Source organism: Eurosta solidaginis, chromosome 1 (assembly GCF_040869045.1).
Source record: "Eurosta solidaginis isolate ZX-2024a chromosome 1, ASM4086904v1, whole genome shotgun sequence".
In the NCBI taxonomy this organism is placed as follows: domain Eukaryota; kingdom Metazoa; phylum Arthropoda; class Insecta; order Diptera; family Tephritidae; genus Eurosta; species Eurosta solidaginis.
Genome location: NC_090319.1, coordinates 41628747 through 41700835, shown reverse-complemented (window position 1 = coordinate 41700835; position 72089 = coordinate 41628747). Strand labels below are relative to the sequence as shown.

General features: G+C 38.1%; 1 protein-coding gene across 1 annotated transcript; it reads right to left on the bottom strand.

The window, feature by feature from the left end:
- Positions 1–16819: 16819 nt before the first annotated feature.
- Positions 16820–32709, bottom strand: Pxt (Peroxinectin-like). Its single transcript, XM_067759720.1, has 9 exons — positions 32360–32709; positions 29213–29398; positions 28912–29155; positions 28454–28851; positions 27996–28385; positions 26389–26891; positions 26172–26330; positions 24303–24622; positions 16820–17046 (listed from the first exon to the last, which is right to left on the bottom strand). Exons 1-9 carry the CDS (start codon positions 32601–32603, stop codon positions 16968–16970), a joined length of 2523 nt encoding a protein of 840 aa, XP_067615821.1. The 5' UTR covers positions 32604–32709; the 3' UTR covers positions 16820–16967.
- Positions 32710–72089: the final 39380 nt, after the last annotated feature.

The following is a 72089-nucleotide window of genomic DNA, read 5'->3' as shown; positions in this document are numbered from 1 at the left end:
TTAACTAAAATTCCAGAAGAACCGTGGGCAACAGTGTGTGCAGACTTTGTTGGTCCAATGCCACGCTCAAAACATGGTAATACAATGGCATTAGTTTTCGTTGACAGATTTTCAAAATGGGTGGAGATAATGGCAATTAGAAAGGCAACAACAGAAAGCGTAGTACGAGGATTTAGAGAGAGAATTTTGGCACGATTTGGCATTCCAAAGGTATTAATCACAGACAACGGAGCGCAGTTCGTGAGCAAACGTTTTAAGAAGTATTTGGAGGAGCTTGGCGTAAAACACCAGCTGACAGCACCATACACACCGCAGGAGAATCCGACAGAAAGAGCGAACCGCAACATCAAGAGGATGATAGCACAGTTTTCAGGGATAGAGCAGAGAACATGGGACGAGCTTATACCAGAGATAACACTCGCATTAAACACAAGCGTATGCGAATCGACAGGGTATAGTCCAGCATATGTAGTACAAGGCAGAGAACCAAGGATTCCCAATAGCCTTTACGACGAGCATACATTCGGTACAGGTGAGAGAGTAGCTAATCCAGCCGAGAAATCAATGAAGATGAAGGAGATATTCGAGATGGTACGACGGAAGCAAGAGCGAGCATCAGCGGAGCAAGCAAAGCATTATAATTTAAGAAGAAGGCAATGGCGACCGGCTATAGGCGACCTAGTGCTGGTAAAGGAGCATCAGCTGTCAAAAGCGGTGGATAACTTTGCAGCCAAACTAGCGCCCAGGTACAGTGGACCCCATCGGATAACGAACTTTGTATCACCAGTGATCGTAGAGCTAGACAAAGTTTTCAGAGGAAGGAGGAGGACAGCCCACTTAAGTGAGCTGAAAGCATACCACGCAACAGACGCCGCCGACAATAATGAATCCATAAAGCAAAGGAATGAACAGGGTAACAAGAAGAACGCTAGTGAAGATCAAATCCCGTCAACATCGTCCAATCGAACAACAAACAATATCCCCGAGGTACAACAACAGAGAGAGAACAGCGAGGTAGCCATCTGTGGTACGCTCACACGAGTCAGCGAAGAGGCCGAGAGACAACACGAAGAGGACCAAAGTCCGAGCCAACAACTGATAGTATATAAAGACGCTCAAGTGCAAAACAATACGGAGAATCAGGCACGAACATTTCCAGAAAATCAGGTACAGGTCGCTCGAGGAACCCAAGTACAGATCGCCAAAGGACCGATACCTGTAGCAAGATTACACCTAGGAAGACAGTTTGCTATAGCAGCCCTAAATGAACACACACCCAGAGACAGCTCCGGAATAACGGATTATTACGTGAGATTCTACTGCAACTCGAATCAAATCGGTAGTAACGTACACGCCCAACCGCAACAGTATCAAATCATACACGAAGAAATTTCATTTCAAGAAGTACCCGAACTTCGGATCAACCACTGAAGCGCGGTAAACTCTAACCACAATTACATAATCACATAAATATACCCTGTAACTAGGCTCATGATATACCACATTTTTTTTAAATCCACCATATACGGTGAGAGCACCCTAAGGAAAACCCACCAGTTTTTTATTTACAGTATAGACTGGAGTCACACACCGCCGATGGTAAGGGAAGCAAAACGCCAACAACGAACAACGACAGCGAAGTATTAAGCCGTATGGCCAGCGAGGTCAACGGCAGCCTCAACGACAACAACAACCATGACGACAGCGACGACGAAGGCAGTGTGAGCGAACACTTCTTCCGAGTACGGATCACACGCACCGGCACGGTGACCGTAAGCTTCGCTGTGGTAGGTGAGGGGGGAGTGTGAGGACCCCAAAACCAAGGGTTTTTGTACCCTCACAACATATACCTATTTTTCATTTTTCTTACATACATGTTATACAAGAATTGAATTTAACTCTGAATTTAACATTTATACATTTTTATGACATGAATTATACCTTTATGAATTACACGTCAAAACAAATACATGCGGTCGCATATTGAATTATTATTTAACCAGACTTGCGCACTTTTGCACGCAAGCACAATATTTACATTTTTCGCCCACATAAGTTTCAAATATAGGTCACCCTAACATACACTAAAACATTTGGAAGGAAAATGGAAATGCACAAAAACATAAAATTATGCCGGTCAACCAAACCTTTGCGCATCCAATGCACTCAGCCACAAATACAACATACATAATAATTTGGATAAACAAAGATCAGCAGTAAAAGACGCCAAACTAAGCGCCGCTACTAATTGGGACTTTTCTCTACATACTTACGTACAAGCATACGACACACCAACGCACGCGCTAAGCAGAAGCCGAAAGCATCACGCGGCCCACGCACCATCAAAACCAAGTGACAGCGAACATACGCATAAACACAAATGATCGAATTCGATAGGTAAAGCAAAGACTGGAAAACACGGCAGGCATACAACAAGCGTACGTACGAGATTTGGCACATTGTTCGCTATGTATATTAGGGCTCCCTAAAATTGGGATATGAAATTCCGGGATAGCGAATCGCCATACATGATCGAAAATATGCATATATATATATATACCGATGTACCACCATATGTATGATAATGGAAAGAGGGAAAACGCATGTTAGCATGTAAGCGTATGTATGTACCAATAGAATACAGCGAAAGTAGCGTTAAACTAGAATTCGATTTTTGCATTTCCAACTTTTATAATTGTTATTGTAAAATTACTGACTGCCTGCGTGCAGTCCTACATAATTTTATAACTGAGGAATTATTACAATGAATTGTTTTTAGGAAATAACTGTCCACCGGCGTACAAAATCGTATATAAGGGCGGCAAATTAGCTTGTAAGATGATAAGCTAGGATATAGGCATACGAGTCAGTGGGCTTCTACCACTGACCAACACGACCTGAAGGTTTCTACTTCATTTCGTGAATTATTTTATATTCAGTAGGAGGTTTCTACTCCAACTGACGGAGAGCTAGCAGAGGGGTTCTACCTCAGCTACTCTTATTTAGACAGGGACAAAGAATAGGAGTAGCCCTTAAGGATATCGATCCTTTTTTTAATAAACTTTATAACGTTTTCAGAACTCCTTCGTCTATTTATTTTCATCGGAATAGGTTCCCCCACCAAATATAGGAACCCTGGACGGACTGGGCATACCTCAGCAGGAATTAGTCCGTCACAATTTCACGTGTTAATTATATCGGGATTATTTTCATAGATCATTTTGTTACTAAGTCTTTCGGTATCAGTTCGTAGTTATATTTAGAGTATGTTCTAATTTTTTCTGTTCTATCTCGTTATCCTTTGGGATGATCCCTGCCTAACTTTAGCATTTTTTCAAGTATTATATTTATTGATTTCAGAATAATTTCTGGATTGTTTTGCAACCATTTTGGGACAGTTTTCAGCACTATTTAAAGAACTATTTCTGGTTAACTGTGTATCTGACTTCGAGTTCATTTTGTGCATGTTTTGGTATTAGTTATTTGAGGTTCTGAGATCATTCCGACGTAGTCTCAGTATGGTCCGTAAAAAATTAAGAAAACGGCTTAGAATTGCTATTAAAATAGTTTGAGTTACTCCTAAATTTTCCTGGTATGATCCCGAAAATAAGCTCGAAATTATCCGGAAATTGTTTTGAAATATTTCACGACTAGTACAGAAGTTGTAGCGCTATGATCCGAAACACGATCTCAAAATCGCTCAAAGTGATCTGAAGACCCTTCCCAAAATAATCTAAAAACTAGAATTAAATTGCCCGGAAATGGGCTGTTAACTGTAATATAATAAAGAAAAAGTTCCAGAGTTGATCTCAATATTGAAAAAAACCGAAATCATCCGAAAATATAGAAATTAATTCCCATGAAAAATATTTGCAGAATGGTTTTAGAATAGTCGCGATATTATCCGACCGAAAATCCCGCAATTATCCGAAAATAGTTCTAAATTATCCCAAATTCTGCGGAAATGTTCCGTCAACTGCTTCGCTAATTATTCACAACACGGTTCAGAAATGATCTCAAAATGATTTTCCAACCAGCTCTTAGATTAAGTGAGTCCGAAATGGTACCGAAATATTCACAATATACTTCTCTCCTGATATCCTGGCCACGAAATTATACGGCCACTTCCCCAAAGGCAAATGACCCAAACGCTTCCGTATGCAATACCGGAACTACCGCCAAATTATTCTAAAATTATTCCTAAATTGCGCGAAAATTGTTCCCCCTAATCCAGTATATCTATAAAACTGTTGGGAAGAAATCTTAGAATGATTTCGAAGTGGTTTCGAAATAGCCCTTACGTGAGTCCTATACCATCGTTAAAATACTTTCGAAGTTGTCCCGAAGTAGTCCCGAAAAACCATCGAGAAATTGAAATATTTCTGAAATTTTTATGGAAATAATATCTAAATGTTTTAGTTGAGGGCCCACAAACAATTTCGAAATGATGCCGAGAGCGGTAACTTACCTGGAAAAATTTAATAAAGCTGATTTGAGCGCCACCCAGAGTGTGTTCTAACATAGATCGCTCTCTCTGCTTTGGTATAAAAGCATGTTTTTATAACGCTCAGCATATCCTTTTGATTCAAATCAATGGGTTTCGGGTAGGTGAGGAAATAAGACTGTGACTAAAACCTACAAGAGAAGACACCCTACATATCCCTAAGAACATCTTCCAATTGAGCCATTAGATGCTTGGAGTTCCGAACGGAGTAAACCCTAACAAACTTCACAAGAGCGCCACCGGAATCAATTCAAGCTTTTTATGTTCGTACTTTTTTGTTCTTGAAAAACGAACGACTTGTTCTCAAAACAATAACCTTGTTCTTGAACTGACAACCATGTTCTTTGAAAGAGAACGGCTGGTCATAAAATATGAACGAATGTTCTATTAATGAGAATGGTGTTCTTAAATTAAGTACAATGTTCTTAAATTAAGTTCAAGAAAAAAGAAACGGTACAATTCGTGTGCACTACAATGTTAAATACAACATTTGGCACAAGCTATCAAGCAGTCGTAGTGGCCCAGCGGCTATGATGGTGCGGTTGCCATCATGTGGCGCGACTTCGATCACCGTTAAACTCTGAAGTTTTTTAAAACAATTTTTTTATATTCTATTTTTTTAACTCTTATTTTTCGTTCAGTTCCATTCACATATTCACAGGAAATTCTCAAACTTGTTATGAAATGTTTTAAATATACGTATTTCAAATAAGAAAAATTTCTCGATAAGAGAAATATCTGAAAAAATGCATATTATGTGTTTTTTCAAAGCTTTTGGCTTTAAAAATATTTCTTTGTTATTAATATTTTTTATTAATAACAAACAAATTATTTATTAATAAAAAATAAATAAATAAATGGGTAATAATTAAAAAATTACCTTTCTCCCACCAATGATCAAGCACAAACCGTTCTTGAATTGAGACCGAAAACTGTTAAATCGACCACAAAGCGTTCTCGAAGCATGAGAACAAAAAATCTTAAATCAAAATCTTAAATAAACCAATTAGTGCATTGAAATGAGCACAGAAGGTTCACACATCAATACCAAACTGGTCATAAAATACGAACGGTGTGCTTGGAAAAATTGTTCTTAAAACAAGCCGATCGCTCACGAGTTAAGAAAAAACGTACTTAACAGACTTTTGTCAACGAATGTTCTTAATTTTGAACGTGTTTCGTTCGTTTTAGAACGATTTTTTCTCTGAGTGTACGTATCGCAAAATTGTGAAAGCTTTCAACAAAACATCATTAGTTTTTACATATGTGTTTTGAATATTTATTATGTTATATCATCATTTGTTTGCTAATCCAAAAATAAAATCCGTTATTGCTCTTACTTCGTTTTAGTAAGCAGTCTTCATCACTACATGGAACTAACTACAACTTTTGTAGACATTTTTATACCTTTCACGAAAATTAAATGGTATATTAACTTTGTCACGAATCGAAAAATTGTAAGCCCTTAAAGGAAAATAGATAGATCCACCAATAAGTATACCGAAATGATCGGGATGAAGAGCTGAGTTAATTTAGCCATGTCCGTCTGTCCGTCTATCTGTTTGTATGGAAACTAATCCCTCAATTTTTGAGATATCTTGATAAAATTTGGTGAGCGGGGATATTTTTATGTTCCGATTAGTCATTTGTAGGAACCGGCCGGATCGGACCATTATATCATATATCCCCCCTACAACCGATTTTTCGAAAAAGAGGATTTTTGTCATATCTTGCTTACTTTATCAGATTGAAGCTTCAAACTTCACAGTATACTTTCGTATATTGCCCATATTGTTGTCTGAAAAAATGGATGAGATCGCTGGTATATATAGCATATATCCCCCACAACCGATTGATCAGTTAAAAAACTTTTCGTTATTTCTGCCCCCTTTTTAACGGCTAGGAGCTTCAAATTTCATCAAATACTTACGCTGACGTCATATACTGTTGAAATAAGTGTTTCGCGATAGTTTTTACATGCAGACCACAAAAACACGTGAAACTTTGCATCCTCACACAAACTACCTACCAATTCTTTTTGCGTTATATTTATCTTAAAAATCGTTTAGGTATATACATCTGTTCACTATATATTTCATATCTTATACAGCCGATTATTTGGATATTACGAATGGGATAAGATTATTGTTCAGCCCCATTCATGAAAGGTATGAAGTCTTCGGCACAGCCGATCTATTCAATAAATATTGCAAAAAAAATAGCAACAACTTCCTTGCAATTTTTGCCAATTTGCAATATACTGTTAATTAAATTTTCATTTTTCAGTCATTTGCCATTAATATATATAATATAATAAATGCAGTGTTAACAAGTTTAAAATCGATAAATAAATTTTCACTCGCCAAGCGCAACAAATTATGGAGTCATAGTTGATTAATAGATTATCAATATCACTAGAAATTGACATAAGAAATTATTAGAAATATTCGAGATTATTCATATTTGATCTTTCAATTGAAGGAAATTTTCTTAGATAAGTTTGGTTATACGATACATGATACAAACACTGCAAGGCGGAACCGTTTATGACATTTTTTAAAAGATGAACGAAATTTCCAATTTCGAAAACTATTGCAAAAAAAATGGAAAGATTGATCTACCCATTCGTACTTTAAACAAAATATTTCCCTTAGAAAACACGTTCAAATTTTCATCGTGACATCTTCGCCCAGGTCCAACCACTATTTTTGCCCTTATCACAAAGAAAATAATTCCACTATTACCCCGTTATGATTCCCGAAATTATAAAACAAACAATCGCGAACTAATTCGAAGTTTAACCCAAAATGGGTTATTGATGCTTCTGAAACAATCTCAATATAACCCGAAAATATACACTGACTGGTAAAATCACCCGAAATTTCTGTCAATTTTTATCCATCGCAACAAGATGTTGAATCAACAGCACACAAATCCTTGATTCGTAATTGACCGTTTTAGTAGTCAAATGAACAAAAAGGTTCCCTACAAGAAACGCTGATAGTTTTACTAATACACTCACACTTGTAATTGACAATGCTGATCCTGCGATGACGTAAATTTATGTATGTTCCTCTGATCGCTCACGCATGTCCGCATGTTCCCAACGACAGCCTATAATCATGAAAAAGGACTCAAACTGGGAAAGCTTCGGACACCTGGTACAGATCAAAAGAACATACAGCAGATATCATTATGCATGTGAGACAGATACATAATTCTCAACGGAATTTTATGTATGCGAGAACAGTTCATCCGATTTAAGCTAGAGACATTGGTGCTGTATCGGTAACCGTATCGGTAACCTTATAACAGCTGATTCGAATAACCTTATGAGAATCAATGCAATCGATTATTGGTGCCGCTAAGGTCGTAACCGTATCGTAGCCAACCAATTGAGTTTTGGTTTACCGTCGTAACGATAAACAGCTGATTACGTTAGGGATACGGATACAGCGATACGACATACGGCACCAATGACTCCGGCTTTAATCATGTTGTCACTACTGACTGTCATATGACAATCAAATGATTATCACGGTTGTTTTGTTATTTTTTAAATTCCGCCATTTTCAACCGAAGAAAACCATATAAAAAATAGAGATGCTAAAAGAAAAAAAATCGAAAATAATATTAAAAAATACCAAAAGCTGTCGAAATGTATGGGGCGCACTCAGAACCCAAGGTCTTCGGTGTGGTAGGTGCAGCACGCTACCATCACACCACGGCGGCCGCCATATAAATACGTAAATATATGAATACATAAATACGCATGCTGGCTACATATGCATACATATGAATATAGAAATGAAAATAGTAGTCACAAAACTGATTCTCAATTCTTTCAGTTGCAGCTCAGCTCATTCTCAATTTCTTCCCTCGTATGTAGTTGCCACACTTGATTGTTTCGAACAAAACTTGTAGTATGAATGTTTGACGTAACATTTTAAAAAGAGAACTTGTAAGTTATAGAAAAGTAAAGAATCAAATCGCAGGAAGGTAATTCATCACTGGAGTAACTTTACATGTACGGCAAGTTTAATTTTCGTAACACATTAAGTTGAAACGATTCCAAAACAACTCAAACTTTTATTTTGTTGGAAACATCAACATTAAAAAAGAATGTTTTTTATTATCTTATTAGATTCGTTCGCGTGAGTGAAAATTTATAAAAACTTGAACAAAGTGGAAAAATCCTGTTCGTTCAAGCAAAATGTTTGCAACAAGAGGGCGCAATTTTGCATTTCGCTTGGACGAGAAGTTGCAAAATTGTACCCGATAAATAGGTGTCCCAGTATCTCATAATTTTTTGCACAGTAAATTTGTGTTTTTTCGATTTGATGGTTTTCTTATTTTGGTGTTTTTTTTAACAAGTGGCACCATTGTGAGCGTTAAATTCTCTTCGAAATTTGCTCATGTACTAACAGTTGATCGCCGTTGAAATGACCTGTAAGATCAGTTGTGATGACAAAAAAATCAGTTCGATTGATTAGAAATATAACAATTTTACAAAATTTTGTTAACTTAAGAGCGACAATTTCTCTTCTGTTGAAATGACTAAACTAATTAGTTCGCTTGACAAAGAACTCGGTCGAATTAACCATAATTCGATCAATTTCATCGAATCTCCGTTAAGTCAAGGAACGATTTGTTGATTTTACTAGCACCATTTCTTTCAGTGTACAGGCGGTCGCCGTGGTGTGATGGTAGCTTGCTCCGCCGTCCACACCGAAGATCCTGGGTTCACGCCCCGTGCAAAGCAAAATCAAAATTTTAGAAACAAGTTTTTTCAATTAGAAGAAAATTTTTCTAAGGGGGGCGCGTCTCGGCAGTGTTTGGCAAGCACTCTGGGTATATTTCTGCCATGAAAAGCTCTCATTGAAAACTCATCTGCCTTGCAGATGCCGTTCGAAGTCGGCATAAAAGTAGGTCCCGCCCCGCCAATTTTTAAGAAAATATCAAGAGGAGCACGACCAAATTGGAAGAGAAGTTCGGCCTAAAATCTCTTCGGAGGTTATCGCACCTTACATTTATTTATTTTATACAGGAAACATTTCAAACATTTACCAAAAATAATCTTGCAACAGCTCCAAAATGATCAAAAAAATGCTGAAAATACGCCGAAATATTCTTGAAACTTTATCAAAAAATCCTGACAAGATGCTGATAAGCCAGGAAATGACCCCAAAGAAAGTCCGGAAATTATACCGAAATGGTTTCAAAATGATTCCGAAAATAATGCCGAAATGACCTAACAATTGTTTCGAAAGCTGCCTGCTTTTCCAAAATGGCAAAATGCTTTTAATACAAAATGAAAATAAAAATGTATATCAGCTGCGAAGTGGTGTATCAGCCTATATTTTTTTTAAATATTCCAATCCGTTAATATGAAGCATGAACTATATGTATTACATATACATATTGAGTTGATATCGGGTTGTCTAGATATTTGCTTTTGTGACTCGATTTCGCCAGAACGACTTCACAAGATAAGTTGAAAATTGGTATACAGATAGCCTCAACTCTCAAATAAAAAGTGGCATTGAATCGCTCTCTTGAAACACTTATTTTCAAAATTATTCATAAATATTTGTCAAGTAATACCGAATACAAACTAGAAGTGTTCCAGCGTTAGTTCTAAATAATCCAGAAATTTTTCCATAATGCTACTTACAAAATGGTTTCGAAAACAATCGGAACACAATCCGGCAGCGATTCCAAAACAATCCTCAAATAGAACTAGGGTAGTTCCGAAATTGCCAAGAAATAGTTTCGAAGTGATTGGGATATTACTCCGAAAATAAGACTGATACTTTTCGCTAATTTTTCCAAATAGAACTCGCGCGCAATCCGTCAACGGTCACGCAATAGTTCTGATCCATTAACAATGCCAAAACGTACTATAAATCGACGGCTTAGTGGATTATCACCTATCTAGGCTTCTAGTTCGAAATCGCCAATATTTGTTTGAAAAACGACCTACCTCAAAGCCTTTTTTAATAAATTTAACCATGTCGAAATGTATTGAAGATATGTTTAGGTAAGTCGTTTTTGAAACAAACTCGGATCTGGGGAATTTTTTATAGGTTTTCTCAGATAGGTTATTTTTCAGTCGGAATTATTTTATAATAAACTTTAACAAACTTACACTTATATTAATTCCAGGCTTTAACAACATCAAAAATTAAATTGGAAAAAGTTGATGTTTCCATAAGCATGCATGCAAACTGGTCAATGGCAACAGTGCTTTGCTGTAAACAATACACACACAAATATGTTATGTACATGTACACAGGCGCACACATTGATTCCTACGGGCTTGAGGGTTCGGTCAAACGTGTTTCGTACGACAAACGTCCGTACGTACGGCACACGTCGGTGGGTAATTGCCGCTTAAGTGAGCATACCGGGAAAATCTGGGTTGCTATTGTTGTTTCGGTTGAAAACGGTCAATTAGAGTTCTGTGCAGAGACGTAAAAGATTCAAACAGGGTTTATGTAGTCACAAAAGTGTTGCTCCTGTTCCACAGCATTTTAATTTTTTATCATGGCGAAAAGTGTTCAGTTCAGAGTTATTGATTTTCATTAAAAGTTTAATTTATTATGGAGGGTTACTCCTTTAAGTGTAAAAAGAAGAGAAAACGTAGAGTTTTTCAAATTATTGTGAAAAACTTTTTAATTTGAATTTCTGTACCCAAGTTCACTATATTTGTGTAACACAAGAATCTGGAGGTCAATTCCTTAACTATGAAAAACTGAAAAATGTACACTTATTGAAAACTCATTTGCACACACAATTTACATTTTGAATTTAGTTGTGTTTTTATGCACAAAATTTTTAAACTAAAAACTAAATTTTCATTTGTCAGAAAAAATAAATAAAAACAGCCTAATGTCAAAAAACCCTATCGAAATACAAACTCGCTTGTTTGTTTGTAATGAACTACGTAGTATTTTTCTTGTATTTCGTTAGTTTTTTTAAATATAGGTCACACACTTATATCCAGTACTGAAACCTTATTGGCTCCCTCGACAAAAAATATAAGAAAAAATACAAGAAAAATACATAGAAAATAAAGTAGTGTCATATAGGAGTTTGATTTGTTTGCACTTACAGCACCATTTTATTTGCAGGAGACTTTTACAGCTACTAAAATTAAGGCGGATTGACACAGGCGCTTTGGTTGTGTTGCATTCATAAATTCATCTGTCGGGCGAACTATCGAAAAATTTACATAAATGCTTTGGTTGCGTGCCTACGCTTTGACAACGCCAGACGAAAAACAAGTAAGGAAGGTTAAGTTCGGGTGTAACCGAACATTACATACTCAGTTGAGAGCTATGGTGACAACATAAGGGAAAATAACCATGTAGGAAAATGAAACGAGGGAAACCCTGGAATGTGTTTGTATGACATGTGTATCAAATGAAAGGCATTAAAGAGTATTTTATGAGGGAGTGGACCATAGTTCTATAGGTGGACGCCATTTAGGGATATCGCCATAAAGGTGGATCAGGGTTGACTCTAGAATTTTTTTGTACGATATGGGTATCAAATGAAAGGTGTTAATGAGTATTTTAAAAGGGAGTAATTCTTAGTTCCATAGGTGGACATCGTTTCGAGATATCTCCATAAAGGTGGACCAGGGGTGACCCTAGAATTTGTTGTACAATATGGGTATCTAACGAAAGGTGTTAATGATTATTTTAAAAGGGTGTGGGCCATAGTTCTATAGGTGGACTTACTTACTTACTTAATTGGCGCTTAACCGTCTAAACGGTTATGGCCGTCCAACAAGGCGCGCCAGTCGCTCCTTCGCTCCGCCAACCGGCGCCAATTGGTCACACCAAAGGAGTTTAAATCGTTTTCCACCTGGTCCTTCCAACGGAGTGGGGGCCGCCCTCTACCTCTGCTTCCATAGGCGGGTTCCGATAGAAACACTTTCTTGGCCGGAGCATCATCTTTCATTCGCATAACATGGCCTAGCCAGCGCAGCCGCTGCGTTTTAATTCGCTGGACTATGTTGATGTCTGCGTATAGCTCGTACAGCTCATCATTAAATCTTCTTCGGTACTCGCCATCGCCAACGCGTAGAGGTCCATAAATCTTTCGAAGAACTTTTCTCTCGAACACTCCCAAACACTCTATAGGTGGACGCCGTCTCGAAATATCGCCATAAAGGTGGACCAGGGGTGACTCTAGAATGTGTTTGTACGATATGGGTATCAAATTTAAGGTATTAATGAGGGGTTTAAAAGTGAGTGGTGGTAGTTGTATAGGTGGTTGCCTTTTCGAGATATTGCCATTAAGATGGACCAGGGTGACTCTAGAATACGTTTGTATAATATGGGTATCAAACGAAAGGTGTTAATTAGTATTTTAAAAGGGAGTGTGCTTTAGTTCTATAGGTGGACGCCTTTTCGAGGTGTCGCAATAAAGGTGGACCAGGAGTGACTCTAGACTTTGTTTGTACGATATGGGGATCAAATGAAAGGTGTTAATGAGTATTTTTAAAAGGGAGTGGGCGCTCGTTTTATAGGTGGTCGCCTTTTCGAGATATCGCCATAAAGGTGGACCAGGGGTGACTCTAGAATATGTTTGTACGATATGGGTATCAAATGAAAGGTGTTAATGAGTATTTTAAAGGGGCTTAGTTCTATAGATGGACGCCTTTTCGAGATATCGCCATAAAGGTGGACCAGGGGTGACTCTAGAATGTGTTTGTACGATATTGGTATCAAATTAAAGGTATTAATGAGAGCTTTAAAAGGGAGTGGTGGTAGTTGTATATGTGAAGGCGTTTTCCAGATATCGACCAAATGACCCAGAACATCATCTGTTGGGTACCGCTAATTTACTTATATATGTAATACCTGCCAAGATTTCAAGGGTTCTTTATTTCGCCCTGCAGAACATTTTCATTTTCTTCTACTTAATATGGTAGGTGTCACAACCATTTTACAAAGTTTTTTCTAAAGTTATATTTCGCGTCAATAAATCAATCCAATTAAAATGTTTCATCCCTCTTTTCGTATTTGGTATAGAATTATGGCATTTTTTTTCATTTTTCGTAATTTTCGATATCGAAAAAGTGGGCGTGGTTACGGTCCGATTTCATTAATTTTAAATAGCGATCTAAGATGAGTGCCCAGGAACCTACGTACCAAATTTCATCAAGATACCTCAAAATTTACTCAAGTTATCGTGTTAACGGCCATGCGGAAGGACAGACGGACGACTGTATATAAAAACTGGGCGTGGCTTCAACCAATTTCGCCCATTTTTAGGGAAAGCAGTTAACGTCATAATATCTATGCCTCTACCAAATTTCAAAAGGATTGGTAAATTTTTGTTCGACTTATGGCATTAAAAGTATCCTAAACAAATTAAATGAAAAAGGGCGGAGCCACGCCCATTTTGAAATTTTCTTTTATTTTTGTATTTTGTTGCACCATATTATTACTGGAGTTGAATGTTGACATAATTTACTTATATACTGTAAAGATATTAAATTTTTTGTTAAAATTTTACTTTAAAAAAATTTTTTTTTTAAAAGTGGGCGTGGTCCTTCTCCGATTTTGCTAATTTTTATTAAGCGTACATATAGTAATAGGAGTAACGTTCCTGCCAAATTTCATCATGATATCTTCAACGACTGCCAAATTACAGCTTGCAAAAATTTTAAATTACCTTCTTTTAAAAGTGGGCGGTGCCATGCCCATTGTCCAAAATTTTACTAGTTTTCTATTATGTGTCATAAGGTCAACTCATCTACCAAGTTTCATCGTTTTAGCTTTCTTTGGTAATGAATTATCGCACTTTTTCGGTTTTTCGAAATTTTCGATATCGAAAAAGTGGGCGTGGTTATGGTCCGATTTCGTTCATTTTAAATAGCGATCTGAGATGAGTGCTCAGGAACCTACATACCAAATTTCATCAATTTACCTCAAAATTTACTCAAGTTATCGTGTTAACGGACGGACGGACGGACGGACATGGCTCAATCAAATTTTTTTTCGATCCTGATTATTTTGATATATGGAAGTCTATATCTATCTCGATTCCTTTATACCTGTACAACCAACCGTTATCCAATCAAACTTAATATACTCTGTGAGCTCTGCTCAACTGAGTATAACAATGAAACGTCGTACGTTATCTTTGCTTTGAAGCGACCAAAGCGTTTATATAATTTTGCTCTTATGCATTTGTGTAAACAGCTTTAGAAGTGAAATTTTTCCATGTTACACGTGTGGCGCTTTATATTTTGACTCTAATTTAAATACATTTTTCTTTCCGTATGTTTCCGCATTGTTGCAGGCTACAAATCTTCTAGTATTCTTATTTCCGCGGAAATATATGCAACTATTTCATCTGTTAATACTACAAGGTTTTATTAAACTATCAAATGCAACTCAGCTTGAAGTACTCTTGCGTACCAAAAATGCAACTCTAGACCTGAGATTTGCATCAGGTGAGCGAGGCTGTTTGTAGTTTTGACGTTTATCGCTTAGCTGATACACTTGTATAGGTACACTATGTGACCAAGAACGCTTTCCTTGCCCACCAACATCGACCGCGTCAGCTATTGCTGCGTAAGAGTTTGGCGGTCTCAACACCAAGACTTTCCGTTGTTTTCCATTTTCACATTCACTAAACAACAATTGTGAAAAAATCAGCTTAACAAATTACGCTATTATTGGTAGTTCATTTTTCGATGTTAGAAATTTTGATAAAACTTGTTTTGTTATTTACGTAATTTTAAAACTAATGAGTCATTTGTGAGCGTGTGGAGTTTCCACAAGTTTCGTAATTATAAAAACCAATTTTAATTAATAACGTATAACTTAATAAAGATCTGTAAACCCCCAATTGTATGCATAATGTACATACATACATGAAGATACACAAACAAAATCAAATCTCTAAATAAATACTTATTTAGGCTAACTGCTGCTTATCAAGACTAATTTATGAATAATAAAAAATCTACCGAAAAATCGCCTTCAATCTTAACAAATATAATAATACAAAATTAGTAGCGACTACTGATCATTAACATAATTATCTCAAATTTTAATTTGATGAGGTATTCGGTTGAGGTAGAGTATTTTTCAGCTGCCTTTAGCATATACCCACACTAAGGCACGCCTGTTGTAATGGGCGACAGTGTCGGTATCCGGGTTTTTCGTCAGTTAAAAACCAATACCAATGAAAAACCTGGACCATCATGGTGTGATGGTAGCATGCTCCGCCTACCACACCAAAGATCCCAAGTTCACGCCCGGCCATAGCAACATCAAAATTTTAGAAAACTGTTTTTTTTTTTCAATTAGAACATTTTTCTAACGGAGTCACCCCTCGGCAGTGTTTCGCAAGCACTCCGAATGTACTTCTGCCATGAAAAGCTCTCAGTGAAAACTCATCTGCTTTGGAGAAGCCGTTCGCAGTCGGCATAAAACAAGTAGGTCCCATCCCGGCACTGACCGAAGTGTCAAACGGCAGTGTGTTAGAAAGAGAAAGGAATTGTTGTCTTCTCACACATATCCTACTTGTAAACCTGTACTATGGTATTTTGTTCATATTTCAGCATGACCATCTTTCTTATGACTTTTGCGGCAGTCAAAGTGTGTTTAATAACGGACACACCAATGTATTGTGCACGCATTCATAATTAACATGTTTTGTTATTGTCTTTATATTTACTTATAGCTTAATTACCTTTGTGAGTATGTTATTTGTATTCTTATTAGCTCGATGTGACTTTAATTAATAATTTTTGTTAGCTTTTTGATAAACACATATTTCGAAGAAATGCATAGAATACAAAAAAAAAATAATGTGTGAAGCACCACAATTGATAAAAAAATAAACTGCAGTGAGGTTTGGGCCTATTTTTCAGAAAATTGTGTTTTCTACTTTTAACTTTAATGAAGATAAAAGCGCATACGCTTTCGGTAGCAGCTACACCTTAGCAAGTTTTACTTACGTACATTTACCAGCCAGCGACTGTGATGACAGGTTAAATTGTGCAAGCGCATTTCGAACACAGCATCTGCTGCATGCGAGTTCTACTCCTTACCTTGACGAATACCTACCTATGTTGACATAATGCAGCTGCAGCCAAATATTATGTATATGTTTGCTTGGTAAACATTTCAATGAAAAACAAATAGCATGAACCTTAACCTTCGTTCACACCATTCAATTGGTTGGCGTAGTAACACAAGCATGAAACGATTTCTTCAATGTAATTTATTTATGTACATATATATGCAAAATTTTTGGTTGGAGAGAAATGCTACAACAACCAAATTACTTTAGGGAAAATCGTGCGAGCATTTAATTTTATTAAGCAAACTTTATAAACACTAATGACTAATGAAATTTTTCACAGTTAAACTTTATGCGTAGACAAAAAAATAGTTATACAAAAATACATAACGATTACAGTAAACAATTTTCATTCCGGTATACGCCCGCGCCATGCCGAAAGATCAACAATAGGAATTTGAGAACTTTCACAACTCACTGGCTTATTACTGTACAGAAAAAAATGGGGAAATACAATATTTTAAAAGAATTTAATTATGAGATTTGCAAAACTGAAGCAGTTATGCTAGAGATGAGTAGTCAATCAAATAAAATATATATGTAGTGGTGAATATTAGCAATTTTCGTACATTACTATGCCGCTGGTAAATAAATTCTGCACAACAAAAAGAGCAAGGCAACCAGATGAAATAGAAAACAGCCATACATACTACGGTGGATCGATTTGTATGGACGAAAGTTAACCGATATCGCGCCATCGATTTTTCGATAAGATTTGGGCTCAGGAAAAAAAATTCCACTACGCATACCCAAACAAATAATTTTCGAGCCTGCGAAATTTCATTTTTTTGATTCTCTTTTCGACTTTGAATTTTAAGGCTTTTTTCATGACCTACTAAAATTTTTTTTTTTTACTTGAGCCGAAATCCTATCGAAAAATCGATGGCGCGATATCTGTTAATAAATTAACCCAGTCTAACACATATGTACATCATTCCTTTGGGACCAAAATTCTTCGAAAAAAAGGACCGAACCTAAAAGGAATAGACCAAATTTTTACATTTTACTTTTTTACATTACTTTCATTTTAACAAAAAACCTCATATAACGAAAAACGTTAGAGCAAAACTCGTGCCACAGGTCAAACTAGTTATGTTTTATTTACATAAAAAAAATCTTATTTTTAAAATAAATTTCTCCGGAGCTCGGTTGTATCAATTTATCACAAATTCAGTCCTAAGAGTTAAAAAATAAAATGTTTCCAATAGCTGGGTGTTTAATTTTTCTTTTTTTAATTTAATTCTTTACCATTCCGTTTACCAACGCACCCCCGCGTTTCAGTTTTTCCACCTATGGCCTAGATTCAGTAAGTGCGAGTTTTGAAATGTACACTTTTTATACTCAGCGTGATTTGCACACAGAGTATATTAACTTTGATTGGATAACGGTTGGTTGTACAGGTATACAGGAATCGAGATAGATATAGACTTCCATATATCAAAATCATCAGTATCGAAAAAAGATTTGATTGAGCCATGTCCGTTCGTCTGTCCGTCTGTCCGTTAAAGCGATAACTTGAGTAAATATTGAGATATCTTCACTAAATTTCGTGCACGGGCTTAGCTGAACCCAGAATATATTGGCGTTGAAAATGCGGGAGATCGGATGATAACCACTCCCACTTTTTATATATAAAACATTTTGGAAAACACAAAAACCTGATTATTTAGTAAATAATACACCTAGAATGTTGAAATTTGACGTTTGGACTGATATTGAGTCTCTTGATAAACATTTAAAAAAATTTTTTTAAATGGGCGTGGCATCGCCTACTTGTGATAAAATCAATTTTACAAATATTATTAATCATAAATCAAAAATCGTTAAACCTATCGTAACAAAATTCTGCAGAGAGGTTGCCTTTACTATAAGGAATGTTTTGAGGAAAAATTGACGAAATCGGTTAAGGACCACGCCCACTTTTGCAAAAAAGAGCTTTATATCAATGGTATTTCATTTCCCAAGTGGATTTATAACAACAATTAGGAAAAACTTCAAATTTTAAAAAATGGGCGTGGCACCGCCCCTTTTATGACTAAGCAATTTTCTATGTTTCGCGAGCCATAACTCGAAGAAAAATTAACGGATCGTGATAAAATTGGGTACACAGATTTTCCCTATAGCAGGAAATATTTCTAGGAAAAATTGACGAGATAGGTTAAAGACCACGCCCACTTTTATATAAAAGATTTATAAAGGGTTGTAGACGAAAATAATAAGCTATATCTTAGCGAAAAAGAGCTTTGTATCAATAGAATTTTACATTTTAAATTGAATTATACCATTAAATTGGAAAACTCTAAAATTTTTGAAAATGAGTGTGGCACCGCCCCTTTTATGACTAAGCAATTTTCTATGTTTCGGGAGCCATAACTCGAAGAAAAATTAACGGATCGTAATAAAATTGGGTACACAAATTTTCCCTAAAGTAGAAAATATTTCTAGTAAAAATGGACGGAAATCGGTTAATTAGAATAATAAGCTATAACTTTGCAAAAAATAGTTTTGAATCAATGATATTCCACTTATTAAGTTTTATTGTAAGAGGAAATGTGGAGTAATTTTTTTTTTAAACGGGCGGTGCCACGTGTTATGTCGAATAGTAATTTATATGAAATGAAATGTACAATTGAAGCTCACGCTGAGTATATAATGTTCGGTTACACCCGAACTTAGACACCTTTACTTGTTTCCATATCATTTCTGTTCGAGGAAAATGTACATTTATTGAATCTAGCCACAATCGAATAAAAATATTACTTCCAATAAAAATATTATTTGGGTTAAAATGCTTGTTTTCTAAACTATGTACACTGAAATATTTTAAATATCCAATATTTGGATATAATCATTGTACCTAAAATTACTCAAAATTTGCTTCATATTGATGGTATAATATCGGCAGAGAAACTTTTTCTGATTAAACTCTTTAGCGCAGGACGGAAATATATATAAACTTTTAATGCAGTGCCTGATATTGAATATGAGAGGTGTATAGCAGAAACGCCATTAACTTCCAGGCACAAAGATAAAAATATAGCCGTATCGCAGTGTGAGGCCTGCACAAGAAGACACTTTCCACAATAGTCTTGGAATTTCTTAAACTCATTCATATGTTTTGGGATGTGTAAGAAAAATTTAAATATCGACATCCCAAACAAAAAGTAACACTTTCGAAATTTTTACGTAAGGTTTCTTTGTAAAAATTTTTTAAGGGTCACTTTGTTTGGCATGTCGATATATTGTTTCACAATCTCTCAATACCTATCGGAATGCTTGCACTATATAAAACAAATTAGTCTTATGCTTTGATTTAGTTTTCAATATAAAAACCGCTTCATCAGTGGCAAACTGTCAAATTTCTTTGAGGTGCACGTGCATATGTAACAACTTTTTTTAAGCTCAGGAAGTGACAAAAATCTATCACGAAAAGTGTTTGATAACCTATCGAAATATCTAGCCAGCAAAACAAGATTTTCTGATTGGCCGCTTGTTTCATCAACAATTAGCGAAAATTGGTTTGCTTCAAGATCCAACACTTTTCTTAACTATCTACTAGGCGAAGTGCCGCTGTTCTGCTACATTTTAATGACAGCAGTTTTTTCATAAAAAAGCAATTGAGGTAAATTAAAAATTGTATAAGGGTTAATGAAGGTGTGGAAAATTCTGTGTGCAGTATTGAACATTTTTACATTAGCGAAAAAACAAAACAATATCTAGTACCAAACTCTTGATTATAGCCAAACAAGAACCAAAATTGAAGAAAAAATGGACCAGCGAACCAAATAGGTTTGGAAAGGATCATTTTTGGTCCAAATGGGCCAAAGTGGCAACTGTGGTTAAGAGCGCAAACGACATGTACGCAGCAATGAAGAGCGCCTATGACCTTATAAAAACTACAGATACACTTGTATACAGCGAATATGAGATGCAGAGAGATGACGGCAGTAAATAAGCAACTTATCGAGAAGGCTGTTGGCGAAAAGTCTAAAAAAAAGTCGGCAAAAATTAAAATGTAAGTGGATTAGTGAAACAGTGAGCATGAGCATCGCAGTAAAAAATTAAAATTCAAATTGTAACATGCAGAGATAAAAAACTGTTATATCAAAATTTTTGGAAATTTTTATTCAGAAATATTTTTTAATTTCCCGAGTTCTTTAATCCATCAACTTGTAGCCGCTTCAAAGAGTAACCAGTTTTATACTCAGCTGAGCAGAGCTCACAGAGTATATTAATTTTGTTCGCATAACGGATAGACTTCTATATATCAAAATGATCTGGGCGAAAAAAGAAATTCATTTAGCCATGTCCGTCGTCCGTCTGTCCGTAAACACGATAACTTGAGTAAATTTGGAGATATCTTGATGAAATGTGGTATGTAGGCTCCTGGGCACTCATATCAGATCGCTATTTGAAATGGACGAAATCGGACAAAAAATTCTGGTAATTTTTTTTAATATTTCGCTATGTTACTTTAACCATTCAATAGTAAGTTTCTCCAGAGCAGAAGATTAATTTTTTGACTTTTTTCAATCAGAAAAAATGCGCATCCAGAATGGAGTTATCACAACTTACATTGATTTGAAAGTTACCTTAAACAAAATCACAAAGGAAAAATAGCCAAACCTAAACAGGTTTGGACGATGAGTTAATTATGGAAATACCGTCTTACTAGTTGCGTTTCTCTATTATAATGTTTCTCACAAGGAATCTTAACATTTGTGAGACAGCCGTGCGTAGTGCTTATTCGTTGTTGTGTCGCTAACGACTGAATAGAGGAGAGTAAAAATATGTTTAAAGCAAGTCTGGCTCAATTGAGATATGGCCCGCCAACCACTGGTCTAGACTCTGGGAGAAACAGGCGAACGATGCAATGGAGAGTATAAAAGCAAATAAGGAAATTCAATCAGTTTAGTTTTAGCCAAAGATGACTTGATACGAAACTCTCTAATTTTTTGCGCTCTCACGAGGGATTTATCTCAAATTTGAGCTGGCAACAATCACAGATAAATCCCTCGCGCCAGCTGAAGCGGATGCCAGAACAAAAAATGTGCCAGCTAAAATAAAAACCGGCCAAAAATTTCGGTAAACTTTAGTTTGACCTGCAACTGTAGAATAGCGTTCAAAAGTTATGGAAAAAAGGACAAAAATACTTGTTTTAGTGTAAATATTATTAGTTCGAAGGCGGAGGGTAAATGTTATTTCCCATTCAAGAGTTATCGCTAAAAACAGGTTTTGTAAATATGAAGTCCCGATGAACCAAGTCCATTTTGATCACAGAACCTGAAACGTCAGACATGTAGGATAAGCCCTATCCATTGAATGATGTTAACTATTATATCATAGGTCCGATTTACTGAAATTTCAAAAGAATATATGGTTTTCACTGTAAGTTAAATGCGTTACAATATTTGACTAATTAATTTAATCAAAATGTAAATTTTACTTAGATTTGTTTATATTTGACTCTAACTAGTCGTATTATTGTAAAATAAGTTTAAAGAAATGAATATTTTACGACTCATTTTATTAAATGATTGAAACTATAATCGCTGAAATGTATGTCAAAAATCCCCATATTCAAATCTATTCATTTTTGTTTGGAGTGGCATCATTGACAAATGTTATAAAAAATGTGCATTTTGACAGCGCTCTCTCGAAACAAAGAGTTGCAAATCCATTCATCTATGGTTTTAGCACGCTTTAAGTGAAGTACGCGAGAACAATAAATTGTGAAGATCTACTACCGTATTAGTGATGTTAATAAAGAGCATTTAAAGACGCAGAATTTTGTTGTCTCTGCGTGCAGGTCATGCTCTGACTGTTGTCATAGATGAATAGATTTGCAACTCTTTGTTTCGAGAGAGCGCTGTCAAAATGCACACTTTTTATAACATTTATCAATGATGCCACTCCAAAGAAAAATGAATAGATCTGAAAATGGGGATTTTTGCCATACATTTCGGCGATTATAGTTTCAATCATTTAATAAAATGATAGTCGTAAAATATTTATTTCTTTAAACTTATTTTACAATAATACGACTAGTTAGAGTTAAATATAAACAAATCTAAGTAAAATTTGCATTTCGATTAAATTAATTAGTCAAATATTGTATCGCATTTAACTCGCAGTGAAAACCATATATTCTTTTGAAATTTCAGTAAATCGGACCTATGATATAATAGTTAACATCATTTAATAGATAGGGTTTATCCTACATGTTGACGTTCCAGGTTCTGTGATCAAAATGGACTGGTTGCATTGGTAGTTCACATTTACAAAACCTGTTTTTGGTGATAACTTTTAAAAGCCAAATAATATTTACCCTCCGCCTTCGAACTAATAATATTTACACTAAAAAAAGTATTTTTATCCTTTTTCCCATAATTTTTGAACGCTGTTCTACAGTTGTCGGTCAAACTAAAGTTTACCGAAATTGTTGGCCCGTTTTTCGTTTTGGCTGGCACATTTTTTATTCTGGCACCCGCTTCAGCTGGCGCGAGGGATTTATGTGTGATTGTTGCCAGCAATAACTAGAAGATAAATCCTTCGTGAGAGCGAAAATATGAGAGCGTAAACAAAAGATTCGTATCAATCTAATCTATGCTGTTGTATAAATTGTGATTTGGCAATCATCGCTCGGCAATTTTTTGGTTTATACTCCACCGCGATAATTGGAGTTGTGCTTGGCATCGTCCTCATCTGCACCGCCATACGTTCTCTTCGGATCTTCGACCCCTAAGAAATACCACCCACAGCTCGGAGCTTTGAAGTAGCGTAGAAAGGATGATGACTATCAGCAGTCAGGGTCTAGTCTTACGCCTAAATAGGTCACTTCCATCTTCGAGGTAGTTAACTACCTTCCAGAGATATTTTCGAAGCGAAATTCTATGGGTAAGTGCGTTTTTTTATGAGTATCAACTCTTCTTATTCTGCTACAAGTTGAAATTCGCTTTGGAGGTCGATGACAATACTGAGGAAGGTTCTTTGTGGGTACTACGAAACCAAGGATGGGCAACCTTATAATGTAAGAAACCAGTAAGGAGGCGAAGTACATGTCTGTAACCACATCCTAAGAAACGAAGATGGAACATGGAAGAATTCAGCGGCGTGCCCCCTTAATACTATGATGGACCAATTTTTCCCCGAAGGCAAGATCACACTGGTAATTGCCCATAGAAAGACTATTCCAAATGTAGATAGACGGGAAAAGGATAAGTTCAACTATAAACACCTTCTCTGTTTACACATCACCTGGATTAAACGGTATAACTGCGTAATGGTTCATAAGCCAGGTGATCCGAAGTTCCCTGTCTGCTACATTCCGCAAAGCTGTAGCAGAGCTAAAGTAATATTTCTTCCCAAAGTGGGTGGGAAACGCCCAAGCCATATCATGTGTACATGAAGATCAAATAAAATGAATCTTCGCTTTACGAACTTATAGTCACCCTCTATATCACTACACAACAAACAATACACCTTAGCAAATCCTGGCTGGAGTAATCTGCCGCATATGCGGAAGGATGCTATCGAGTCTGGAAAATATGCTCATACAAGCATTTCACCGAGACCCTTTGCTTAAAATCTCCCCCATTATGGTTCGGTATTTTCAAATCATTGACCAACTATGCTCATCTCAGGGCAATTGCTACTCTTCTTCCTGTTCCAATTCAATACTTACAGCGGTAAATCGGATTGCTCAAAAGCCGCCGGCGGCACATTCGCTAGAGTCAAGTGATCTGCATTGTCACAGATTAAGCGTGCCATACTCGCCTTCCGTATCTCCTGCAGCTGTTCAAGTGTAAATGCACCCGGATTAATGTCCTTACCATACTCATAGAAATAGCGATCGCCATGTTTTGAACGCGAAAATTGATCGGCAATTATTTCAGCAAATGTATCACCAACAATGCCATCCTTCACAGGACTTTCCAAAAGGCCACCAATCCAAAGATCAATATCATCAGGATTATGATAGAGCTCGGAGAGTTTACGACCAAGCTGTGAACGAAATCGAATGTACAATTAAAATCTAGTATTCATATATCTAGGGAAAGCTCTGATACATGGTGGGTGTGTGTCTTATTTGCAACAAAAGTTCTCAAGAGATCTTCAGTAGTGTTACTGGGATTGGGAGTAGAAGTGAAAAGAGAACCGAATAGAAGTAATGGCAGATACACGGAAATGAGAAAAAATGGAAGATAGAGAGGAAGAGGGCACCAAGAGAGACCAATTATTTCTGCCAACTCAGTGCAGCGATTCCCGCTCTGCTTACAAATACGGATGACGATAGGTATGCTCTCTGGGTCATAGCTCTTTCATCCATTCACAATATGTTCTTATCAGCATAATGCTCGTACAGCTCATCCTTAAAGTCTTTCTATATATGCTGTTCTCAAAATGGAGACTACCATACATCTTCCAAACAACTTTTCTCTCTATTACTTAAAGGGCCATCTTTTCTTACCTCGACACCGACGAGAGATGCATCGTCATTTTTGTTCTTCTTCTTCGATAGGGATTTCTACTTATGTATAAAGTCTAACCGCTGGACAAGCAGTTCTAGTAGTGCAATCCCACCCCTTACGTCCTCGTTAAATGCGGTAACCATGTGACATCTAGGGTCACGGCAGATTGAGAGGTAGCCTCTGGCAGCCTGGGCTGTAGCGTCTGTTCACCAGTTACGGCCGCAAGCAAGCGTCTGTCTTAGATCCTGCCTAAGTGGTCAGCCGTCGTATTCCAAGTGACAGTGAAGCTTCTTACTCAGATTATAGTAAACGCGTTTTTTGGAAACATGATAACCGTCAACGCCTTAAGTATAGCTTGGCTGGCGTCGCAAACGAGGAACTGCTAACTGTCCAGCTGCTATCGGCAACGAATTCATGGCCTTTATTATTGCGAATATCTCAGCCTGGGCGGCACTTCCTCAGCAGAAAAGGGAAGATCGTCACCACTATCCCCAACAAATAGGCTAGCCTGGGATCCAAAGTAAGTTTTTGACCTCGCGGTAACTACTTCAAATGGTTATAAAGTGAGCTAATTTTATAACTTTTTTAAATTTGGCTTTGTGGCCAGTTAGAAAATTTCCGTTTTATCTTATGACCATATAAAATTGTCTATGATCCATCTGCAAAATTCTGGAATGTGTAAGTCCAATATTAGGGCACTCGAGATTTGAGTATCCCCTCAGCAAATGCAATTGTTGGCTATGAAAATACACGGGGCCGCCTGCGTTTAAATAGTAATTGCATCATTTCATACACAGTCTGGTGGGACATTGTACAGAAAGACCCACAGATGCAGCATAGAGTGGTCGTTCTTTGAAGCCCGACAGAACCCTACTATGTGGACAACATTTTGTAGATTCCGGTGTTATTATTCTAAGTCAATACAATATACACGCCTCTTAAGAGATCTCAGCGTTAAAGTAAAGTTGCTTATAAAACATGGCCGCTCTACTCTGTCATACTTGTCTGATTGCTTGAGTGGAAAAGAAGGGAGACTTACTCCTATTAGAGTATCCGTCAATTAGAGCTTTCCACCTACTTACCTCTTCAGGTAAATCAGAAAATCCTCTCAACTTTCTATGCCCCATCACTTCCAAGTAGTCATTATACCCACGAAGCGCGTGATCTCTGCCGCGTTGTATATTGAAAGCTGCCAGATCCAAACCAAATGGACTATCACCACGAAACAAATAACGGCTTAACTTTGAAAGAATATAGATTTTAGTTAAAGAAAGTTTCCAGAAACAAAATTTAACTTACACCATGCGTTATATAACGGTCCACTCTCTGCATCGGTTGCGTATACATACTCCTTAACATATCGTCGTAGAATGAACGTGTTCTCATGCGCGATGGATTGAGCATCACATCGGGTATATTGATCATTTCATGAATTTGATTATCCCGTCGATACATGTGAAATTTACCATAGACCGTAGAATGTCCCATACGAAAGGCTGCACCAGAAAACTCATTGGTAACCGCAGGGTTGACATCCGAATTGTAACCTTGTGCGTAGCCTTTTTGCTCCGGAGCTAACCGAAATCTTTGCATTTGAAATGTGCCTATTACAGCTGGCAGGTATTCATTGTATGTGATGTGTTGAAGTTCGGCTATGACAATGCGACGTGCTTCTTGAAATATCGTTTCATCGCTGAGTCGTGGATTCATACCCGCTAGAATGCCAGCAATGCGATTGTGTTCACGTGAGAAGAGTAAATGTAGAGTGATGAGCGAGACGATTGTATTTGTGCGCCCATCGCCTGTGAAAGAGAACAAATTACTGATGCGATAACATTTATCTTTGGGCGATACGGTCCAAACTCAAGAGTTAATGAAGAAGAAGACTAGATTGTACAGTGCTTGGTTAAGTTACATTGAGTTGTAAGTACCCCGGTAGGATAAATCCACTAAGACTCATCAAGCTCCGATATGATAGCACATAAATTAGGTGCGATGATGTAGTTAAGCATGTTACTGATCTCAATTGCATAAACCCTCCGTAGATTAAAATAAACTTGCGCTTAGTTCTGGCAGAAAAAGACAGTCAAGCATGAAGAATTAACGCAACATGTTGTTGTTGTAGCGATAAGGACACTCACCGAAGGCCTTGGGGAGTGTTATCGATGTTGATGGTCCTTTACCGGATGCAGATCTGGTACGTTCCGGTACCAAGCCCCACCATATCTGGAACATTTGGTATGCCCACATGCTACCTTCTAGACCATACCGCCCTCCCACCCCCTATATCCATAAGGAGTTCGGGGTCGCTAGAGCCTCGGCTGTTAATGAAACAGGATTCACGATGGATAGGTGAGGTTGACAATTGGGTTGGAGAAGCTATATTTTGCGCTGGCAACACCTTGAATATATTTGGTATTTTAGTCGCTTCTTACGGCAGACATACCTAGCGCGGGTATATTCTAACCCCCTAACCCGCTGGGGGTTAACATCATCCCTACAGCTGCATGAAGTTTTCTAATATATAACCAAGTTCCAACTGGATTTCCAAGGGAGACTCGTCATAGCCCAAAGCACCACTGGCACATCTGACTTGGTGAACTGGGAAGGCTCTCTGCTTTCCACTTCCGGCCAGAAAGATCCCGCTGCCCTACAAGAAATATCTACACAGCGTTTGCTTAGCTGACTCGATGTCGATCAGCGTTCAAATTAATTGTACAAATTCGGGATAAGAGATCTGCCCGGTAAAACAACCCAAATGATCCTATTTCTCAAATAATTCGGCGCAATCGGAAGTGATATGAGATACTCCGAAACTCCCAAAACCCCGCCGCCAACTTAAATCGCAGTCCCTTCCTCTCTAGAATTCTTCAATGAAATAAATGTAGCACTACGTAATGACTCACCTGATTTGTAGCACGTTTTGCTAGCATCACTACTTTTACATGTCTTATCATCACTTGTCATTGGCAGCATATCACGACCAAAATCCTTGAACATCCTCAATCGACCACCACTGAACTCTCGTAAATCGCGTGCAGTCTCCTCACTTGAACCATACACAACAGAAGCGTCAATGAAATGAGTCACCTTATTACGCTGTTTACCATAGCCCAGTTTACATTCAGTATTTGGAACCAACGATAGACGCACGAAATTTATGCAACGCACATTGAAAACGCTAAAGAAATCATCGTCATGCGAAACCATGATCGGCATACAAGCAAAATGGCGTTTATGTTCCGGTAATGGATGGGCGCCTTTAGCTGTACAACATTCCACAAGCTCACCATTTTCTGTGGAATCGAATAGAAAAAAAGTTGTACAATCAGTTCCGGTGCATAACTCAAAAACTCCCACCTACCCAAGCGCACAGAAGACGATTGCACAACATCATGAGCCAGAAATTGACCGAATTGCATTAACAGTAGATTATACTTTGGATGTGGCATGTCCGTATCGATCATAAGACGTCTTGATATTTCACGTGCACTCATCAGCTCTGAACCGTCCACTGAGTGAATACGCGCTGTCCAAATACCGTCTTCATATGCGGGTGGTAGTAAACGTTCCATAGGCTGACCAGCTGATCCCCAACGTGCACGTTGCGGCAAAGGATTATTACAACTGCCGTCGAAAGAGCGATAACGCGCATTTGGATTGGAACATCTAAGTGGCACTTCACAATGATGTGACAATGGCGTTTTCTTTAAATCCACATGAATATTATTTGTAATGAGATCATCTACTGGAATCTCTTCCCTAACGGAGTTGATGAACACTTATGAATATTACAGAAACCTCGCAAAATGGACTACTCACTTTTTTGACAACAATTGCTCCGCGATAACTTGTTGCATAGCCGAATTCGAAGCATGAAAATGTTGCCTATGATCGCGTTCATTCGAATGAAATGATATGCCATGTAGAAACTCAGGGTGACCACGGCGTACAGATAGCATTGCCAGATTTTGCATTTGTTCTTCGAATCTTCGAAATGTATGTTCCAATATTACCATTGGTAGATCCATACCGAAATGTGCGCGTGCAATATCTGGACGAGTTGCTGAGATCGAAATTTTATTAGATTCGATCTGAAACTAAGGCAGATATTACAACTTACCTGTGTGATTTTGTCCAGTGAGACAACAGAAACCTAAACTGTCACCTGGAAGATCACAAATTTGCGGTTTTTCATGTTCCTTCAACCGTATATGTGCCGGGCATTGAATTTTTGGCACACAGACTACATTTTCAGGACAAGTATCACATTTCATTAATAGGCTTGTTGTGGGCTTCTTGGTGGAGCCTAAGAAGAAAAATGAAATAGGGTTACACTGAAATGACAGTCCTTGGTCGGGAAAAATCCCGAGTCGCTCCGGTACTTAGAACCGACTGCTAGAGTTAATGCGGCGTTGAGTGTAGTTACGTTTATTGTAGTTTTATAACCATTATTTACGGTAGAAGTTGTTACGGTAACCGTAGTTACGGTAACAGTTGTAACTCTAACAATTTAAAACTTAACAACTGTAGTGACAGCAGTTAGGGTAGCAGTTGTTATGGTAATAATTGTTACGGTAACAGTTGCTAGTGTAATACCTGTTGCTGTAGCAGTTGTTACAGTAATTATTGTTACAATAAAAGTTGATGTGATAATATTAATTACGGTAACATTTGTCACGGCAACATATCATCGGGTAACAATGGTTTTTACGGTAAAAGTAAATAGTAGATTAGTCATAATTTTGAAAAATCGTGTTCTAATAGATGAGCGGACCAAGAATCGTACTTATTAGACAGTGATTAGTAGCGTTTGTTAGGTATTTAAGTCAAATCGTTAAGGCTCACCCTTTAGTGGGACCCTCAAACTATCGCTTATGAGCGTTCAAAATGCTTTTCCAGGTGAAGTGCCTATAGAATTAGCAGAGAAAGAGAGCACAAAGTCTGTGCTACCACAAAGCCGAAATACATACGTCGCATCTGATTTCTTCGGAAGGTCACTTCGCTCCTGGAGGAATCGAAACTTAATTTTTTTCATTTTGAAAGTTGATCCACTCAACCCTTTCATATTGCTTGTGAATCAAAATCTATATCTCCAAAATTCATATCCGCCCAAAGGCTATAGCTCGAGTAGAGAGAAGCAAACTTCCAAATAGAGCAAATATTTCGTTACAGAAAAATTAATGTTTATATACCAGGAAGCCTGAAGGGAACAAAATATCGGTTTTGGACTGGGAGGTAAATCTATCACATCTATCTATCTATCATATCCGAAAGGGGGGACAATTAACTTCCTAATTTCTCAAAAAGCCAGATGAGCCAGTACATTTCAAATAGCGACTAGTTTAATAAGTGCAATGGACCGTTAATTTGTGCTGGACCAAAATGCTGTAATGCAATTAACGGTATTTAACGGCCGCCTGGAATTAGAGCTTAACAGGCGGTATTTCTTCTGAGCTACCAGGGGAGGATATAAAAATACACACTAAGTTGTCCAAGGGATTTTTAAACTATACCAGTTGCACTAAGTACCGATGAGCTTTAATTAAGACATTCGCTGGGCCGAAAGATTACTGTTTATGGAAGATATTAATATGAATTGTTTTCCCAACTTCGGATAAAATGGCTATGTTTATGAGTATGCTGATGTCGTGTCAATGTCTGAAGAGGGACACCTTTTTTCACTTGGGAGACGAATTTACGGGTTTCCATAATTTTTCCCTATTAAAAATCTGCCCAAACAATTCCAGATGACCATGTCGAACATTCTAGGTCATATTATTAAGGTTTTACTTGAAGACTATGGTGTTTGTTTGGATGGCAACCCAAAAGATATGACCTGTTTAGGGTTGGAAATGGAATCCATATCGCACTAAAGGCATTGTATTCCCATCACTCACGACAGTCGAGTCTAAGTAGTTTTATGTCCGAAATTATCAAAATACTCGTGAAGTACGTGTTATGCCTGTGGTGCGGTTACAGGGACGTTGAGATCATACCCCTACAAAGGCTCTGAATGTGATAAGCAATATGACACAAATCGATATCCAAACTGCTTTCGGGCTCATTGAGGAAGTTGCATGTCACAATCCAGGTATTATCAAGCCATTAATGTGTACAGTTAATACCAGTAAAAAGGATAGTCAACTTCTCTGTTAGTTATGTGACTGTTCGGCCTCCGCGGTCAGCAACGACATCAACTGGTCCCGCTGATTACAATGATTAAAATGTACCATCAGCTGGGCGAGTTGACATAACGTTCCAAATCCCCTCAGAGATATTGCTCTCCTTGTTTTTATTATTTTTTTATTCATGACTCTCCTTTTTCCCTTCCGGCATTGGAGCCGTGATCTGGGGTGGAAGGTGAGTTCAGATTTTTTTTTTTTTTTTTTGAGTTTAAATCAACCATATGTGCTCTTGTTTATCATTCAGAAAGGTGAGGCAAGCTCATCTAAGAAAATATTAATTACAATGAACAACATGATGCCTGAGTGCAGTTCCCACAAGAGGAGAGCCGTTTTCATTACCATTTGTTTTGTTGGGCTCATTGAATTTTGAAATGTCTTTCGTACGTACAACGCAGTCTCAAATATTTCAGTGCCCGAAACTTCTACTATTTGAATTTGAGCGATTTGTGGTGTCTCTATTATTAATTTACTTTGGTATACAGTTGTCCAATGTGGTATTTTCAGCTGAGGCATCATGAGCAGAATCAGAAACTGAGAACTTTTCAATCATTATAGATTCTCAATTTCTAGACGTCCCTGAAGAGACAGAGCAAGTAGAAGAACTGTCGCCTTAAGAAGCAAAAAATTTCCTGGGCAACATTTAGCTTCTAATGGCTTAAGTCTGCGATGGTTTATGGTATTCTCCGATTATGCTGAAAATTGCCTAGAAATCTTTGGTTAAAGAGCTTAAACAAGTATTCATTGGATGCATTTGTTAATCCACATATTCTATAACATAGAGAAAACAAGTGGGTTTCGTATCGAAGATTGGAAGAAGGGGACAGTAAATCACAGGGTATGGAGTCTTACCATCCTCAAAAGATTACTACGGATATTTCTTAATGAGTTTCCCCTTTCCTGGGAAGCAATACACATGTCTGAGAGGAAACATACAGTGACTGTTTTACAGAAACGAATACAAAACCTATTTCAACAACGTTAGAGCTGACGCGATAGAATTCGCCCTCAGTATGGGAGCATTTTCGACACTAATACAACAACAAAGCGCTCGAGGTATGCTTCGTACGCTGACGTTTCCTTACCTTGAACTTTATTCGCAGATAATCCATCCCAAATAATGGTGGCTTCATTACCTTCATCATCGACACCAGCAGCGGTATATGTGAAAATTTCCGATGGCTTTGCTGTAGTCGTCGTTGTTTTTTCCGTTTTCTTTGATGCGATTTGGTTAGCTTTCAGCACCGATAATCCACTGATTTGACTAATCAAGAAACAAATTAAAAAACACACAAAATATGCAAAATCTAATATTTTATTTAAATTCATATTTGTGCTTTTCGATTTTCATAACAGTTAAAATATTTATTTGAAATAAAAAATATAAATAACTAATAACGAAAATTAATATACAGCTTAAATCTCCAGCTTATTAACTGGAATGATTGGGTTATGTGACTTAATATTGGCGCTCGCAGGTCATACACACGTACGTACATATGTACACCTGTCATACATATATACATAAATATGCACATTTTTTTAATGTTATATTTTAAACGGCACTTTTTTATTTATATGCAAATTAGGGTGTGTCAAACACAAAGTTTTATCTCACGTCTAGAAAAATGAGGTAGCTCTGCCACGCAGAAATTTCTATGCGCAATAAAAAATAAAATAAAATAATTTAAAAAATTGTTTTAAGTTAAATGGTTTTATTGAAAACAATACATACATGAAGTAATAATAATACTAAAAGCTAGATAATAATGAGGTAGGTCTTAGGTACTAGTCATCACACTCTTTATCAATCTAGGGCGTTGATCAGACAATTAAATAAAATCGTTGGACGCGTGAAATTTCTAAAAATCTGAGGCGTAGCATAACCTGATTAAGGTTCAGTTGGTCTTACTCATGACTATCAATAGAAATTTTACTCGTCCAACGCTTTTATTTAATTGTCTTATCAACGCCCTAGATCGATGAGGTGTGTGGTGACTAGTACCTAGGACCTACACTTAAAGAAATGGTCCTAGTAAAATCAACAAATCGGTTCTGTTATTCTTGACTTAACCGAGATTCCGTGAAATTTATCGAATTATGGTTAAGTGGACCGAGTTCTTTGTCATGCGAACAAATTAGTTTAGTCATTTCAACAGAGGAGAAATTGTCGCTCTTAAGTTAATAAAATTTTGTAAATTTGACAGATTCCTGATAAATCTGAGTTTTCTGTTAACACAACTGATCTTACAGGTCATTTCAACGGCGATGAACTGCCAATACATGAGCAAATTTCAAAGATAATTTTACGCTCCCCTGCAAAAATCGTTGGATCATGAGGTCCACTGGATTACTTACCATTATACTCCACTGTAATACAGCAATGGACCAACTCATGTTTCTACACGAACATATTATTGTAAGCCGAGCATTGCTCGTTTTAAACGATTGTAATCACTACACGTTGTTTATTGGGCTGTGGGTACTCCATGGATTACTCTGATTTAATGCGGAGCTGGAGTATGTGTTCCGGTCCTAGGACATCGCAATGTTAATTGGACCATATTTTTTGTATGAATTGTGGTTAATTTTGGAGCACTCGGTTGGTCCATAGCGAGTACTCCATACATGCATGCATGGAGTACTCGCGATTTTTGCAGGGTCACTGCTCTCTCTACTTTGTACTTATGACGCTGGTGCCACTTGTTAAAAAAAAAAAACCTTGTTTGAATTTACTGTGCAAAAAATTATGAGATACCGGGACACCTATTTATCGGGTACAATTTTGCAACTTCTCGTTCAAGCAAAATGCAAAATTGCGCCCTCTTCTTGCAAAAGTTTTGCTTGAACGAACAGGATTTTTCCAAAGTTAATAACATTTTGTTCAAGTTTTTATGAATTTTCACTCACGCCAACGAATCTAATAAGATAATAAAAAAAGCATGCTTTTTTAATGTTGATGTTTCCGACAAAATAAAAGTTTGAGTTGTTTTGGAATCGTTTCAACTTAAAGTGTTACGAAAATTTAACTTGCCGAATTACATGTAAAGTTACTCCAGTGGTGAATTACCTTCCTGCGATTTGATTCTTTACTTTTCTATAACTTACAAGTTCTCTTTGAATTGACCCGTATTTCGGTTGATTTTACCCGTGTTTTTCTTTCAGTGTACCTAATTATTTTCTAGCTTTTAGTATTACTATTACTTCATGTAAGTATTGTTTTCAATAAAACCGTTTGACTTAAAACTTTTTTTTAATTATTTTATTTTCAAGTTTTTAGTCTTTATTTAATTGTCCATTATTTCTCATTCTATTTAGCTCAGTTAGTGACTCATTATTACAAGGACTCTTTCCTGACAATTTGCTACAATCTAAGTCCTCAATACATAATCTTTCCAAAGACTTTACTAGACTCTGCACCACGTATGCTTTTCTCTCCTCGAACTCCAAAATATTTTGATGTCACTTCTACCGGACTGTATGTAATATTTGTTCCAAATATGACCCAAATCGGACATCACAGGTCGCTTTCTATTCATGTATGTATTATGTGTTCTAAATATGGATCAAATCGGACCACAAATACGAAAATTTTGAATATATCGATCTTTGCGCCACCTAGCGGCAATTTTTTTCACAGATCGTCTTCTATTCATGAGCCAAATCGGAGCGCAAAAACGATTTTTGAATATCACGGTCCTTGCGCCACCTGGCGACGATTTTTTCCACAGGTCTCTTTCATATTCATGTATGTATTAAAATAAATAAAAATAAATGTAAGGCGCGATAACCTCCGAAGAGATCTAAGGCCGAGCTTCTCTTCCAATTTGCGTCGTGCTCCTCTTGATTTTCCCTACAAATTGGCCGGACGGGACCTACATGTTTTATGCCGACTCCGAACGGCATCTGCAAAGCAGATGAGTTTTCACTGAGAGCTTTTCATGGCAGAAATACACCCGGAGTGCTTGCCAAACACTGCCGAGGGGCGACCCCGCTTAGAAAAATTTTCTTCTAATTGAAAAATCTTATTTCTAAAATTTTGATGTTGCTTTTCCCGGGAGTTGAACCCAGGGCATACGGTGTGATAGGCGGAGCACGCTACCCATCACACCACGGTGGCCGCCATGTATGTATTATGTGTTCCAAATATGAGCCAAATCGGACCACAAATGCGATTTTTATGAATATCTCGATCCTTGCGCCATCTAGCGGCGATTTTTTCTTATTATTGCATTGTCATGGGGTTCTGAACTATATTCCAAGTTTCAAGATTGTACCTTGTACCTTATCGGGAAGTTACCTAAATTTTAATTACAAAATTCGTGCCGGCCGGTCGTCCACCCTGTCAAGTCAAGTTAAATAAAACCGTTAAAAAAAATAAAGGTTTCAACAGAGACGTAAATCTGTTCCCTGGTTTCAATATATGTTTTCGATTTAAGAGAGTGCTAGTTCATTCATTCAACCCCAATTAAAACGTTTCGTATTGGCAGATCCTGCTTAATTTTATAATACTAGCAATGCAGCGCGACACCTAGTGGCTGATAGCAATGGTGAAAGGGTTTGATAAATTTACTGCTGAATGTTTGCTATGAGCACGGTTGCCACACCATATTTTCCATTGGGACCAAAATTCATTGAAAAAAGGAACCGAATCTCCAAATAAATGAACAAATCATTTTTCTTGCATGAATGAGTATAATCGAAAACAATAATAATAAAAAAAAAACAATTTTACATTGTTCAATGTATTACACCGCAATATATGCTGCCGCTGAACTGTTATGAGCGGACTTACATAGCTAATAGCAAACACTCCGAGTGTATTTCTGCCATGAAAAGCTTTTCAGCGAAAACTCAAATTGGAAGAGAAGCTCGGCCTAAAATCCCTTCGGATATATTACTAAAATTGGCTTAAAGTGTTCCTAAGTTGGATGCTATTAAAACGGCAGACGAACTTTTTTGATTGGAACTCTTCATCTATGGTACGAATAAAGCCACAAATTTAAAGGCACGATGATAGAAAATATCGACGAATCGAACGGTTCTCGGAACGTGAGCCAACGAATAAACAGAAATGCCTAGCCTAAATCCACATTTTCCCTGAAATTCCTTGAATTCATTGATTTGTTGTGGATAATGTGAGAAAAATTTATATATCAGCGTATAACACGATATGTAAGGCTTTCATAACAATTTTAAGAACAAAGTGAACCTCTGCAAAACAATTTTGAAAGTGTTATTTTTTATATGGCAGGTCGATATATTTCTAAGCAAAGTCTCGATACCTTCGGCATGCTTGCACGCATAATCAATTCTGTAAGTTGCATGTGCTAAATGTATATATTTAATTTTTAATTAATTTTTTCGCTGGCCATCGTATTGGCTCCATCAATGACAAGCTTTGTAAAAATTCCAAAAGTCAAACATTCTTTATTCACTGATGTACAGGATCGGCATCATTTATTTGACTCGACTTGTGACAAAAGCCTATTACAAAGAGTGTTTGATAACCGATGGAAATATTTAACATTCTGAAAAGTCGTTCTTTTATCAACCATTAACGAAAATTAAAATTAAATTATTTGCTACCGGAATTGCCTTTTTTCTGCCACAATTTAATGATTGAAACGAATCTATGTGACACATAGCTAGCAGTCGTGGGAAGAAATCCATTTAAGTAAATGGAAGATTATATCGCCGGTCCCATACAAAACTAACACTTTTCTGTTTTTCACGTAGAAAATTGAAACGTGCTTCTCTTGCAATTAACAGGAAGCCCAACCAAGGAAATTTGGGGTCGCCTTCTGCACTTTTCCGCAAAGAAGAAGAAAAAAAAATACCAAAATTGTGGCCCTTTGCTAAAGAGGGCCCAGCGGACCAAACAGGGTTGGAAAGAGCCATTTTTGGAAAGGAACATATGGACCAAAGTGGAAACCGTGGTCACGTGTTAAGAAAAACCGTACTAAAGAGTAGTTTGTCAACGAACTTGTTTCGTTCGTCTTAGAAAGATTTTTCTTTGATTGTACTGTGTTCGCTGGGATGGTGGTAGCGTGCTCCGCAATACACATTGAAGGTCTTGGGTTAAAGTCCCTCGCAAAGAAAAAAAGCTGTTTTAATTGGAAAACAGGGTGGGGCCGTGTGTAGAAGTCCACGAAAGTGGGGAAAGCTTCTGACCGCCATTCACCTGGGAATGGCCAGAGCGATTCTTTTGCATGCGGTTCAAGCAGCTCACTACTGCCGGTCGCTTGCGGCCAAGTATCCTCTGGATAGCCGCTAAACACCCGTTTAGCGGTGAGCTAATGTGAGAAGGCGACAACCTGGCTAGGCCACTCTGACATAATCGGTTTAAGGGCTAGCCGGGGGAGATTTCATCGGCAGCGTCTGTACACCTCTAGGTGCGGCTGCAAGCGGGCGTCTGTCTTGGAGCAAGCGGCTCGCTATATAAACGTGCCAAGTAATATTTTCACCCCCGCTGAGCGGGTTGTGCGCTGGGCTTGGGACCCGCCACGTAAAACCATACTCCAATGAAATATAACAACAAGCCTCGGATAAATACACTCTCTATTGATGACGACCATGGCAAACGTTTGAAGGACAATGAATTGAGGGCATGCACCTGGAACGTCCGCTCCCTGAATGGGATTGGTGCAGATGCCCGGCTGGTTGATGTCCTCGTCAAAGCAAAATCTGACATCACCGCCATCCAAGAAATGCGTTGGACGAAGCAAGGAAGAAAGAAGATCAAAAATTGTGACATATATTGGAGTGGCCATGCGAATAAGCGCAGTTTCGGCGTCGGATTCGTGGTGGGAGAGAGACTTTGTCGCCAAGTGCTGGCGTTCACGCCTGTGGACGAGCGTCTCGCCGCTATTCGAATAAAAGCAAAATTTTTTAATATATCATTCATCTGCGCCCATGCGCCGACAGAGGAGAAAGACGATGAGGTGAAAGACACTTTTTATGAACAATTAGAACGCACATACGAGCGCTGCCCCCGTCATGATATAAAAGTCGTGCTTGGCGACTTTAACGCCAGGGTGGGCAAAGAAGGTGTTTTTGGCCCTACAGTCGGAAAGTTCAGCCTACACAATGAAACTTCTCCTAACGGACTGAGGCTGATTGACTTTGCCGGTGCTCGAAACATGGTCATATCAAGCACGAGGTTCATGCATAAAAAGATACATCAAGCTACATGGCTGTCTCCTAATCGAAATACTCGCAATCAGATCGATCACGTTGTGATAGACGGACGGCATGCCTCCAGTGTTTTAGATGTGCGAACGATCCGAGGACCTAACATCGATTCGGACCATTATCTCGTTGCAGCCAAAATACGCACCCGCCTCAACGCGGCTAAAAACAAGGAACAAAAAACACAAGGAAAGCTAGACGTCGAAAAGCTTCAATCACAACAGACTGCCAATGATTTCGCAACTCGACTCTCACACCTGCTCTCTGAGGACACAACTCATCCTGAAGGAATACAGGAGCAGTGGGAGCATATCTCCAAAGCACTTCATACTGCCGCCGAGGAAAAAATTGGTTACCGGCGGCCACGAAAAAACAACTGGTATGATGAAGAATGCCGCGTTGCAACCGAAAGAAAAGACGCTGCCTACAGGGCTACGTTAAAAGCGAGCGCGACAAGAGGAGTGTGTGAACGCTATCGTGAGTTGAAAAGGGAAGCGAGACGCCTTTTCAGGAAGAAAAAAGCAGAAGCAGAAAGGCGTGAGTGCGAGGAGCTTGAGCTGCTAGCCACCAGGAATAACGCCCGAAAATTCTACCAAAAAATACGGCGACAGACGGAAGGTTTTAAGACCGGGGCAAACTCCTGTAGGAATGAAAACGGCGACCTTGTAACTGATGTCCAGAGAGTGCTTAGATTATGGAGGGAACACTTCTCTGCTCTCCTAAATGGAGGCAGCAGTTCACCGCGCAGAGATGAAGAACCCGATCCCGCAATCGATGATGATGGAATATATGTCCCCCCGCCCGATTATGACGAAGTTAGAATAGCAATAACTAGATTGAAAAACAACAAGGCCGTGGGCGCTGATGGATTGCCTGCGGAGCTATTCAAGTTCGGCGGCGAGGAGTTGGTAAGGCGCATGCAGCAGCTTCTTAGCAAAATATGGGCGGACGAAAGCATGCCCGACGGTTGGAATCTAAGTGTTCTTTGCCCAGTCCACAAGAAGGGGGATACTGCAAAATGCACCAACTATCGTGGAATCAGCCTTCTTAATATCGCATATAAGGTCCTTTCAAGTGTATTGTGCGAAAGATTGAAGCCCACCGTGAACCGGCTGATTGGACCTTATCAGTGCGGCTTCAGACCTGGTAAATCTACCATCGACCAGATTTTCACAATGCGCCAAATCTTGGAAAAAACCCGTGAAAAGAGAATCGACACACATCACCTCTTCGTCGACTTTAAAGCCGCCTTCGACAGCACGAAAAGGAGCTGCCTATATGCCGCTATGTCTGAATTTGGTTTCCCCGCAAAACTTATACGGCTGTGCAAAATGACGTTGAGCAACACCATCAGCTCAGTCAGAATTGGGAAGGACCTCTCCGAGCCGTTCGAAACTAAACGAGGTTTCAGACAGGGTGACCCCCTATCGTGCGATTTCTTTAATTTGATGCTGGAGAAAATTATACTAGCTGCAGAACTTAACCGCACTGGAACAATATACTATAAAAGCGTGCAATTACTGGCATATGCTGATGACATTGATATCGTCGGCCTAAACACCCGCGCTGTTAGTTCTGCTTACTCCAAGCTGGAAAAAGAAGCGGTAAAGATGGGTTTGATGGTGAATGAGGACAAAACGAAGTACCTGCTGTCATCGAGCAAAGAGTCAGCGCATATGCGCCTTGGCAACCACGCTACTGTTGGCAGCCATAATTTCGAAATAGTAAAAGAACCAGCATCAACATTAGCAACAACATCAGCACTGAAATCCAGCGAAGAATCAATCTTGCCAATAAATGCTACTTTGGACTAGGTAGGCAATTGAAAAGTAAAGTCCTCTCTCGGCGAACGAAAATCATACTCTACAAGTCACTTATCGTACCCGTCCTGCTATATGGGGCAGAAGCATGGACCATGACAACAGCAGATGAAGCGGCTTTGGGAGTGTTCGAGAGAAAAGTTCTTCGAAAGATTTATGGACCTCTACGCGTTGGCGATGGCGAGTACCGAAGAAGATTTAATGATGAGCTGTACGAGCTATACGCAGACATCAACATAGTCCAGCGAATTAAAACGCAGCGGCTGCGCTGGCTAGGCCATGTTATGCGAATGAAAGATGATGCTCCGGCCAAGAAAGTGTTTCTATCGGAACCCGCCTATGGAAGCAGAGGTAGAGGGCGGCCCCCACTCCGTTGGAAGGACCAGGTGGAAAACGATTTAAACTCCCTTGGTGTGACCAATTGGCGCCGGTTGGCGGAGCGAAGGAGCGACTGGCGCGCCTTGTTGGACGGCCATAACCGTTTAGACGGTTAAGCGCCAATTAAGTAAGTAAGTAAGTAATTGGAAAACAAGTTCTTCTTAGCACTATCGCTCCCAAGCAGTGGTTTTGCAAACACCCCGAGTATGTCTCTTTCGGCATTAAACATGTAGGTCCCGTCCATTCAATATGTAGGAGAAACTAAAAAGAAACACAACGCAAATTAGAAGCGAAGTTTAGGCTTAAATTTCCGTGGAGGTAAAACGCGCCAAGTATTTTTTTCAAGTAGCTGCACCGCTATCCGAGAGTTTTCTCCAAATAGCTCGATAATGGTGCGACATCCAGCGACACCTTTTGCTAAAGTAAAATGCTATCTTGGTAAACTTTTGCCTCTTTAAAGGCCCGGGAAAACTTGCCATATTCGTTAACATATTTTCACTTAACCATAGATAAAGTATATTGGCATCGTTTACTGTTGCCTAAAATATTGTGACGAATATTAGTGACACTAAGTAATACTCACATCACTAGTATGATGCTAAGCAAATGAAGCCACAACAACAATAAAGCAGGCAGTCACTTGTATCTACATAAACGAATCAGCCATTATGTCTACACATATGTACGTACACGCAGCGGAGAGCAAACGCACAAACACATGCATATATCTTATGTGAGATGCGCTCAAAAGTAGGCTATAATTTGTGCAAGTAACACTCACATATGCACGCGCATATGAGAAGCTTTAAACGTGGTTATACTTGGTAATTTCATAGCTGCTAACTAACTAGTAAATTCTAGAATAGAACCGCCTAGAAATATGTCAACGAGGAAACCAAACACTATAAAAGCAGCGACAGTTGAGGTAAGAAAGTCAGTTTGTTTTAAGCACATTATCTGTCGAGCAATAGAAGTGTTATTTTGAAAGTAGTCTAATAAAGACCATTTTGCATTATCGAATATTGAGTTATTTATTCAACAGTTTAGTGATTCGAACGTTAGCAGAAGGTTGCAAAGAAGCGGAATTGCACTTAATTCGTTACAATTGGTGTCAGAAGGGGAATTGTTGAATAAATTCCGAAGATTTTTAATACAACTTGGACATGGCAAAGTTAGTGAATTAAAGATCCAACAACTGAAAAAGGAGTTGGAGAACCGTGGATTGAATACAACCGGCAATAAGATCGAACTTCAAGCACGGCTACGAGAGGTAACGGAGTCGCAAGGAATTGATGTGGACGAGTATGTCTTTTATCGTGATGTGGAAAAATCAACAACCAAAATGGAAGAGAAGAACGGAAGTCCGGGTCCAGTTGCAAGCGGCGAGAATAATTCGATATTAGCTTTGTTATCACAGATATCGACAAAGATGGAAACCCAGGAAACACGAATAACTGAAAGTATGGCAACTCAACTAGAATCACAGGAGACACGTATAACATCCAAGATGGAAACGCAACTAGAATCCCAGGAGAACCGTATATCCCAGATTGAAGTCCAGGAAAGACAAATGTCATCCCAATCACAAGCATAACATCAAAGTTTAAAGTACAAGAAACGCGTATTTCAGAAATGTCGACACAGATTACATCAAAGATGGAAACACAACTGAAGGAGCAAGAGGCACGCATAACAGTACAGCTCGAAGCGTAAGAGGCGCGTATATCATCAAAACTCGAAGCGCGTGTGGGCGAGAAAATAACATTACAAAATTGCCTGATGATGATTACAGTGGCGGTTTTCGAAATGGTCCATCGCAATATGCCAGTAAATGTTTCTTTCTTTTCAGTTTCTCTTAGAAAAAACATAATAATTGAAATTCAATTATTATAAGCCGGTGTTAAGCTCATGAATTCTTAAATATAAGAGAAAATAACGCAGTTTGAAGAAAAAATCGAAGCCGAGGTGGATGTTTTGAGAGGTCGTATACAGGAGTTGCAATTAAATCGCACATCTGTTTCAGCAAGCAATGCAAAGGTAAAAACACCACCCTTTGACAGTTCTGTTCCTTTCCAGGTCTTTAAGCTACAGTTTGAGAAGGCCGCAGCAATGAAAAACTGGAATGCTGAAGATAAAGTTGCAGCTCTATTCGTAGCATTGAAGGGGCCAGCAGCCGAAATCCTACAGACGATTCCCCAAGGAGAGCGGAACAACTATGAATCATTGATGGCCGCTGTCGAGAGACGTTATGGAAGCGGGCATAGAAAACAAATATATCAAATTGAGTTGCAAAACCGTAACCAAAGAGCGAATGAGACTTTGCAGGAGTTTGCCTCGGATGTTGAAAGATTGGCTCATCTCGCAAATGCGGACGCACCTGTGGAATACACCTAGAGGGTAAAACTCCAGAGTTTCATAAATGGCATACGGGACGTGGAAACGAAGCGATCTAAATACGCAAACCCAAAGATGACATTTGCTGAAACGGTATCACATGCATTGACTCAGGAAACTGCCTCCCTATTGAGTAAACCAGCATATAAGGCTCATCGTGTGGAAGTGGAAAGACCAGAGTGGGTAGACACAATTTTGAAAGCATTGAAGGGTAAGCAGCAGAAGAATAATGATGCAGTCAAATGCTTTAAGTGTAGAAAGCCAGGGCATATTGCGCGTTATTGCAACACCAACCCTAACAGTTCCAACAATGTGGGTGGTCGTAAACTCAGATCTGAAGGAGATGAGCAGATCTCCAAGATCAATCAATCGTTAAACTAAAGCGAGTAAGGCAAAACACCTGCTCCTAAAGTACGCGAACATATTTGACCAGGATGGCTCCAAACCAGGCCGCACCAACGTTGTGAAACATCAAATTGACAATGGAGATGCGAGGCCTATCCGTCAAGCTCCTCGTAGGGTTCCGCTGGCGAAGCGGGAAGTTGTGGGTCAAATCGTACAAGAAATGAGCGACGGAGGGGTCATCGAACCATCAGCTAGTCCATGGAGCTCACCTGTGGTACTTGTGAAGAAGAAGGGTGGAAAAATGAGGTTCTGCGTAGACTATCGAAAGTTGAACGACGTTACTAAGAAGAATAGCTACCTATTGCCAAGAATTGACGACACACTGGACTCGCTATCTGGTACGAAATGGTTTTCCACACTGGACTTAAAAAGCGGCTACTGGCAAGTGGAAGTAAAGGAGGAAGACAAAGAGAAAACAGCCTTCAGTGTCGGTGATGGTCTTTGGCAATTTACAGTAATGCCCCTTGGATTAAGTAATGCACCAGCTATTTTCGAGAGACTCATGGCTCAGGTATTGAAAGGACTACATTGGAAAACATGCTTGGTGTACCTGGACGACATCATCGTATTGGGCAAGAATTTTGATGAACATCTTAAAAACTTGGAGGAAGTTTTCCAGTGAATAGCTGGCGCTGGTCTGAAACTAAGTCCCAAAAAGTGTGCGCTGTTTAAAAAGGAAGTAAATTATTTGGGTCACAAGGTAATGACAGAGGGCATCTGCACTGCGAGCGAAAAGATAGAGACTGTAAAAGATTGGCCAAGACCACAGAGCCTACATGAATTGAGAAGTTTCTTTGGGCTGTGTACATATTACCGCCGATTCGTACCAAATTTTTCCAGCGTAGCCCATAGCCTCCATGAGCTTACAAGAAAAAAATAAAGCTTCTGAATGGAAGAAGGAGCAAGAAGGGGCTTTCCAAACATTGAAGGAGCGTTTGTGCACTGCCCCATTGTTATCATATCCGATTCCAGGAGCAACACTTATTCTAGATACAGATGCGAGTGGATATGCTATGGGAGGCGTTTTGTTACAACTGGTCGATGAACAGGAGAAGGTAGTTGCATATTACAGCCGTTCAATTGGAAAACCAGAAGGGAACTATTGCGTTACACGGAGAGGGCTATTAGCATTTGTAGAGTGCATTAAACATTTTCACAAATACCTCTACGGCCAGCGGTTCCGCGTCAGGATAGATCACGCAGCGTTGAAATGGCTCTTGCAGTTCCGTAATCCAGAAGACAATTGGCACGGTGGATCGAGCGACTACAAAGCTATGACTTTTCCGTTGAGCATCGAAAAGGTATTACCCAATGAAATGCTGATGCAATGTCACGAAGACCATGTAGTATGGGATACAAGCACTGTTTAAAGGCCGAGGCTAAAGAAGACATTATAGATATCCGGCTAATGACTATAACATGTACAGATGAATGGGACAAGGAACAGCTAAGGAAGTGTCAGCTCGAAGATACAGATCTGTCACATGTTATGCAAGGGCTCGAACGAAACGAAAGACCAAATAGAGAGGAGATGTCAGCAGAGAGTCCCATTGCAAAGTCAAACTGGGCACAATGGAACAGTTTAGAGTTGACATCCGGTTGCTTGCATCTAGTATGGGAGAGTGAGGATGTTCAAAGTAAGAGGAAACTGATAGTTGTTCCAAGGAAAATGATTCCCGAAGTTCTCAGTGAACTACATAACGGTCCAAGTGGAGGTCATCTTGGAATCACGAAGACGCTCGAGAAAATTAAGCAGAGATTCTACTGGGTTGGTTGCCGTCAGTCGTTCACTGAGTGGATTGCAAACTGAGAGGTTTGCAACAGAGCGAAAGGGCCCAAACCCAAGGTCATGGCCAGAGGAAGCAATATAACTCAGGTCCACCATTTGAAAGGATCGACATGGATGTCGCAGGTTCATTTCCTATTAGCAACCGCGGAAAGAAATACGTACTGGTGGTTATGGATTATTTCAGTAATTGGCCAGAGGTATACCCAATCCCAAACCAAGAAGCGGAAACAGTAGCAGAAGTGGTTGCAAACGATTGGGTTGCAAGGTACGGTGTACCAATTGAGTTACATTCTGACCAAGGCAGGAGTTTTGAATCAGCTGTGTTCCAAGAAATGTGTAGGAAGTTGGGTATTCGAAAAACACCGACAACTGCATTGCATCCTCAGACCGATGGTATGGTGAAACGTTTCAATAGAACCTTGGAGGAGCATTTAAGGAAAATAGTAGACAAGTACCATAAGGAGTGGGATACACACATATCATTATTTTTGATGGCTTACCGCTCGGCAGTGCATGAGACAACGGGCCAAACTCCCGCAAAGGTAATTCTTGGCAATGACCTTCGACTGCCAGCTGATTTGAAGCTTGGGATAGATGCCGATGCGGAAAGAAATGTCGAGCAATCCACTGGTGTCTTGGAAGAAGAGATGAGAGAGATACACATTCTTGTAAAGCAACGATCAAAGATTATGAGTGACAAAATGAAAGCCAGATACGATAAGGCAATTAATTCGGAAGGTTTTCAGGAAGGAGATTTGGTGCTGTTATACAACCCACAATGAAAAAAAGGTTTGTCCGCGAAATTGCAATGTAATTGGGAAGGCCCATACAATGTTATAAAACGGATCAACGATGTAGTGTACCGCATACAAACCCTTGGTAAACCGTGAACCAAACTGAAAGTGGTTCATTTGGAAAGACTGGCAGCGTTTAGATCGAGAGATTTGTCTGATCGGGACGATCAGACTTAGGTGGAGGGCAGTATGACGAATATTAGTGACACTAAGTAATACTCACATCACTAGTCTGATGCTAAGTAAATGAAGCCACAACAACAATAAAGCAGGCAGTCACTTGTATCTACATAAACGAATCAATCATCATGCCAACACATATGTACGTACACGCAGCGGAGATGAAACACACAAACACATGCATATATCTTATGTGAGATGCGCTCAAAAGGAGGCAATAATTTGTGCAAGTAACACTCACAATTTATAAAGAAATTGAAATAACTTAATTTAGATTCGCAGTTCTATAAAGACTTATTAAAAAAATACACACACTCACACACATATATATATATATATATATATATATAGACATTCACTTGACCAACAGGCCGCATATTAAATTATATGTCTATGCACCCACTGTCACAAAAAATCAGCACCGCCAAAGGGTTAATAAGCAAAATATATAACCTCAGTGATCCAAATTATCACTGCAACAACAGAAAGATAATTGTGGAAATTCTAAAAGCTAATGATTACCCAAAGAAATTGATATACAGGCTACTAAATAGATATCAAGCCCCAAACAACAACACTAATACGTCAAATATCCAAATCAATAACAACAATCAACAACAACAGACAGAGAAAAAACCTTTTCGATATCGTATTACCCAAACATAACAGAAGATAACTCGAAAATTCAAAGGGTACACAAACAACATAAGATTTGCCTACAAGAACAGGGACAACGTTGGGAAACTATACAAAACAATGAAAGATAACATCCCAACAAAAGAACATTGTATACAAAATTGACTGCGTTAACTGCCAGCGACTGGGTCAACATAGCAAAGATGTTGAGAATAAGAGCCTTCCGCGATTTACAACCAGATTGACTGAATTTTGTGTGTGTTAGTGCAGTCGGGTAGCCTCGTGACACACGTATTTGTTGGCGGCTACACGTTGATGAAAATCAAAAATTTTAGATTTTTTCATTTGACGCTAGCTTATTTGATAGTCGCGGGGTGTGATTGACAAAACGCAGTGTTGTATTTAGTTTGTGTCGACATTCAAAATGAACAAGTGCGCGGAAGAACAGCAATTCATATTAAAATTTATTGAAAATTATCAATGTTTAGCAGCTTTATGGAATGTAAAGCTTTTATTATTTATTAAAATTTTTATTAATTTTTTTATTATTTAACAAAACTGCTGTAGTTGCAAGTAAAAAAAAGTCATCATCCGACGTCATCATCATGACGGCATATTCACGTCCGAACGCTACGGTTTCTCAATGCAAATGTTGATTGATGGCTTTTTATTTGATAGTCGCGGGGCAAGCATCAAACACCCGACACGCACACATACAAAAATTCAGTCAATCTGGTTGTAAATCGCGGAAGGCTTTAAGCGCATAGAAGAAAGCGCTCTTGCTCACCATGCCATTACTTTTGGGCACAAATTTGATTTTGATAATGCAAGAGAAACAAGCTGGCAAAAGAGAATGCTTCCGGAATAAATACATATAAAAGCAGACAAACAATGTGTAAACAAAAGAAGCATAGAAGCAAGAAATATTAGCTACATCTATGCGTGTATACTCAAATAAGAATGTACTAATCCATCAAGCATGAATTCGCCGATGATCATCAAATATGAAATATGTTTACAAATGTACTTACATACAAAGTTTGAAATATAAATTGTTTGTTTTGATTTGTCTATTGAAAATAGCAGGCATGCTTAAAGCGCCAAATACACGACACGAACATTTCCGCGAACATTTTAATTTTTGGCGAACATTTGCGCGAACTGTTCGTGCGTGTATGGCGAAATAGCTCATAATCGTAGTAACTTCTGAACGGAAAAGACGTGCGCGGAAAAGTAAAATGGACAATAAAAAATTTCTGAGCGAATTTCTTGAAATGTATAAATCTTTGCCATCTATGTGGCAAGTAAAAAGCAAAGATTATTGTAATAGAATTAAAAAGAATATTGATTATGCGACTTTAATCGAAAAATTGTTGCAGCACAATTGTTGTCCGTATTCATCGCTGTCTGAAAGAGAACTAATGTTCGGTCAAAAGTTCGTATGGTGTATGGCCAAAGCTGCGAACAAGATTGCGGAATGTTCGCGGAAATGTTCGTGTCGTGTATTTGGCGCTTAACCAACGAACCGATATCATTTCGTTACGATAATCAACGTTAATAAACGAAACAGTCATTTCGAATGACTTTATTATCGTAACGAAATGATATCGGTTCGTTGGTTAAGCATGCCTGGAAAATAGTAATTTTAAATTATAAAATAATTTCGGTTTTCTTAATTAAGTGATAGAGTGACTATGTTTTATTCAAAAACACGTATATACAAAGCAAAACTTGGCGAAGAGGAACGCAGAGATTTATAAGTAAGCAATGTTGGTCAATTGAATGTCTATATATCGGTCGATTTGTGGGGAGGCAAAAAAATCGCCCATTGCTCTGTGAAAACCATATTCTAGGGATCAAAATAAGAAACTTTGCCGAAGGAACCATACCTCTAAAACGAATTCTGGTGTCCCCCATTTGGGTCGAACTTTTGGGTAGGGGCAAATTTTTAAAAATCCCACTTTGACCCATTTAGAGTGCTCCAATCGTGTCCAAATGTATGACCGACCCCCACTAACTTTGGAGGCCCGACCCACCGATGCCAGTGGCACACCCCCTGGAACCAACCTGGGGGTTCACCATACAAACATTTCAAAAAATCGCCGGTTTTGCACTTTACGTGAAAAAATCAGCGAAATGCCTATGTTTTTTCCTTTTGGAGTTAATTTTTCTCTTTAGAAATTTATTTAGTCAGAACATATGTAAATGAAAAAATAAATTTAACTTAGTAATAGAAAAGAAATTTAAAAAAATAATTAGAAATTAGCGTTTTTACAACCCTTTTAAAACCAAGGCATCACTGTGATGCATTTGCATGTCGTAAACATAGTTGTGCTGGTTTTTTATTCAACCATTTTAAAAAATTAAGGTATCACTGTGACACAATTGCAGATTGTAAAATTGCTTGTGTTGTTTTTTCAAGCCACCACAAGACACAGCAGGTAGAATTGAAATTACCATTTCATTCTTATTACCTCGTCTCGTAGACCATATATAACGCAACAGTTTTTGTGAATGCATTAAGTCGTTGTGAAGAACTCAAAGTGTGAAGTGCTAATTTCAGATAAAAAAATATTTCAAAAAAAATAATAAGTGAAGTGACCATTCCAAATCAAAAAGTTTACAATGAATTCACCATCCTCTACACCGCAAGATGAAGCAACTACATCAACAACTATCGAAAACCCAATGAGTCATATACCCAAGCATGTTGTTACTGTTTTTGGTGTGTCTACTGATTTAACTGATCTTAATTTACCAACCCATCTGGATATATTGAGATATTATTTTTACTTAAGCGAACGTGCTAAAACAGAACAAAAAAAGTTTTCCCATAAATCATTCACTATTCAAGTACAAGATAAGTTGATTGGAATTTGGGAAAAACTTGGTATGGAAATAATGCTGAAAAAAGTGTATTTAATAAATTGAATATATTGCTTGACAAGTATCAAGAGCAAATCAAGAGAAGAAACAACACCCAACAATTTGCAGAGTATGTAAAATCTCTGGAAACAATTTTTTACATTGGAACATGTAAATGCGATTTGAAGGCAGCTCCATGTGCATGCGGCTGGGTTCCCGAACGCCTCAAAGAGTTCATGCACAATCAACATAATCAGAGAAGACTAACAATGGATGCATTTATGATGGAAACTGAAGAGCAAGGAGCAACGTCTATGTCATCAATGCCAACATACCAAGATCCCGATGATTCAACATACGCACCGCCACCGGTTCAAGAAGATATGGATAGAACACAAGTTCACAATACACAGGGAGATATGATTGTTTTAACTTTGCCTTAGTATGTGACAGATTTGGCGTGCCTCACAGAGTAGCATCAGCATTGGGAGCCGCTCTTTTGCAAGATTTTAAAATTAAAGATAAGCATGGGAAACCTCTCATCATGGATAAATCGAAAGTTCGCAGAGAAAAAGAGAAATGCAGACAAGAAGTGCTTCGCAAACGGTTAGATGATACCAATTTGTTAGCGTTTTCATTCGATGACAGAAAAGATGATAATTTAACGATAGTTAAAATTGATGAGAAGTATCATACTAGGATGGTAAAAGAACCTCACCTTGTTATTTTGAGAGAACCCAATTCTGAATTAATTGTTTACGTAAGACTGGAACAGGAAACCGCTGAATATAAAACAACCAAATGAAATGGTTTTTTCAACGAAAAAAATATATCAATGGATGTATTAATTGGAATATGCACTGACGGTGAGCCAACAAACACTGGCCCACACGGTGGAATTATACGACGATTCGAATTGCTGTTAAAAAGACCATTGAATTGGTTCGTTTGCCTTCTACACTTCAACGAACTTCCGTTTCGGCATTTGTTTGAAACTTTGAATAAATCAACCAGCACTGGACCAAGATCGGCAACCGGAAAACTGAGCCGTCAAATCGAAACTTGTGAAACTCATCCGGCAAGTTATTGCTATCACGCATTTATTATAATTGTCAACCATTTTTAATTATTTTATTATTATATATTTTCAGGTGGTGGACGGCTTCCAGAAAATTGAGTTGCAAAATATGCCCCCTGCTCCAGAAAAAATTGAATTTTCCACCGATTCGAAGTACTTATACGACATGGCCCATGCAAGCGGCGTTGTTCCGGTGGATCTGGCTAACATAAAACCAGGGAAAATTGTACATTCTCGGTGGCCCACCAAGGCCGCTAGATTATTGCGATTATATGTGACAACGGAAAATCCAGATGCAAATTTAAGAATTCTGGTTGAATTTATAATTAAATGTTATGTGCCAATGTACTTCAATATCAAGTATTACAGCTCTTTCGTGTACGGCAGTGCATTATTTTTCAAGTTCATTGGTTGGTCACGATTTCTAGAACCTCGTTTACGAAAAATTGTCAATCAAGTAATTAAAGATAATTCATATTATGCGCATTCGGAAAATATCTTGTTATCAATGTTGTTTGATGATAGCAACGAAAAGAGCGACTGTGCCATCAAGAAAATTCTACGCTATCGAACCGATGTTGACGAGCCAATGGAACATAGAGTTTATAAAAAAACAGATATAAACTTTAATTGCACAAGTTATAAGGAAATGATCAATTTGAATGATATAAATATCGTATTTGAACCACCATTCTCGCGAAGCATTCCGTACGATATATTGAAATAATATTTAAACCAAGATGATCCACCGTTTAATGATCCATAAATTCCATCACACTTACAAGGAACAGAACGACATGTTCAATTGCTAGCTAGCGTTTCCAAAGGAGAGGCTGTTATGGCGACGACATTAGAGAGCCGTGCGAAATTGCCCAGACTTGAAAGTAAAAAAGACTTCAAACAATAATTTTTTTTAGTTTCTTTTCTATAACTCACTTAAATTAATTTTTTCATTTACATATGTTCTGATTAAATAAATTTCTTAAGAGAAAAAATATTATTATAAATTAAATAAAATTATTATTATAAATAAATAATAAATATTATTATAAATAAATAAATAAAAATAAAGAAAAAACATAGCCATTTAGCTGATTTTTTCATGTAAAGTGCAAAACCGGCGATTTTTTTAAATGTTTGTATGGTGAACCCCCAGGGGGGTTCCAGGGGGTGTGCCACTGGCATCGGTGGGTCGGTCCTCCAAAGTTAGTGGGGGTCGGTCATACATTTGGGCTCGATTGGAGCACTCTAAATGGGTCAAAGTGGGATTTTTCAAAATTTGCCACTACCCAAAAGTTCGACCCAAATTGGGGACACCAGAATTCGTTTTAGAGGTATGGTTCCTTCGGCAAAGTTTCTTATTTTGATCCCTAGAAAACGATTTTCATAGAGCAATGAAAGATTTTTAAATCGACCCGCCCTAATATATATATATATATATATAATTTTATAAGTCTTTAAAAAACTGCGAAACTAACTTAAGTTATTTTAATTTCTTTATAAATTGTACTAGGCCCTGAAGAAGACCACAATAAACGGTCGAAGCGTCGGCAAATAAATAATAAAAGAGTTTTTCTAATTATTTCGACTAAAAACCCGAATATAGAAATTTATAATTAAAACCAAAACATTCGGTAGTATCAACATAAGAAAATTTCAATATCATGTCTTCATCACGAGGTAGTTGTGTCAATGACCCAAATGTGTTTTGCTACATTTGTAGGGGATGCACAGTCAAAAAATTCAGGAAAAGTATAACAGATTTTATAAAAAGTGCTTATTTCCGTACTTTAAGTTGCAAAACAAGCCGTGGATACCTCGAATAATTTGCAAAATATGCTGTGAACAATTGAGACAGTGGGTCAATGGTAAAATAAGCCATATGAGATTCGGGGTGCCTATGCAATGGAGAGAACAAACAAATCACTTCGATGACTATTACTTCTGCTGCGTCGATTTGCGTGGTGTTAATGTTAAAAAAAATTATATATCCAAACGTTCAATCCGCTAAGAGACCTTTACACATTCAGAGGAAGCACCTGTTCCAACATTTTATTCTACCCGTGAATCGTCGAATAGTGAAGTGTCTAGCGATAGTAATATCGAAGAAATAGCGTGGTTCAATTCCCATTGCTCATTCAACTAAATTAAAGGAAGAATATCAAAATGTTGCACTTGTTTTAAACAAAATCAAGTATGACGAACATAATTGGAGTATTTGTGTAGATCTAAAGACGGTTAACTTTTTGTTAGGAAAACAAAGTGGATACACCAAATACCCATATTTTTATTGCCTGTGGGATAGTCGTGCCAAGCACCAACACTGGACAGAAAGAGATTGGCCTGTACGTGAGATGTTGGGAATGAGAAAGCAGAATGTGATAAACCCACCTTTAGTTACAAGAGATTCAATTATTTTGCCACCCTTACACATTAAACTCTAAATCTAATGACACAATTTGTGAAGGCGTTAGATAAAAATTGACAATGTTTTCTTTACATAACGAGAAAATTTCCTAGGCTAAGCATAGAAAAAATAAAAGCGGGTATTTTTGATGGCCCACAGATAAGAATGTTGATAAAAGATACTGATTTTTCAAATTAAATGACCAGTTTGGAACTGCTTGCGTGGAATTCGTTTGCTGAAGTTACTAAGAACTTTCTGGGAAATCACAAGTCAAGGAACTACTCTGATATTGTTAACAACATGCTAGAGAATTACAAAAACACAGGATGTAACTGGTCCATCAAAGTCCATTATCTCCACAGCCACCTTGACCAGTTTCCGGAGAATCTTGGTTCCTATATTGAAGAACAATGCGAACGGTTTCACCAGGACCTAAAAACTATGGAAGAGAGGTACCAAAGCCGATGGAATCAGCATATGATGGCTGACTACTGACTACTGTAACGTGATTGTCTTGCCATAACTCATTCACCAAAATCACGTAAACGAAAGTTTTTATGTAAATAAAAAGTTAATAATAAAATAAATAACAAAAAACGTTTTTTTCTTTCACAGTAAAAATTTACTAAAATATAATATATTAGGACGATCTACGCGGATATAAAAAAGTTATATGTCTTTGAAAACAGAATTAATAGGAGATTGTTTTAAAATAATTTACATATGCACTCGTTGACAAATTATTCGAGAAAACCGTGATATAAAATGAAAAAATTTAACAAAAAATAAAATTTTTCACATTATTTTTGCAATTTCTCTGACGTTTGTGAAGATATATTAACAACTTGTATACTGATAGAAGCCGCGAAATGCACTCTTTTCAACGACACCAAAACTGTGCTGATAGAATAAACAGAAACAAAGTTATGGGGCCATACATGCCTTAACCTCTTAAAAAGGGGTTGACCCTATCTAGAAAACTGTACGCAGCATTAAAAAAGTAAGTATACAGTTTTTATCAGGGTACCGAGTACTACCAAATTTGGTTACAAGTAGAGCTGCACCAAAATCACTGTTTACCAGTGTAATCATTAAAAATAGAAAATAATGGCAAGTAATCATTAAATGGCGTTTAAAGAAAATAATCAATGGAACGACTAATCATTACCAATAGTAATCAATATTTAACTGGTCTGAATGTGGTAGGTGCTCCCTACAAAATCGTTTAAAAAATTATTATTTTTTTTAATTTATCCTAATTTCTGTAATATTTTATAATTGATATTAGAGAAAAATTGTAAGTTTCCAAACGGCGATGGTTACTAGGACATGTTTCTGAATTTCACTTCTTCACTTCAATTACCAAAACCATTGTATAAAGCAATATGAGCAAAGCTCGCTAATTAAATACATATGATCATGTAATATTTTATGTTAAAACAACGGTATTAAAAAAAATTTTGGAAATTGCTTCACCAGGAGGTCCGTCGGCATATCTGGGTTAAAGAACAGCTCTTCATATTGTCGATATTTTAAAATATTTATTTAACCTAAGTATATCTTCGGGAGTTTTTCCAAAAGGTTTAAAATGCACCACCGTGGGAAGGGAAACAAAAAAGACAAAATAACTACTGGCCTATATCGCCACTGTCGTCAGTATCAAAAGTGTTTGAGAAAGCAGTGCAAAGTAGGATTTTATTTTACATCTGTAATATAAAAACAAGTAAGGAAGGCTAAGTTCGGGTGTAACCGAACATTACATACTAAGTTGAGAGCTACGGAGACAAAGTAAGGGAAAATCACCATGTAGGAAAATGAACCTAGGGTAACCCTGGAATTTGTTTGTATGACATGTGTATCAAATGGATGGTATTTAAGAGTATTTTAAGAGGGCCATGGTTCTATAAGTGGACGTCATTTAGGGATATCGCCATAAAGGTCGACCAGGGCTGACTCTAGAATTTGTTTGTACGATATGAGTATCAAATGAAAGGTATTAATGAGGATTTTAAAAGGAGTGGGCCTTAGTTCTATAGGTGGACGCCTTTTCGAGATGTCGCCATAAAGGTGGACCAGGGGTGACTCTAGAATGCGTTTGTACGTTATGGGTATCAAATGAAAGGTGTTAATGAGTATTTTAAAACGGCGTGGGCCTTAGTTCTTTAGGTGGATGCCATTTCGAGATATCACCATAAAGGTGGACCAGGGATGACTCTAGAATTTGTTTGTACGATATGGGTATCAAATGAAAGGTGCTAATGAGTATTTTAAAAGGGGTGGGCTTTAGTTCTATAGGTGGACGCCTTTTCGAGATATCGCCATAGAGGTGGACCAGGGGTGACTCTATAATGTGTTTGTACGATATGGGTATCAAAGGAAAGGTGTTAATAAGTATTTTAAAAGGGAGCGGGCCTTAGTTCTATGTGTTGACGCCTTTTCAAGATATCGCCATAAAGGTGGACCAGGGGTGACTCTAGAATTTGTTTGTACGATATGGGTATCATATGAAAGGTGTTAATGAGTATTTTAAAAGGGAGTGGGCCTTAGTTCTAAAGGTGGTCGCTTTTTCGAGATGTCGCCATAAAGGTGGACCAGGGTGACTCTATAATGTGTTTGTACGATATGGGTATCAAATTAAAGGTACCCAACCGTTCTTCCATTCTCTAGCCATTCGCGACAGCTGTTCTCCCTGTCAGCTATTATTAGACAGGTAGGTACGGTAATGGAGGAGTAGAAAGATTTTTCACTTGAATGAATTCACAATGTACAGAATGGAGGAAATGACGTTTCCACCGCTCATAAAATAAGCATTTAATGTCATTATCTATTTTCTTATTTAATTATTAATTTAAATTGTAATACTGTATCATTATTAATTTTTATAAGAAAATAAAGAAAACAAACAAACTCTGGTTTTGTCGTACACTGCGAATGGAATATTACCAGCTTGAAAACAGATAAAACTAATTATGTGTACTTTTCATTAAAAATCATTCATTGTACACGTGTGCACTTAATAACAGTATTCAATTTCGGAAATACATATTGGCAAGTCCTGGGTTACGGGCGCGCCATTTGTACACATTTCAACCTGCATAAATGAGAACATGAGCAGCGGACTGAGCGGATATTACAATATTCGAAGCAAAAAGTGTGGGAAGGTACCTCAAAAATGGAAGTACATATATATATATATATTACCATATATAATGCGGTGCGAACCCGACAAGAAATAGATGTATCTTTTAATGCTTGTGAAAATTTGCAAACCTTAACGAAGATAAGGAGACATTTTAAATGCCCTAAAAGAGAAAAAGAAGGTGAAATAAATACCCAATGCCCATATATTTTCGAAATTTTAAATATCTTTTTAAAACGTTGGATATAAGCTTAAGTACGGTTACGGACGCGACATAAATGACTGTCTCTAAGCATCAATTAACTTTTTATACACTGCTGAGAGCGCAAAATGCCCTCTTTCGGACATCATTTAAGTTTTGTTCGTTGGTTAAACAGAAATAAAGTTATAGGCCAATATATGGATCAACTAGTGGAAGAAAAGTAAAGGATTTTACAAATTTTAGACTCCAATAAGATATGTTACCCGAACTTTCCGGAAAAATTTTAGTAAACAGTCCTATTAAACATCTGAAAGCTTTTTTAATTTCAGGTCCACGTTTACTTACTAGGAAACTGATAAGGATTAGGGCAGGATCAATTTATAAAACCTCCGTTTTCAAGTTCTTTTAATGCTAGATGAAAGTCTAAACACAATTTTATTAAAAGCAAAAATATAGATCTGGGTTTAACAGCGCAACAAATCCAGGATGAGGGGAAAGAATTATCTATTTGATTTCCACATCATACACATACATACATATTTGACCTTTAATCGCAAGTGATAGGAATAAAGTATGACCACTTTTGATTTGCGGTTCGTAATGGACATTATTTGGGATTCGCCCGCATATAAACAGACAATTGCAAGGAAAGTTTCTTCTGAAAAATAGCAAAATGTTTTGGCAAAGCGGGGCTGAGTTCATTTCACTAGAATATCAAACAGTACATTTTAATTTGTTTTTTTAATGGAGCAAAATTTGTTTTTTTCAGATAATTAAAATAAACAGAAAAGAAGTAAAGGTGTATAAGTTTGGGAATATTATATACTCAGCGTGAATGTGAAAAATTACTTTTTCGAATTTTGTTATGAGGGATTTATATTTGAGGCTCTAGAAATGTTTTTTAATGCCTGTGTGTGTACCCAATGTTATTACGATCCGTTAATTTTTCTTCGAGATATGGCTCCCAAAACATATAAAATGGTTTGGAAAAATATTAAATTACATTTTTTTCCTTTTTCTTGTTATAATTCTACTTCGGAAATGAAACACCATTGATATAAAGCTCTTTTTGCAAATATATAGCTTATTTCATTTTTCCACGACCCTTTTAAAAATCTTGTATATAAAAGTGGGCATGCCCTTCAACGATTTCGTTAATTTTTCTTCAAATCATTCCTTATAGTAAAGGCAACCTCTCTGCCGAATTTTGTTACGATAGGTTTATACATAATACAAAACAAATCAATGAATTCAAGGAATTTCAGGGAGCTTGTGGATCTAAGCTTGGCATTTCCGTTATTCGTTGGCTCACGTTCCGAGAATCGTTGGAGGCGATTCGTCCATATTTTCTATCATCGCGCCTGTAAGTTTGTGGCTTTATTAGTACCATAGAGAAAGAGTTCCAATCAAAAAAGTTTATCTGCCGTTTTAATATCATCCAACTTAGGGCCATTTTAAGCCCATTTTTAGTAATATATCCGAAGAGATTTTAGGCCGAGCTTCTCTTCCAATTTGAGTTTTCGCTGAAAAGCTTTTCATGGCAGAAATTCGGAGTGTTTGCCATATCATTTTTTTACAGTTGAAAAAACTTGTTTCGAAATTTTTGATATTTGTTTAATTTAATTCATTACCTAAGTCCACTCATAACAGTTCAGCGGCAGCATATATTGCGGTGTAATACATTGAACAATGTAAAACTCTTTTTTCTATTATTATTATTGTTTTCGGGTATACGCAAGAAAAATAATTTGCTCCTTTATTTGAATGAATTTTGGTCCCAAATGAAAACATGGCTTGGCAACAGTGCTCGGGACCAATGGGCTTGTTTTAAGAACAGTTTTTCCAAGCATACCATTCGTATTTTGTGACCAGTTTGGTATAAAATAAGAGCTAACAATAATAGCATATATAATATTTTGGAAAACACATCGGTGCGGGCCACGCCTATTGCTATGCAAAAGATTTTAAAAGGGTCGTGGACGAATAAAGTAAGCTATATCTTTGCCAAAAGAGCTTTATATCAATGGTGATTCCTTTCCGAAGTGGAATTTCTATCAAGAAAACGGAAAAAAATAATAATTTTTGTCCAAACGATTTTATGTTTCGGGAACCATATCTCGAAGAAAATTAACGGATCGTATTAACATTGGGTACACACACAAGCATAACAAAATATTTCTAGAGCCTTAAAAAAATAAATCCATCGTAACGAAATTCGAAAAAGTACATTTTTCTGAAATCAACTGTACAATTCATTCACACTCACGCTGAGTATATAATATTCGCTTACAGCCAACCTGTACACCTTTACTTGTTTTTTGTTTATTTTAATTAGCTGAAAAAACAAATTTTGCTCCATCAAAATAACAAATTAAAATGTACTGTTTGATATTCTAGTGAAATGAAGTCAGCCCCGCTTTGACAAAATATTTTGCTATACTTTTTCAAGAGAAAATTTTCTTGCAATTGTCCGTTTATATGTGGGCGAATCCCAAAAAGGTGCATCACGAAACGAAAATGGAAATTGCTCAGACATTATTTCTATCACTTGCGATTAAAGGTCAAATATGTATGTATGTGTATGATGTGGAAATCAAACAGTTTATTCTTTCCCCTCATTCTGGATTTGTTGCACTGTTAAGCCCAGATCTATATTTTTGCTTTTAATAAAATTTTGTCTAGACTTTTTAGCATTAAAAAAAAAAAACTTGTAAAACGGAGGTTTTATAAATTGATCCTGCCCTAATCCTTATCAGTTCCTTATTAAGCAAACGTGGACCTGAAATTAAAAAAAGCTTTAAGATTTTTGTTGATTTTTTTGTTGTTGGGCCAATTGCTTAAATTTATGTGTTGATATTTATTGAGCTTTACGGCCGATTTCAAATTATAAGGCAAAACGCTAAGTTTTCCTGTTTCTCCTATGCATCTCGGTGCTATTTTGCACCTTCTTCAGGGAGCCTAGTTTATTTGACAAAACATAAAACAATTACAAAATATTCGACAATTTCACATTAAAATTTCACTTACATACATATAACATTAAATTATCACATATAAACAAACAACATTGAAAACAATTCACAATTTATTAATAAGAACTTGCAACTATTCCGTGCGCATACATGTTTACCCTCTGAAATCGCTGTTCAATAAGCGCAATTTATGTGGTCCACATCTTCTTTAAAATTGACAGCATCTTTTATTCGTTGTTGTATCCTCAGTCTTTTCAGTGTCAGTCTGGTTTTTGTTCTTCTTTCTACGTCTAGTATTCGTACATTTGTAAATTCTGCTGAATGTTTGTTGTTTATGAAGTGGTCAGCTAAAGCTGTATTCGTTTTGTTATTTCTCGCGTTCGCTTTGTGCTCATTGACTCGAATTCCCAATGCACTTTTTGTTGTTCCAATTTGTAGTTTGTTGCAGTTTTCGCCAACTTTACCATTGCATTTTATTTCGTATATGACATTGTGTTGTTGTCCTTTGTCTATTTTGTCTTTTGTTTGTGTAAATATTTTATTTAGGGTACAGAGGGGTTTACATGATGTATGTAAGTGAAATTTTAATGTGAAATTGTCGAATATTTTGTAATTGTTTTATGTTTTGTCAAATAAACTAGGCTCCCTGAAGAAGGTGCAACCGGAAATGCACCGAAATGCATAGGAGAAAAAGGAAAACTTAGCATTTTGCCTTATAATTTGAAATCGGCCGTAAAGCTCAATAAATATCAACACAAGCTTTGTGATATTTAATAGGATTGTTTACTAAAATTTTTCCGGAAAGTTCGGGTAACATTTTTTATTGGAGTCTAAAATTTGTCAAATCCATTACCTCTCTTCCATTAGTTGATCCATATATTGGCCTCTAACTTTATTTCTGTTTAGGTAACGAACAAAACTTAAATGTTGTCCGAAAGAGGGCATTTTGCACTTTCAGCAGTGTATAAACTGTTAATTGATGCTTGGAGACAGTACGTTATGTCGCATCCGTAACCGTACTAAAGCTTATATCCAACGTCTTAAAAAGGGTATTTATTTCACCTCCTATTTCTCATTTAGGGCATGTAAAATTTCTCCTTAGCTTCGTTAAGTTTTGCATACTTGCACAAGCATTAAAAATTACATATATTTCTTATCGCTTCCGAGCAGCTATGTACTTCCATTTTTGCGTACCCACAATTTTTTCTTCGAATATTATAACATCCGCTCAGTTCGCATTTTCATTTATGCAGGTTGAAATGCGTACGAATGCCGCGTCCGTAACCCAGGACTTGCCCATATGTATTTGCGAAGTTGAATACTGTTATTAAGTTGTCACGCGTACAATGAATGATTTTTTAATGAAAAGTACACGTAATTCGGTTTATGAGTTGTCAAGCTGGTAATATTCCATCGTACACAGCGACAAAGCAGAGTTGGGATCAGTGCACTAAATTTTGAGCAACAACACTGCTTGATCTTAAGAGGGCTTACATAATCATGATCTTGCGTTAAGTGTTAATGAGACGTCCGCTCAAATCAAATACAATATAAAACTATTACCATATGCTAAGATATGATCATGAAAACAGTATCGAGACTATCCAGAAAATAACCTTCGAATAGTCCCAACAAATCTCGAAATGAACCACACAGTGATAATTAGAAGGATTTCTTAAAAGGAGAGGCTGCAATACTCCCCTGAAATATTTGTTTTTTATGATCTTGAAATAGTTCCACCAATATTTAAGTTATTTATTTGTTAATGTAAAAACCGGAGCATTAAGATTAAATTGTGTAAAAGACACAACATTACATTGACATGGATGGTTAGGTTAGGTTGGGATGTGCCCTTTTAGCTAGTGAATCCGCTTTTTATTCCCATCTATTCCCTTGTGCCCTGGGAACCAATACAGATGTATCATTCTCGATGAACAAGCAGCGAGAGTGGAGTTTTATTTTGGCCGACAAACAAGAAAGACCTTAAAAACGTGATCCTTAAATTCTTTAACTAATTTTATTATATTAAACTTTACATCTCTTTTTAAACATTTAAATTTATTTGAAGACGCCAAATGCTATATCTTAGCATGCAGGCCAAGCGGCCCGTGTCTCGTAATTGTAGCAGTGATCTTAAACATATCTTTTTTGACCTGTGTATGTAGTAGGTCGTTAGCTCTCCTACTGTTGTAATTCGGCCAGGTTCTGTAAGTTATCTTGCAGTTATCTGAGGAGTTTCAGTTGGAGACTGCTAACTCCTTGAATAGCGGTGATGTCATCTGTTTCCTTCACTAGGACAACAGCCAGCCGGGTATTGGCACCAGGCGCATTAAAGCAACGGACGTTACCGGTGCGGCATCCAACTTATACACCTTTGTTTGCAAGGTTTGTCGTCATAAAATTGTTGGCTTTTTATCCTGTTTGTTTCTTTTGGAGCGTGGTTTTGCGTGACGGGTGCCAAGCCCAGCACACAACCCTCTCAGCGGGGATGATAGTATTACTATTCACGTTTGTAAAGCAAGCCGATCAAATGCCAACCCTTACTTGCACCTCATGGTGGTCGGTCTCTGCTGGTAAAGTCCCCCAGCTAGCCCTTAAACCCATTATGTCGGAGTCGCCTCCTCACATTAGCTCACTAATTAACATATATTCCGTGACGTCTCAGAAGGTACTTGGTGCCAAGTGGTCGGAAGGAGTGAGCTGTTTTAACCGTATGTAAAAGAACTGCTTTGGTCATTGCTTGGTGAATGGTGGCCAGAAGCTTTTACCACTTCCGTGGACTTCTATGCACGGCTCCTCCAAGATGATTATTGCAAGTAATATACTGCTTACTTACTTCTCTACTAAAGATTTCTCTAAAGGGGGGGGGGGGGGGGGGGGCGATCGGGAGTGTTAAAGCTTTGCTGTCTTTAGAAAACAAACCTCCAGAGATTCAGAAGTGTACGATGTGGACTTGAAGTAATCTAGAGAATCCCTGGATATAAAATTAAAGGGCGTCAATTCTGTTAATAGAAATTAAATTCCCTTTTAGATATGTATACCATCTCTGACTTTTTATTCTTTTAACATAGTTTCTCCCAAGCGGTAATGCGCTTTTACTCAGATAGCTTAACCACGCCCAAGTTGTTTCAAGGTCACTTCAAGCCTCAGCTAACTTCGCAAACATTACCCTGATTACAGGAACATCGAGGGAAAAGAGAAGGCAGACGAGCATGCAAGAATCAAACCAATCAAAAGAAACATACGTAGCAGATTCAAGGAGTTAGCAGTCTCCAACTGATACTCCTCAGACAACTAAGAGAACTTGTTCGAATAAAAATACTAGGAGAATATAAGACCCACCAGATAGGTCAAAACTGAATTAGCATCACTGCTATAATCATAAGACACTGGACGCTTGGCCTGCATGCTAAGAGATAGCATTTGGTGATTTCAAATAAATTTATATGGTTGAAAAGAGATTCAAAGTTTAATATAATAAATTTAGTTAAAGAATTGATAGATCACGTATTTTAGGTCTTTCTTGTTTTTCGGCGGCAAAAATACGACTCAACTTTCGCTGGTTGTTCATCGCTCCTCACTATCACACCATCACAGTTTGCTTCGTTCATAGCTTTATCTAAAAGGGGCGCTTCCCAATTTAACCTAACCATTCATATCAATGCAATGTTGTGCGTTTTACACAATTTAATCTTAACGCTTCGGTTTTTGCATTAACAAATAAATAATGTGAATATTACTGCAACTATTTCAAGGTCTTAAAAAAAAGTTTTTCAGGAGGAGAATTGCGGCCTACCTTTTTAAGGATAAAGTATATTATTCCATCTAGTTATCATTGTGACCACATTTTAGCGACTGCGAACACTTTACGATTTGTTGGGACTATTCAAAGGTTATTTTCTGGATGGTCTCGGTACCATTTTCGTGATCATATCTAAGCATATAGTAACATTTTTATGTTGTATTTTATTCGTGCGGACGACTCATTAATACTGTGTTGCAGTGGTGTTGCTCAAACTTTGTGCACTGCTCCCAAATCTGGTTTTTTTTTTGTCATTAACTGTACACGTGTCAGCTTAATAACACTATTCAAATTCGCAAATACGAATTTCAACCTGCATAAATGAGAACATGAGCAGCGAACTCAACAGATTTTACAATATTTGAAGCAAAAATTGTTGGTACCAAAAAAAAAAAATGGAAGTATATATATATATGAGCATATATAATTCGGTTCGTACGCGACAATTAATATATGTAATTTTTAATTCTTGTGAAGGTATGCAAAACTTAACGAAGCTAAGGAGAAATTTTACGTGCCCTAAATGAGAAACATAAGGTGAAATAAATATCCAATGCTCGTAGATTTTCGAAATTTGAATTATCTTTTTAAAACGCTGTGAACAATTGTGGTGTGTCGCAAACTCGGCAACGGAGTGGAGGCACCACAATTGCGTTTGGGTTAAATTTAAAAAGAAAAGAAAAGGAGGCGAGAGATATTTCTCGTTATAATGATGATTTTATTTGAAGTGAAAATTAAAATTAGTACAATAATTTACCTTTTGTAATAAAATGTGGCGGGGCTCCTCGGACGTCTGGTTGTAGTTCGCTCAACGATCGCTGGAAAAGTAGACGGTTGCCTTGTCGAGGACAACCGTTGAACCGCGGAAAAAGTCTCTGGTTTTAAGGGGAAGCTTCCCCACATAGTTGTACCGGCATGCATGTATATGTGTACGGACAACATAACCCTACCTATGTACACATATACATGCAGGTGGGCAAACTAGGCGTCGATAATATGGTGCTATTAGGGTGGCACAAATTAATGAGAATTTAGGCGTCGGGCCTAAACACGCTGAATATAAGACTAAGTACGGTAATGGACGGGACAATTTTCCTCAATGAACAACACTATATGAAATTGAAAATATATTCTTTGCAAGACATCAAGTTTTAGGTCTAGTAGAGTAAACAAAATCTGCATACCTGGAATTTTGAATACGCCCTCAACCCGAGATAAGGGGCCAAAAACCCACTTTTCATAAGCGGAGACGTATACTGATATATTGCCCTCTGTTTATTCTTGGATACATTTTTAGGTCATTCAATAGAGTACGTTCTTGTTCTTCTAACGATGTACAAATGTTAATTTTATAGAAGAAATAGAAAAAAAAAAAAACAAAGTAAATCAAAACTTTAAGGAGGCCATATATAATTTAGCGTTTAAAAATTTACGAATATAATAAATCGATTGAAATTTGGATAAAATATTCTCATTTAACCATTTCTAGTCGACATGTATATATATTTTTTTTAAGCAGATAAGATTCGCAAGTTAAATGCAAGCTAGTTTGTACTGCTTTCTTTTGTATCTTCATATGAAATTGTTTAATACACCAGTAAAACCTACGTTAATCTTTAAAATTTATATCTTTTTGAAATCAGAACTGATTTTAAACTTTCCTCAGATAATTCTTTGTATATATAAATTAAAAAAGAGATACATACAACAATTTAAATTTTTGTCATACTTTTTTAGATTTCTGTAAAATCTCCAAGAATCAATTAACAGTTTATACACTGCTAAATGGCGCAAAATGCCCTCTTTTTGACCACATATAAGTTTTGTTCGTTGGCTAAATAGAAATAACCCGAACTTTCCCTATGAAACATAGAAAACTTAACTTTTTTTACGTTTAGGTCCACGTTAAAACCTGCGTTTTCCAAAGTTTTTTTTTTTAATGCTAAATAAAAGTCTAGACAAAATTTTATTAAAAGCAAATGTGTAGATCTGGGTTTAACAGCGCAACAAATCCCGGATGATGGGAAAGAATTAACTATATGATTTCCACATCATACACATACATATTTGACCTTTAATCCCAAGTGATAGTAATAACGTCTGATCACTTTAGATTTCCGGTTCGTGATGGTCATAATTTGGGATTAGCCCACATAAAAACAAACAATTGCAAGGAAATTTTCTTCTGAAAAGGTATAGCAAAATGTTTTGTCAAAGCGGTGTTGATTTCATTTCACTAGAATAACAAACAATAGATTTTAATTTGTTATTTTGATGGAGCAAAATTTGTTTTTTCAGCTAATTAAAATAAACAAAGCACAAGCAAACGTGTATAACTTTGGGTGTAACCGAATATTATATACTCGGCGTAGTGTGAATTGTACATTTCATTTCAGAAAAATTCTTTTTCGAATTTTGTTATTTTTTTCTTTTTTTGGAGCTCTAGAAATGCTTTGTAGTGCTTGTGTGTGTGTACCCAATGTTATTACGATTCGTTAATTTTTCTTCGAGATATGGTGTGACCGATCACAAATTGTGTCCTCTAACGGGAGTCCAAGGAAACTTGCTGTTTCAACAGGGGTTAACCATAATGAGAGGCGTGTTAGAGGAGTTAGTTCCACATTACAAGTGAAGAGATGATTGGTGTCATGTGGGAACACATTGCAAGCAGGGCATACATTTGTATGTCGGGTTTGATTCTGGATAGGTAAGAGTTTAACCTGTTACAGTATCCAGATCGAAGTTGAGCTAGAGTGACTCGCGTTTCCCTAGGGAGTGTGCGTTTCTCTTCTGCAAGTTTATTGTTCTGGAAGGATATTGTTCTTTGAGTACAGGATTCACCGGGCAATTCCTGACATAGAGGTCCGACGCCTATTTGTGGAGTTCACTGAGGACCTGCTTGTGTTTTTTGGCTTCATACTGCTGTGTTCTCAGGTGCCGTATTTCCTCATAATGCTTACGGAGATGACTTCTTGAGCCCGTGGGCGGTGTTGGCTCATCAATCAGATGTCTGTTGGGATGCCCATATTTCTGGGTATTCATCAGGAACTGTTTGGTTGGCATTTCCTTTCTTTCCTTAATGGGGAGTATTCTCGCCTCATTATGTAGATGGTGTTCTGGGAACATAAGAAGAAAACCCGTGGCGGTTCTGAGGGCAGTATTTTGGCAGGCCTGTAGTTTTCCAGTGAGTAGTCTTTAGGCTTGGCGACCATATCGGGGACGCGTAGCATTCAATTGGCTGGCCAATTGCTTTGTAAGTGGTAATGAGCGTTTCTTTATCTTTTCGCCAAGTACTGCCAGCAAGAGATTTGAAGGTTTTATTACGGCTGGATTTTCGGTACATTTGCGGCTGCATGCTCACCAAAATGTAGATCCTGATCGAACGTCACACTCAAGACAGTGACGTGGACGTTCAAAATGGTCGACATTTGGGACATCCATGTTGTAAATAAGGTCGCCGATGATCTGCTCGGTCAGTGATAATGTTAGATTTCGCGAGGTGAAAAAACTGGAGAGATCAGAGAGGTAGCCGTTTATTTTGGTGAAAAGCTTTTCGATCTGTGGGCCTGGGCCTGTGGCTATTATTGTGCAGTCATCGGCTTGGGAAACGATAGTAACTCCTTCTGGTGGCCAAAGTTCCTTTGATGTGTGGAAGTTGAACAAAAGTGGGTATAGGACACCACCCTGTTGCACCCCCTGTTCAATTCTTCTACGTGTTGATATTGTGTTTCTAAATTGCACCGATGCCTGCCGGCCACCCAGATAATTTTCGGTCCACCTTTTAAGACATTAACGTGCCACGGTTGATCGTGTCAAAAGCTTTTGATAGGTGTAGCGCAACGAGTACTGTTCTATGGTGGAGGTTTTGATTTAAACCGCAATTTGTCTGGGAGCTAATGACATTTAGCGCGGTGGTTGTGCTGTGAAGTTTTCTAAAGCCATGCTGATGACGGCCTAGATGCAAACTTGCTTTGAAATAGGGGAGCAAAATGGCTTCAAGCGTCTTGGCTACTGACGATAAGAGAGATATCGGGCGATATGACTCTCCTATGTTAACTGGTTTCCCAGGCTTTAGTAGCGGGACCACCTTGGCCATTTTCCATTTTTCGGGAATGACAAAGGTGGAAAGAGACAGGGTGAAGACATGTGCTAAATATCTGAAATCCTCTTTTTCTAGGCTTTTAAGCATCGGCATGCCTATGCCGTCTGGGCCCACTGTTTAGCTTGACCGATGACATCCTCAACCTCTTTGGCGGTGATGGTAATTGGGGACGCGCTGAATTTATGTGTATGTGCGTGTCTTTTGGCATTCCGTCTAACTTTGTCAACCGTAGAATGCATTATATATTGTCGGCAAAAAGCGCTCGCGCATTTTTTCACATACGATAGCACTTTATCGCCAAAGGCTCTGGAAATTTTGTCGTTGTGCTTGGACGGATTAGATAGGGACTTTACGGTGGCCCAAAGCTTACCCACACCGGCAGAGAGGTTACAACGACTTAGATGCTCCTCCCATTTCGCTCGATTGTGTTCATCCATAAGCAATCTGATGAATTGGTTTATATCCCTTATTTTGTATTTTGGGGTCGCCGGGATCGAGCTGTATTATAAGGGCACGTTCTCCGCCGGAAAATGAGGCCAAATTTCGGGAATTCTTCCGGTGGAAATAAAGCGAGCCGAGGCGGTTTCAATGAACTTGCGGAAAGCACGCTCCCCATGGCGAGCATCAGTCGGGATAGGAACGGCAGCAAAGCGGCTGTCTGTAAAAGATTTGTATTCATGCCACTTCCCTTTTTTTAAAGTTTATGAAAGTGCGTTTTTCGGTGACGATGAAGTCGGCGGTACGCTCGAGCGAAATACGTATTGGCAGGTGGTCGGATGCCAATGTTACCATCGGCTTCCAGTTGACGCAGTTTACGAGTCCTGCGCTCACCATTTATATATCTAGTGAGCTGTTACAGCTTCCTACCATACGAGGGGGGGCGTCTCCGTTTATTGTGCAGAACGTCGTTTCTTCTATTTGATCCGCTAACATCTCACCCCTACTGTCCACCAGCAAGTTTGAATGCCGTAGATCGTGATGGGCATTGAAATCGCCTAAGATAATGCGATTGTTTCCAGTGAGTACGCCGCTGATATCAGGGCGGTATCCGCTGGGGCAACAGGTGGCAGGAGGAATGTAGAAGTTGATGATTTCTAGGTTGACATCGCCTGATCGGACAAACACGCCGTAACGTTCTAGGACATTGTCCCTGCGGCCGATATCGGGATCAAATAATATTCCACTGAGTGGTGTATGATAAACACGAGGCCGCCTCCATTTCCGCTACCGCGATTTTATCTGTGGACACTATATCCAAAACAGGTTTGCAAAGCAGATCTTGCTGTTACTTTAGTCTCTTGAAGCGCAGCTATTCGGATGTTGTGCCGCTTCATGAAATCTCCGTGATCTTAACAGTTAATGCATTACAGTTTAAATGCAGAATTCTGAAGTGCAACAGGGGAGACGTCGTCACTCTAGGAGTAAGTAACGGGTGACTACGCCTGTGTTGTGAATGGCTAGGACGCTATTGCTTTTGTGGCCCTGGGACTTGACGTCCCTGGGTAAGCATTGGGGTATCCGGTGTATTTGGGTTTGCCGCCTGGCAACATGGCGCAATGAAGTCCGTCGGGGGGTTTCCGTCGCGGAGTCCACAACACCTAGGAAAGTGGCACCGTCCAAAGCAGGAGCTGCATCGGGCGGATATCACAAACATATATTTTCTGTGCTGGCAAAAAGTGCAAAAGCTGGTAAAGACTAAGAGTCCGTTTCCCTGACCTACATGATTGCTGCCGGAAAAGAGAGTGGAAGAAGACGGGGGTGCGGCTGATGCTCGGCATTGCTACCCACTCTACTACGGAGATTGTAGTTATGAGTAGGAGCCGCCGTAGGAGCTGGTGGTGCCATAGGGCGTGAGCAGCAGCGGGTACTTGTTGTCGCTTGCTGAGCAGAAGGGCTGCTGGAAGGTAGTGGGGTGCTAAGGCGCAGACTACGGGACGCCCTTGGACGTGTACAGCTAGGAGCCACAAAATATTTTTAGAGTTACGAGGACGTCTGGTTTTGGGATTTAGCCCAGAACAACCTATCCGATGCAACCATCCCTTGAAAGTGACACACTGACAAGAATATGACCGTGCTAAAAAAATTCTTTTCCGGCAGACGCAGCAAAACCATTTCTCAGGACCGGCATCAGGGATGGACCCAGATCGGATTTGACACTTTCCCGGAGCAGGAGAATATGGCGCAATCCTGCTGCGAGGAGCTGCTGGGAGGATGACAATTTGCGGAAAGGACACAACAAATTAAATGAGGTTACACTGAAATGACAGTCCTTGGCCGGGTAAAATCCCAAGTCGCTCCGGTACATAGAACCGACTGCCTTGGGAAGCGCCTTGGCGCTCATCTCCCATCGCTTTTAAAATTTGGGGAAATTGGAGGGTAATCACGCCCACTTTTTGCATATTGTACAATATGCAACCAGTACATTAATCTTTTCACTACCATAAGGTTCCAACTCAGTGCAACGCGAATAGTTGGTAAAACAAAGTTGGTGTTATGCAGCCAACTTCTGGCATCAACAACTTTACCACATACATACTGGCAATCTTTCAACACATACATACCGGCACTTTTTATACATAATCCTTTGGATACAGACCTGCAATTTTATTCACCGAATATATATATATCGTTGTACATGAAAAAAGTCTTTAAAATTAAGATTAAAGTATTTTGTTCAATAAGAAATCATACACTGTCAACCTATACACAGTGTTCTATAATTTCCTTGTGGAAGAAAGTTCTGGATGTTCCGGCGATTTTGGATTGCGCTACATTGTTCTGATGAGTTTATCCACGCACTGTTTAATTGCCACACCTCGTCCATACACCAAATCGGATACCAAAAAGGACCCCATTGACAATTATATTTCACCAGTATTACACGTTTTTTGGTGGCCCATGAGCGGAACTTATAAAGAATATAATATGGGAGATGTAACATTAATCAAGCTACAAGCAAATCGACTTACGACCCTTGAAAAAATTCTTGTCAACTTTAAGAAAGATTCTGCTTCGCGAAAAACTAAGCCATATTTTGAACAGCGATTTAGCCGCATTCGTGCTTTGAATGAGGAGTTTTGTTCTACGCACAAATCAATCATATGTTCAGACATTAAAGATGACCATAAATATTTTACTAATGATGTTGCCTTCCAATTTGAAGAAATTCACTTGGAACTTTTCTGTTTGGAAAAACAGCAGCAAACAGATATGTTCCCCCCCCCCCCCCCCCCCCCCGCACCGGATTGCGAAGAGACAAATACTAAGAATCAGTCATCTGATTCTCAAGTGCGATTTATCGCTCCTGCTCAATTCTCACGTTTACCAGTACCCTCGTTTTCTGGCAAGTTCACCGATTGGCCAAGCTTGCATGATTCATTCAGTCGACTAATTCATAACAACCCTGAATTAAATTCTATCCAAACATTTCTTTATTTGAAGCAGGAATTGGTGGTTGACCGTGATCTGGATATACATCAAATGCTTTCAACGGTAGCCAATTATACCACGTCATTGGATTTGTTAGTAAAATGTTAAAATAATCCGCGTATAATGTTTTCCCATCATATGAATACGTTATACAATTGACCAGTTCTCGTTAAGGAAAAGGCAGACGACATAAAGACTTTGCTTAACGTGGCGAATGTGTGTGTCAATGAATTTAAACGGCTTAAGGTTCCAATAGGAATAGGGGAATGCGATCATTGGATTGCACATTACATCATCTAGGAAGTGAAATCGAGATTCCGACTTTTTCTGATCTACAAGACTTTTTAACCAATAGTCTCTTTACGATTGATGCAATCGAAGATCGCCATTTAAGTTTTAATGTCACACCCATACGTCCACTGTCAAATGATAATAAGAATAATCACCTTCAGAAATGCACGTACGGTACCTAAGGTAAAATCACACCACGCTGCCACTAGAGTCCATCAATCTTCACAAGATCTTTGTGCTCTTTGTGGAAAAGCACATATAATTCGCCGTGGCCCAACCTTTCTATCTAAAAATTGCTTTGAAAGAAAGAACATCGTCGATAAAACTAAAATGTGTCTCAACTGTTTGAGTAAGTATCATGCATTATCACAACGCACAAGCAGCAAAAACTGCCTACAATGTGGTCAGCGGCACCACACATTACTACATTTTCCAAGGACTTCTCAAACCAATATAGCGACAGCAACAACAGCTCAACACGCCCAGCTTTTCACAACAGCATCGACTTCAACTCAAGGGCAGATAGGGCTTCGATCCACACCTTCATTAGACACAAAACTTGGTGCTCATGCCCACGCAACCTTAACAGCCAACTCCGTACATACGGACTCTAATCCATCTGCTAGCCATTTGTCCAAACAGGTTCTTTTGGCCACGGCTTTAGTTTCACTACGGAACGAAGCCACAAATCAATCCTCCACATTTTATGATCTTATAGATCAAGGTTCGGAAGGAACACTTATTTCTGAGAATGCAGTTCAACGCTTGTGCCTTCAACGTCAGCCTATTTCTGCAGATATCTGTGGAGTTGGTCCTAGTGCCCTGAGCCAATCGAAATTTGAAGTTAGCTTCACTATACATTCTTGCCTCGACGAAAATTTTGCTGTTCCAATCGAAAGTGCTTATGGACTGACTCACCTCACTACGGAACTGCCAAGTCG

Coding starts and splice junctions, on each gene's coding strand:
- Pxt (XM_067759720.1), bottom strand. CDS start 32,603: ATGAATTTAAATAAAATATTAGATTTTGCATATTTTGTGTGTTTTTTA. Junction 29,156..29,212: donor CACTGGACAAAATCACACAG/GTAAGTTGTAAT, acceptor TTTCGATCTCAG/CAACTCGTCCAGATATTGCA. Junction 28,852..28,911: donor GAGCAATTGTTGTCAAAAAA/GTGAGTAGTCCA, acceptor CAACTCCGTTAG/GGAAGAGATTCCAGTAGATG.